Here is a 72,089-nt window from a genome sequence, read left to right on the forward strand (position 1 = left end):
TTGCGTATGGTAACCTTTGAGAGCTGATGACTCTTCAGCTGCACATGGCACTGGAATGTGTCGGAGCCAGTGTGCCATAATATCCCTAACGTTTTTATGGCTTGTTCGCCAGTAAGATGATAAGGCAAAGGCGTCCTGCACAGGAATTTTTTCCATGACCTTGTGTCTACTGGAACACCATTTCCTCAGTGGAAACCCCCCAGATGCCAGTAGTCGAGTCAGCTGGATTTGGAGTTCCTGAGCTTCAGCTTCCATAGCTGAGCCACCTAAGAAGTCGTCCACATAAAAGCTAGACGTCAAGGCTTGCGATGCCATTGGAAACCTTTTTTGATTTTCCAAAGCCAACTGTTGAAGACATCCGGTAGCAAGAAAGGCAGCAGGAGCGGTTCCATAAGTGAGTGTACACAGTCTATATTCTTGTATCAGTTGAGATGGTGATTCTCATCACAGAATTCTCTGGAAGTTCCTATCATCAGGATGGAGAGACACTTGGCGATACATTTTTGCTATGTCAGCTGACAGAGCCACATTAAAGGAGCGAAATTTTATAATAATGGAAAATAAATCTGGCTGGACACTGGGACCAACCATCATGATACATTGAGGGATACTCCATTATAAGTGGCAGCAGAGCCATCAAATACTACCCTCAACTTGGTAGTGGAGCTGCATTCTTTGAAGACGGCATGATGTGGAAGGTAACACCTAGGACCAATAATACCTTGAGAATTAGAGATCTCCATGTGTCCCAGTTCGACATATTCATGCATGAATTAAGCAGATTCCATCTGCAGATTCGGTTGCCTTCTAAATCTCCTCTCAAGATGCGCCAGCCTCCGAGAGGGTTGTTGTCGTGATTCACCTAAGGATTTACAGTCAGGTTTCACTGGTAGTCGAATCACAAATCTCCCTTCTTCATCTCGTGCCATGTGGCACTGAAAGTGAGCCTCACATATTTTATGCTACTTACTCATCATTTTCGTATACAGTTCCTCTAACTCCCAAAACCTTTGCAGTTTGGTATCTAAATTGTCACCTCTAACAAAGCGCGAGGTCACTGCAGGTTTTGGATCCCCAATGGGCATAAGACAGTCAAAGGAGATATTAGGAAATGTTTAAAATGCTTTAGGCTTAAGTCCAAGACAGCAGTTCAACTCATGGGCTAGCTACCTGCAGTTAGAGTAAACCAGTCTCATCCATTCCATCACTGTGGAGTAGATTATGCAGGCCCTATTGCTGTAAAGCATGGTGGAAGACGAAGTAAAGTTACCACCAAGGCTTATATTGCTTTATTCATTTGCATGGCAACCAAGGCCATCCACTTACAATTAGTTAGTGACTTGGTAACAAGTTCATTTTTGGCCACCCTCAGGAGATTCATTGCAAGAAGAGGGAAACCTTCACACATGTACAGTGCCATCGCACCACATTTGTAGGTGCAGACAATGAGCTTAAACGTTTTTTCTCTAATGATGCTACTGTTGAAGGTGTGGTGAATTTTTCGACCTCAGAGGGAAACAAAAGAAAAATTGTTATTCATAATCAGACTCAAAAATGTATCCCTATATGATGACCACTTAAGGTAGTAACCTTCGTAATTTGGCAAGTTAGTAGCGGGTAGTTTCAAAGAACTGACACTGCTTGATGGATTCGAGCCCAAAGGCTGCGAAATCTCGGTGTACCTCTTCATTGAACCCTTGATAGTGGATTCAACGTAGTCCCACGAATCCTCGAATTCTGCCCAGTCCTTACTATGATCTGCTGATTCGTCTTCAGTTTCCAGCCGTCTTTGAGACGACTCAAAATCAGTCTGAATCCGAGTCAATCGACTTAATTTTGATTCCAACATTTCGATGCTGTCACTGTCTGCAGACTGCAAAAAGCTCGCTAAAGGCGAGAGAGCGGCCTTTGCTACACCTCTCTGCTTGACTAATTTTGTTTTCTCTGAGGCCTCCATTTTTGGACCGGTAAGACGATAGCAGGAAGCCAACGGTTGCACTTACCAGGCTGCAGCGGCAATACGAGGCAGTACGGACTGGAACAACAGCGGGGTCACGGACACTGTCAGCTAGCGTGGCAGGCGCTGCAGTCTCCGACGGCGGAAGCAGGAGGTGACGTCATCGATGATGCTGTCACTGACACGTTTCTGTGCTTCTCGCGTTTGAATCAGAGACACATTAAACGTTCATAAATATGTCCCCAATCACCGTTGTTAAGGCTGTTATTGTCGAAGTCCCTAACAGGCCTTGGGACACTCGATAGTGGTCGAAAAGGAAACAGATAACGTGCGCAGCTCACACGTGGTTTTTTAGAAGTTCACAAATACCGGAAAATAAATCCGCGCGAGCGTAAATTCCGCCTGGTCACGATATCCGGCCCGGAGGACCAAAAAATGCACGCGCGGGCTCTTCCTCCCGTGGTGGCACAAAAATGGTTCAAATGGCTCTGAGCACTATGGGACTCAACTGCTGAGGTCATAAGTCCCCTAGAACTTAGAACTAGTTAAACCTAACTAACCTAAGGACATCACAAACATCCATGCCCGAGGCAGGATTCGAACCTGCGACCGTAGCGGTCTCGCGGTTCCAGACTGCAGCGGCTTTAACCGCACGGCCACTTCGGCCGCCGTGGTGGCACATTGGAGTGTGAATGTATAATGCGAGAGGACTTACTGTCCTCCCCTTGGTTCCACTCACAATAACTAGACGGAACAAGTTGTCTGGTACAAGTGTTTATTACATTAAACTTTAAAACTGGCACAGGCAGTTTGCCAACTGCGGCTCCTGGCTTAGCTAGAAGACATACACGCCCGTCCGCTACGGGGTCTCGAAGCAACCTACTCGGCCGTTACAATTGTTAACCTTACCTGCGCGCACGAAGGACCTGGGAGATCCACTTCTGCACGTAGGTTGCAAAGTCTCCCGACAGTGAGCAGACTATACTGGACAGTCTGAACTGCCCAGTTTGAAGCTGCTACTAGATGGCAGTTGGAGTGAGTAGCAGAGTCCTAACACCATGCGTATGCATAAATAACAGTGAATCTTCAAAACTGGGATCACTGCAGGCCTCTGACTCGTGTTCTTTGTGTGGGACAACATTCTGAAGATAGTAGCTGTGCACTTTACTAAAGAGAAACTTTCAGCCTTTCTCTAGAAATGGTGATCTAACCTCTGCATTATTTTAAGTATTTGCAGGTTGATCTTTCCGAACATTTCTCCATACTAAGGTATCGGAGATTTCATGCACGTGTGTCAATTGTGCACATGATATATAAACAACTGTTACGTGACACTTCGGGCATATCCAAGGCATAAGACTGCAAGTTAGGATTTGCTTACTGAACAGCACATAAAACTGGATATTTCTGCCATCAAGTGCAAGTACTGTGTAGAATATTTTGGAAACTAGGTGGAAAAATACCGGGTGATCAAAAAGCCAGTATAAATTTGAAAACTGAATAAATCACAAAATAATGTAGATAGAGAGGTACAAATTGACACACATGCTTGGAATGACATGGGGTTTTATTAGAACCAAAAAAAAAAAAAAAAAATACAAAAGTTCACAAAATGTCCGAGGAGATGGCGCTTCATCTGATGAGAATAGCAATAATTAGCATAACAAGCTGCATTTGTCAGCGGACCCTTACCCGTTCGAATCCCCTTCCTATGGCGATAGGATCGTAACGCTGAACCAGCACATTCCCCATTCTGATAATACAGTTTCACTAAAAACGCCTTTTCAGGTAACGTCAACATGCTGCGACTGCTGGCGCATCTGATTCTCTCTCTCATTACAGCTTCTTTTATACACGATTGTCATGTGCAGTCACTGACATTTTGCTGTCCAGCACCATCTGTCGGGCATTTTGTGAACTTTTTTTTTATTCTAATAAAATCCCATGTCATTCGAAGCATGTGTGTCAATTTTTACCTCTCTATCTACATTATTCCGTGGTTTATTAAGTTTTCAAATTTATACTGACTTTTTGATCTTCCGGTATTTCTGCAAAGAACTGAAAGAGTAGCTGAAAGCCGGCCGTAGTGGTCGTGCGGTTCTAGGCGCTGCAGTCTGGAACCGCGTGACGGTCGCAGGTTCGGATCCTGCCTTGGGCATGGATGTATGTGACGTCCTTAGGTTAGTTAGGTTTAAGTAGTTCTAAGTTCTAGGGGACTGATGACCACAGCAGTTAAGTCCCATAGTGCTCAGAGCCATTTGAACCATTTTAGTAGCTGAAAGGCTCGAAAAGCGAAAACGAATTCTACGATATAAACAGAATTGCATACCGAAGTGACTCAGACATCATGGTAAAAGAACTTGAAAGTAGAATTACTGTATATTAGAAAAAAAATCAATTAAAAGATAAACACCTCGAGATCCATGCATCACAGTAATAAAGCTGTTTACGCTTTATTAACATCCTGAGATATTATTGACAAGCCACACAATGAAGAGGTGACAGTTACGTGCGAGACACTTATCTGAAGAGCTTCACAAACAAACAAGCGTCCGGTGCGCCGTCGCATATCACCGCATCCTCAGAAGGTATCGTCGCAATGGCACTTGAGAGTGACCCATCAGCACTGCCCTTTGTGCACGCATATGAAGCCTCAACATCTTTTGTGTGTCCATCAGCCGTGCCCTGATTGTTACGGACTCACAGCATATCGGTAGTTCCATTTCGCTCCTCGGCGTACGGGTGTTGTATAAAGTTGGGCGCACAGCATAAGAATATCAAGGTAGGTACAGAAATCAGCTTGAATATTAGCACCAAACATGAGTGGACAAAAACTGTCTGAATAAAACATACTATTTATGCTTTGGTTAGATTTCTAGTGTTCTCATACCGCTTCCTATTGGAGCTAAATGGACTAATTTCGAACCTGATATAGCCGCAAGCGCTAACTTCACAAACTTTGGACCCGTCCACTATCTCAATTAAACCTCATATTAGTATCGTTATTAACATTGTAAGAGGTATGCGCTGCCTGCGATATGTAAGCTATAAGAGAATCTGAGACCAAAGAGCAGTGTTGACTGCAGTACGAACTGTGTAGCAGTAGTAGTACGTCGTTGCTAGCGAGCAGTCGCCTGTCTGCATTTGTCAGTCCTGTCTGGTGTATCATGTTGGCTGGGTGCAGCGATGCCCGAGCCTGAGTATTATTGTATAAGGTAAAAAAGCAGCCTCGCGCATATCTAGTAATATTATGTAAACTCACATGTAAATCCTTTAAAAAATGTCCTAATAATAATCTTTGTCTAATTTCTAACAAGCATTCATTTCAATTTAAAGAATTTAATATTTTTTTTAATGCATGATCATTCCGATTGTTGCAAAAGAAAAATCATTTGCTTCCTTTCATAAATAACAAATGTATAGGCCAGCATTGCACAGAGCTGTGCCGGAAAAGAGCTATTGTAAGAGCAATAGTTGCCGACTTTATCGAGGTGACAATTTTTGCCTTTTATTCAGAATGATCTTACAGGGCCATGACGCAGCACTGCTGTCGTCCAAATTTTACCAGGTTACTGAATTTATTTTTTATTACGAGGTTTAGGAATTTTTCTGTTTCGAGTTTATACTAAATGAGAAAAGAATTTTGTGGGTACATTAAATGGGAACCAATTTTGTTCAGAGGTTACACAAAAAATAGAATCATTAACCAAATAATATTCAATTATTTCGTGTGGGGAGGTTACGACATGACGACACCAGTCAAGACCAAATTCTCAATAAAAGTGAAACACACTTCAAGGGAATTAACTCTGTGGCGTGGGCAAAACCGACATAATAATGGGAGCTCAAACGCATCGACTACTATACATTATATGAGGCGTAAATTTGATTAGAAATATTTTATAACCCAAAGTAATGTTGTAGTAGAGCGATTAGTTCGATCATTCTACACATCAGTGACAAAGATCACAAAGAACCGTAATAATTAATAAAATTTTCTCGGGCTTCCAGCCGCGTCATGTGGATAAAGACCCACGAGCTTTCGACCGAGCTCTCCCCGGTCATCGTCAAGTGGTAAGACTGACTGCTGTGTCGCCGTGGCCACAGTCGTTATATAGCCGCACTGCTGGCTGTGACGTCACTAGTGCTCTCTTCGTCGCCATGTATGGTAATGTTTTCATTCCGCGTCCGTCGCGCCCGTTTTAACCTTGCGATGGCCGGGTTCCAAGCTGGTGTTTTCAGAGGTTCTTGTTTCAATGGCTTCTTTTATGACGCAATCACAAAATTCCTTCGCCCTCATAACGACAGATGTTTTGTCGAAAAGAATTCGGTATCCCTTTTCTACGGCGGGTTCTGCCATGGCTGATTTTTCTGGGTAGCGTAGACGTAAGCTTCTCTCGTGTTCCGTCCGGCGTTGCTCCACAGTGCGTACTGTTTGGCCGACGTAGTAACAGCCACACTGACATGGTATCTCGTACACTCCAGGCGTTCTAAGCCCTAGATCGTCCTCCACAGTGCGTACTGTTTGGCCGACGTAGTAACAGCCACACTGACATGGTATCTCGTACACTCCAGGCGTTCTAAGCCCTAGATCGTCCTCCACAGTGCGTACTGTTTGGCCGACGTAGTAACAGCCACACTGACATGGTATCTCGTACACTCCAGGCGTTCTAAGCCCTAGATCGTCCTCCACAGTGCGTACTGTTTGGCCGACGTAGTAACAGCCACACTGACATGGTGTCTCGTACACTCCAGGCGTTCTAAGCCCTAGATCGTCCTTCACGGGCATCATGAGCTGTCGAATTTTTGTTGGGGCGTGAACAGCGATGAAATGTTATATCTCTTCAGGAGCCGGTTGATCTTTCCCGACACTGTACCACAGAAAGGCAAAAATACAAGTTTCTTGCTTTCTTCTTCGGTGGTGTTCTCTTCTCTGTTGGTGTGTTTCATGCATCTCACACCAGATGTGACACCTGTCCGTGGCTCTACCCGTTTTCCCAGAAGACTTCTCGGAGGTGGCTCAGTTCTAGTGGCAGACTTACAGCGTCTGAGAGGACTTTAGCACGATGGACGAGGGTATTCAGAATGCCACGTTTTTGTGCCGGATGGTGGTGGCTGAGAGCGTGCAGATAACGATCTGTGTGCGTCGGTTTCCTGTAGACACTGTGTCTTAGGTTCCCGTTGGTTTTCCGTCGAACGAGGAGTCAAAGGAGTGTAATGCACCATCTGTCTCGACTTCCATCGTAAACGTGATGTGGCCGTGAATGCTGTTCAGGTGTTCTAATAATTCTCCCAGTTTTTCGCTACCATTGGGCTAGATGATAAAAGTGTCATTGACGTAACGATAAAAGCAACTTGGCTTAGCTGGAGCCGAGTCCAAGGCGATGTCATCAAATTTTTCCATAAAAAGGTTGGCTATGGATGGAGCTAATAGGCTTCCATAACCACGCCGTCCAACTGGTCGGAATACTGGCCGCCAAGTAGGAAATACGACGGTGTCAACGTGTGCTTAAACAGTCCCACAATTGTGCTATCAAAAAACTGGGAGAGGAGATCTATACAGTCTTTGATCGGAACACGTATAAACAGGGAGACCACATCAAAACTAACCATTATATCTCCTTGACTAAGACGCAGTTGTTTAATTCTGTTGATAAAGTCGTCGGTGTTCTTGATGTGATGCACACAACGGCCCACATGCGGTGCAAGGAGGCTGGCCAGGTGTTTTGCCAATCTGTAAGTGGGTGACCCAATGGTGTTCACAATGGGACAATGTGCTGAGAGCTGACACTGAGTTTGTTTTGTCGGAAAGCCAGAGCACTACGGATATTCACAGACGCCAGCAGAACGTCTGCGGAGACTTGGCAGTGAACGACAGTGAGTTGAACAATTGGCCGAGGCGTCTGTCGCGCAAGCCTATCCTATCTCCCGCGTGTCTGCCGGTCGCACACACCTATGACGCCTGCAGTGTTGAAGAAACGACGTCAGCATGTTCGTCGCCATAAAAATGCAAACGAACTTCTCCATGACAACGCAAGACCTCACACAAGACTGCACATCCTAGAGAAGCTCACAAAACTTCACTGGATTGTTCTCCCTCATCCACCCTTCACCCCTGATCTCGCACCTTCCGACTTCCATCGGTTTGACCTAATGAAGGATGCAATCCGCAGGAAGCAGTACGTGGATGATGCAGAAGCTACTGTCACATCAAGACGTTGGTTCCGACGTCGACCAGTAATGTGGTACCATGGGAGTACAAAGGCCTTGGGAAGGTGGCGTAAGGTGGCGGAAAGCCGTCGCACTGAATAGATGTTACGTTGAAAATTAGGGTTTTGTGGCCGAAAGAGTGAGAAATAATATGGGGGGTATTTGAATCCTGAATAAAACCAACCTGCTTTCAGGAAAAAAATGTGTTGCATTACTTATTGGACGTATCTCGTATTTATAGGATATACCAGTGTGTATATTGTAGACCGATGAGAATTGCACTTTTCAGATGAATATAATCACTGGAAAAACGTTGGAAAAATTCCATTGGCCTACAAAAAGACCACATCGGAAAATAAGTGCAAGTTTGCTCAAATGGTTCAAATGGCTCTGAGCACTATGGGACTTAATATCTGAGGTCATCAGTCCCCTAGACTTAGAACTACTTAAACCTGACTAACCTAAGGACATCACACACATCCATGCCCGAGGCAGGATTCGTACCTGCGACCGTAGCAGCAGCGCGGTTCCGGACAGAAGCGCCTAGAACCGCTCGGCCACAAAGACATTTTATGCCTTAAAATTGTCTTTTACTACCAGGTCCAGAACATAACTTTCCGTTGCATGACCTGATGTCAGAGAATATTGTTTAGCTACGATAGTTGTACGACGCTTGTCAACTGCTTTGTTATGGACGGATGCATGTTTGTAGACAGTTCAACAGTATCTACCTCAGAAAAATAGAATCAAATGAATGGGTGTACTGGAAGCTAAAGAACTAACACTTATTGCACCTTATAACTTCCTTTAACACCGTGGACGATGGCGGTAAACGTCTATTTGTGGGATCCCTGATTCGAACGTAGTGTGGTGTCAATACGAAGGCAGGAATTAAAAATAAATTCGCAGATGTGTGTAGCTGATGTGTTGGACTATCGATAACGCATTATCTCGAACGGTCGTCGTAAACAGACGAAACTAAGATCAACAATTTTGAGAGTATTAAAAATACTCTCAGATCTTTCGAAAGTCCAAATACGAATTTAACACAGAGAATAAATACAGCAACCAACCACATTTTCTTAATTTTGTCTTGTTATGAAACATTGGAGCTTCCGTTTATCAGCGATTAGCTTAGTGCGGTTACATAGCCTACAACGCACCACGATGAAGATACTGTCAGGCTCTCTAGAGAATTCGCGAAAGTGTAGAGCTCTTCCTAGAGATTAGGAAAGAGAACACTTCACAACCGTTTCCAAAAACAGAAGCAGGACTAATACCCGAATTTATCTTCCTAAACCAATCACCTGTAATGGCACTAAACACTGAAATCTTGCATCTGTCAAAATTTTATATGAGACACACCACACATTCTTAAATTTTCAGTAGCAACGACAAGACCCAAATAGTAGACTCAAAAATCGTATGTCTAATAAATTTTATATTAACGAATAATTCTGAATGCGTTTCTTTGCAGTTAATTTTAATTTCTATAGAAGTTGAGTTGTTGAAGTGCATGTCATCCTTCTAATTCTTCGTAAGTGAGATATCGTACTTTTAAACAAGCCCGTATCTATAAATTATGCAATGAAATAAATCATGCATTTACCTTATTACTGTCCTGCATTCCAGTGTTCCATTCAGTTTAGAGAAGAGTTTCGCCGTTTCTTTCACCTTCAAATGCTTCATCTAGTTCTCAGCTTTTTAGATATATTGTGTTTTATCGCTATTAGCCTCTGACTTCTCACTATGGTAGTTATCCTTAGCTTCAGTTCAATCCGCAGAAGAACAACCCATCAACTACTTTCCGTACTATTCATAACAATACCAATACACCTTTTACTGTGGTATAACGACTTTATAATTTCACGTTTATATATCAGGCCTCTCTTTTCATTTCGCTTCACTAATCCCTATTAATTCGAATCCAGGTCATCTAATATCTCACGTCCATAACTTTCAACTTTTAATATACGATACCTCATTTCACAGAACGACAGGTTTACTCGACATCCTCCTGATGACCAGTCCCCACTCCGAGATCAGAAGATGGACCTATTCTTTTATATTCTAGCTGGGAAAGGATATAAATATGGAAATAGTACTGGAGCTGGCTAATTTCAACAACGAGGCTACTGTTGAAGCTATGCATAGCATAGTCGTAGCAGCCATTTCGTGTGACTTGTGCAGAACCAATCATGCTGTCCTGGATACAATGCGGCGTTTAACTGCTCTTTATCACATACGTCTTGATATATTTTGCGTATTCATCATTCACTGATTATGAAACAATAATTTCAGTATTTATTAAGGGGTAACGAAAATGAGTTCACTGCCCAATGAGACTATTGTTGCATTAGATGTGGCAGATCATGGGCTGGTAGAATCTGTGACGTAATTTCCGGTTGTGATGCACTACTCTTTCAGAACACGACTTCCACATCTACATTTAGATATCTATACGTTGTAGACAACAGCAGCACATTAATACGTGTTGTGTCATTTGTTTAACATTTATAGCAATGAAGGGTTAATCATACAAATTCTTGCATTAGGCGTTAGGCATATTATGATAGGTATTTATGTCTGCAAGGAGTACGAAATCGAATTATCATAGCAGTTTAGCTTATATTACAATAAACAAGTATTTTAATGAGTTAAGCAGACAATTTAGACGCAGTAATACTTAATTTGTGCTGGAAAAATGTGAGACATCTCACAATATATGATAAACAGTTTCTTGCAAGATATCGTCTCTGAAATTCTCCTTGGAAATGTCACATCTTTCACTGTTATCGTCTTTGGTTGTTTGTTTACAAGCTGTATATGTTCTCGTCGTCTAAGTAAATTTTTGGCAATAAAGATGCTTCATGTAAAATTTCCGTCCCATTCGCGTAATTCCTTCGTCGTGCGTCGTTATTCTGTGTTAAAGCGTATTTTTTAAAGTACAATATTTTGTGAATCAGAGTAAGTAGTGTCTCTGGTCTTGTAGTGTACGTTGACGACGCCAGAGGTGCTATGCGGTTAATTTGAATCTCTTACAAGTTTACTCGCGAACTGCGTAAAAAATTAACGTCACTTATCATTCAGCTACTAGCACAGAAAAGTAAGCTGTTCTTATAAGCGTATCAGACACAATTGTTCTGCACAGAGTGCTTAATACTAATAAAATATGCGATGTCAAATTGAGCATTGCTCAAACTATTGATTTCATATTCAATATTCTTACTGTTAATAAAATTACATTTTACAGATGAACGAAAAAGGCTCACATTCTAATTTGCTTTTCTTTTTTAAACTGTTGTAACTGTTGCTATTAGAAGTTTTGTAACCCTTCCCTCAGTGAATGTAGCGATTTATTTCATTGAGTCTCGTTTTCTTGTACTCTTGTCTCGCACGGTTATTAACAATTTGGCATGGGTTAAGGGGTAGCAGGAAGCCCTTCCTGTCGCGACCCTGTTACACCCTGAGACAAAATACGTGTATCACAACTGACTGCGTGTAGTATTGTTCATGTGAAAGGGAGCAGAAGTTTTCTAAATTTTTGTAAATGGCTTTACTGAGGTGAGACTTGGGCACCAGCACGGTATTCACCTAGCTGGATGTGGGAAACCGTCTAAAAGGCACACCCAGGCTGGCCGGCGCGGTAACCCACGTCGTTAATCCACTGGCCGGATTCGAAATGGGGCCAGTGTACCTCCCATTCCCAGACACGGTGGTTCACTTGCACGGCTATCTAAGCGTGTTTTTCATTCACGCTTCCCAGAGATAGAATTTCATGTTTGAGTTGACTACGTATGTGGGCAATGGAAACTGGGGGAAAAGATTAGCAACATTAGGTCTGGCCATAAAAGTCAAATCAATAGGTGTCTCCGCCATAACTGTGTGGCGCTCCGTCACCACTGCATCATGGAGGTACACTGCTGAGCCACACACTACAACAGCAACGTTATGGGCTCAGGCAATGTGCAAGGGCTGTGAACTAGTACCGCAGGTGCAACCGTGGCCTGAAGTGTCTCTGACCACACATGTCTGTGTCATACTTGCCTCACTGTTGACTGCAGGTGGTGCGACGCCCACACCACTAACTCACTCGCTTACCCACATAATAATTATCATTAGCTGATGGCTTCACTGGGCGATGACGGCCTTTGCACTCCATACCCATTGAGAAAACCACAGACTGCATGGTTATCATGACATAAAAATATCTTACACATAGATGCCTACAAAATATCTCGAGCCTTACGGAGATCATGTAATGACTAACTTGAAATACCCCAGGTGGTTCTGCACACCTGTTAGTGACATCGTGTGCCTTGCCTCTCTGCCAGCTTTACGCCTATGTTGTCGCACCGATGGTTATAACATGTTGTATCAACATGCCAGGTGCTGCCTTACTATCTACTATTACAGAACATAGATTCGAAAGGTGTACTGGTTGCCTGACGCCTGACAGGTGAAACGTGACACGTAACTTCCGATGCACGACACATTACTCCAGTCGCCTGATGCATGACACTCAACGCCGAACGCGTGACAGCCCTGCGAGAAACTGACACACGACAGCGTAACTGAGCTACAATTTTACAGTTAGACTGTAAGTACAAGCAAATTTAGAAGGAATGAGTGGAAGATCACTTGATCAAAAATATCGCCATCTTCGTTCTATAGAGTGTAAAAGAAGGCTTCTATGGTTATGGAAAGTATTAACAGGTCTTCCTCCAATCTGCTAAACATCCTACAGTTATTAGGGAGGAAGAAGAGGTCAACCGACGAACGTCTTGATTTGTGGTTATTACTGGAGAACATGGACTGTCTTCTTACTGATACTGGTAATATAAAGCATATGCTACTTAGGAGGAAGAATTTAAGTGAGCCTACACAGCCTTACAGAACTGTTCTACAATAATATTACGATTGGCAAAATTTGTAATCAAGCCGACTGTAAGGAGTAATTAGATAAGGTGCGATCTGTAATGTTAAAGAAGTGGATGTGTGGATGAGTTAAGCAGTATCTGAGTAGTAATTTCTCCAAGTTCGATACTCTAAGAAGTGATGTCAAGGCGAAGCTACCTTTTCAAGTACAAGGGGACAACAGTGTGCCAGCAAGAGGAATACTGGAAAAAATCAGCAAGGATCACTGGAAACCATTCTGAGAAATCTAACATCCTAGGGCTGTACCATATAAACTGGAATTAGCCGACGTTAAAATAGATTGTCTAATGGAAGAGATGTCTGGAATATAGCAGCAGTTGAAAGTAGACAGTTATTGCCTTTTGGATTTGAGTACACAGCAAGACTTTTCCGCGATTTTTAATAAAGTGGTTATATGCGACTACCTAAAATCAAACTACAACTTCTGCATGGAATGTGACTGACAGGGAAACAGTATTGTGATTGTGGACAACGTTAAGACAGTTGATATTGACTGCTTAACGTGGATGACCTTCAATTGTAGAGCAAATATATACAATAAATTTATATGTCAAATCAAAAGTCTGGTAGTAAACAAAGTTATTGGTAACCACCTTATAGATTTTATAATGTGCCCAGACACGCTACCCTGAAAAACTTTTAGGTCTTTCTTCGCTGGCCTGCTACTCATTGATTACAATTTCAGACAAACTGGATAATTTGTTCAAGAAAACAGCTCCACAATTTGAGCAAATCAATAACAAGTTGGTCCACTTCTTACCCTTATACAAAGAGTTATTCGGCTTGGCAGCGATTGATACAGTTTTTGGATGTCCTCCTGACGGATAGGGATTCGTAGTCATACCAACATCTGACAAAAAGAAGAAGTTATTAATCTGTGGTGATTTCAATGTAAACTTTCTAAGTAATTCTGATAGGAAAAGTGAACTAGAAGTGTTGTTAACAACATATAACTTAGAATCAATGATCAATTTCCCTACACGTATAGCTCAAGACAGTAGCACGCTAATAGATAACGTATTAGTACAGAAAGAGGATGTAAAACAAACACATGCTTTCCCTGTGGTAAATGGATTGTCAGACCATACTGTAAAACTGGTTAACTTACAAAACCTAGCAGGGTGTAAAGTTTGGAAACCATTAAGTAAAAGTGTGAGGTCGCCCAATCCAGTATCTATAGAGCTCTTCAGAGAAAGCTTAAGAAATATTAATTGGGGAGATGTATGTAATGAGCCAAATGCTAATGATAAATGCAACATATTTCTTGATAAACTTATATCCATTTTCTGAACATTGTTTCCCAAAGAAAATTGTTAAATGTAACATCACACACTTTTCAATAAAACCTTGGATTACTACAGGTATTAAAGTGTATTCAAAAGAAAAAGAAAACTGTATGAGACAGCAATAACTAGTAAAGATACAGAAACAGTTTTACACTATAAAAATTATTGTAACATAGTGAGAAAAGTTGTAAGGAAATCAAGAAATATGTATTTTCGAGAAGAAATTAACAACTCTGGCAATAAAATAAAATCAATATGGAATGTTGTTAGATGGGAGACAGGAAAAGTAACCACTGGGGTAGGTAGTATTACTATTACAGAGTATGAGACCATCCTAACCAACAGTACACAAGTACCTAATGTATTTAACAACCATTTCTTAAGTGTAGGAGAAAAAATTGGTGAGAACAGTTCAAAAGAAAAAGCCAGGCAGTACATGGAAGAGTCTGTTTTGAAAAAGTTTAGTCAGATTACGTTTCACCTAACAACCTGTTGTGAAATAAGTAAAATTATTAAATCTTTGAAAAATAAATGTTCTGTTAGAGTAGATGACATTTCTAATAAGATATTAAACAATGTGGAGCAATTACAGCTGATGTTCTGAATCACATATGTAATGCATCACTAACTCAAGGTATTTTCCAAGACAGGTTAAAATATGCCATTGTCAGGCCTCTCTACAAAAAGGGGAACACCACAGATGTCAATAATTATCTGCCAGTATCCTTGCTTACAGCATTTTAAAAATCTTCGAGAAAGTGATGTACTCAAGAGTGGTTAGCCGTTGCAACAGTAATGGGATACTTAATATATCACAATTCGGATTTCAAAAATGCTGTTCCATGGAGACAGCAATATACAATTTCACTGTCCACATAATTGAGTCTTTAAATAGTAAAATTTCACCAATAGGAATTTTCTGTGACTTGTCCAAAGCATTTGACTGTGTCAACCATGACCTTATGTTACAGAAATTACAATTCTATGGTATAAATGGAATAGCATATGAGTGGCTTAGGTCAGACCTACGGAACAGGAAGCAAAAAGTTTCCTTATATGGGTCAAGTGATTTAAATAAGTTTGCTACTTCATCTAACTGGGGTGAAATTACAGTAGGTGTTCCACAGGGTTCAATCATAGGTCCCCTTCTGTTCTTGATATATGTGAACGACCTCCCTTCCTATCTGAAACAGGAAACTGAACTCACACTGTTTGCTGATGATACAAAGATATTAATCCAGTAAAAGAGACTCCAGTTGAAAATGATACAAATAACGTCTTTGGAAAAGTCATTAATTGGTTTTCCACGAATGGGCTTTTCTAAACTTTGAAAAAACGCAGTACATCCGGTTTTCTGCTGCAGAAAGTACAGTTTCTTTAATAAAATAACACATCAATAGAAGTCAGTAGACAGGGTACAGCATACTAAATTTTTGGGTGTGCATATAGGTGAGAATCTTAATTGGAAAATTCATATTTTGGATCTTCTAAGCGACTAGGTTCAGCAACTTTTGCAATCAGAGTAATTACCAATTTTGAGGATATAGAAATTAGTAAGCTAACCCTACTTTGCATACTTTCACTCTCTGATGTCATACGGAACAATATTTTGGGGTAACTCAACATTTAGACAAAGAGTATTCGCTGCTCAAAAGAAAGTGGTTAGAATAATGTGTGGTATTCATAGTTGCACATCTTTGAGGCATCTTTTTAAAAGATTGAGGATGCTTACAACAGCCTCACAATACATTTACTCACTAATGAAATTTGTTCTCAATAACATGGACCAGTTTAAAAACAATAGTGACATTCATGATTATAATACCAGAAAAAAGAAAGACTTACACTATCCTTTACTCAACTCAAAAGGGGTAAAAAATGCTGCTATAAAAATTTTTGGCAAATTACCAGATGAAACAAAATGTCTGACAGAAAGCAGTAACAGCCTCAAAAATAAATTGATATCATATCTCCTTGACAACTCCTTCTTACCATAGATGAATTCTTGAATAGGAATAAATAAATCTATAAATACAGTATATGCAATTTGTGCTATTTATGGGAATGGGGTAATTAATAAAAATATTAATCTTTAACTCTGTATATATATATATATATATATATATATATATATATATATATATATATATATATATATTAAAAAATCTTGTATCATATGTGCATTTCTTGTGCACTTGACACGTTCCACATCATAGCGGTTACCGTACTGTGCGATTGAACAATGGAACTCGCAACCAACTAACTAACGTAGTACATGAGCAGGAGTCAGTAAATTGAGTGCAATGCTCCAAATTTCTGGGTGTACAAACTGATGAAAACTCGAACTGGAAGAAGTATATTACTGAGAGTACTGAGCTTCTCAAACGATTAAGGTCAGCTCTTCATATAAATATTAACCTTGGGAACGAAGTATGAACCTCCTGACATATTTTGAATATTTCCACTCAATAATGTCCTATGGAAAATTTTTATGAGGTAATTCATCACTCTGAAAGACATTACTGATTGGACAAAAGCGAGCAGTGAGAATAACATACGGTGTTCGCCCACAGATGTCACGTATGTACCTCTTCGAGGAGCTAGGCATTTAACTGTTCCGTCACAATACAAATATTCCCTATTCCAGTGACGAATTTATGCATAAAAACTGGTAGCCAGTAAACAAAAATCTGACTCGTTCCACATAATTTCGATAAAAGAATCGTTCAAATGATCTATGAAGCATGTAACTAATCAATTATCGTGCCAAATTCTGTCCATTTGGTACGTTATATCATCAAAATCGCGATAGTTTTTCGCAAACATAAAAACAAGCAGTAGAAACTCTCGCCATGTGCAGGTGGACATTTTCTTGCTGAAATGTAAGTCCAGGATGGCTTGACATGAAGGACAATGAAAAGGGGCTGTAAGGCTGCCGTGAATGGCAGCCAAAGGGATTTTGCTATGATAAAGAACTGCACCCCAGATAGTCACTCCTGTTGGTCTGGAGACGCCTCGAACAGCGGTGGTGTATCAGTTTCACTGTCGCGTGCCATGGCCCGACAACCAGAGTGATGGTCTATGGTGCCATTTATTTTCATATCAGGATCTTTTTGTTTGTCATCGACGGAACCCTTGCAGCACAGTGGTACGTCAACGATATTCTGCGCCCGTTTCGTTTCCCTTCGTGGGAAGAAATCCTTGGCTTACATTTCAGCAAGATAGTGCCCGCCCGCACACGGTGTGAGTTTCTGTTGTTAACCAAACCCTCTCTTGCCCAGCAGGGTCGTCGCATCTCTCTCCAACTGAGAACGTTTGGAGCATTGTGGGTAGGGCCCTCCAACGAGCTCGGGATTTTGACGATCTAAAGGCGCCAATTGCAGAGAATTTGGCACGATATTCCTCAGGAGGACATCTAACAAATCTATCAACCATTTCCAAGCCAAATACCTGCTTGCATAAGGGCAAGAGGTGGACTAATACGTTATTGAATTTCTCAATTGGTGAAGCTCTTTTTCTTGAAGAAATTCTCCACTTTTTTTCTGAAATTGCAATTATTTGTTTGTACATGTAGATCTCATCTACCGTTTGAAGTCCCATTCGGATAATTCCTTCGTGCGTCATTTTTTTGTGTCTTATAGAGTGTTACTGGTAATGCAAGCTAACAAGGAACCCCTTGAGTGGAACGTCGCACATTCAGTCTTTAGTATGGGGCATTTGAAAGTTCTGTGTTAACAGTTACAGGAAAAATATTAGCTGCCAATGACTCACCATACGCATCAGGAGGGTGAGGGAAAATATCCAGAGGTGCAGAAATTAATGTCCTTTGGGATATATGTACTCCCCTTTACAAAATGGAGTTCATCGACTTTCAAGAAATGTTCTAAACAAACCTTTAACTTGCACCATGAACACCGAATAAAAATGGTGAACAATAGTGATCACAAAGGTTCGCACCATCGAGATCAAAGGTGAAATCTTTGGGAATTACAAACCGCGTAGTGCGTCGAGCCAGGTATCCACTCTTAAAGGATGCATATAGACAATCATATAGGCGGGACGGTTTGATGAAAATTAATGAAATATGATGGCATCCACCCGAAAGCGAAACGGAGTGTCATGGAGATTTTCGTATAACTGGCAATCCTGTAATGCGTAGCTGCAGATAGTGCAGTAATAGGTTTCCTAGGCACGAAAAAACAAACATCTAGAGGCTGAATTTTTCAAGTGGTTCCAGGTGGTATGAATTCATTGTCACACACTTTTCAGGAGCGATAGTTTGCTCTAAAGTATGATTTTTATATGCAGACCAGGAATCAAGCAACCAAGTTATTTCGACTAGAGACTGACCAAAACCAGTGCTCATACCATAGTTGCAGTTTTCTTACGTTCATTTTCCCACTCTTGCTTGCTGTGACGTAATTATTCTTTACTGCCGTTGCAAGACCACGCACACGCGAAAGAATCGTGGGGGCGGAGCACCTACAACTTCTTGCAGCACAATAAATAAATTTCTAGCCAATTTACTATCCTGATTAACAGTCAGCGTAATTGTATATCAGTGCGTTAAATCATTGATGTTAATTGATGTTGATACAACTCTCTTATTACTTCTCATTTCCAGGGTACCTTTCATATGCATTTCCTCTCCAAATTCCGATGGGCCGAAGTTGAAAACAAATTCGTTACTGAACGATGGGATAAGTTTGTTTATTTTATTTACAAATTTACGGGCCGATTCCGCAGTTTTCTATGCATCGTCAAGCTGATGCATTGTTTCTTATGAGACGGGAAAAATATTAGCTGCTAATGACTCACCGTGTGCATCAGGAGGGCGAGAAAAATGTGTTATCTTACACGTCTTCCAGTTCTGTAACGCAGTTTGGAGTTATGCAACCATCTACTGCATCCCTCGAGATCACTGAAACCTACGTCACGCGCAGTTTGATGTGCATAACGTAGTAGGTCGCTATTATGCACACCCTGTAAATTGTATCGAGCATCCGTGAAATGCGCAAACACCTGTTTTCAACAAGTGCGCCTTGTCCTCCCTTGAATATGCGTAGTTTTTCTGAGGCACTACACGGTCATATTGCTGTGGGCTTACTCGAAATCTGTTCGTAATTGTTTTTTTTACTACCCGCGGATGGTCTTTCATGTACATAATTATATTTAGTACCAGCTCCTTGGACAACGATTGTCCTTTACTACGTTCACTGGAGATGTGACTCGTTGTTCTACAAGGATGATGAACTACGGTACATGGCCCGACACGTGTTTCAGTATTACTTTTACTTGTTAAGCACGCATCGCCATCACCGTACTCCTCATGTACATTCTCCGCACAATCGAGAGAATAGGAGTGTTATTCCCAACATTCGCTGAGGTAGCGGGTAAACCATATGAGAATACCCATAGGTTGAAAGTTGACACTAACCAAATCGAGTGCTACACGAGAAGTCTCTGCCATTCTGTTGCAGATGAATACACAGCAAGCATTGGATTCTGAGCTCGCTATTGGCTTTCTCCGCCTTTTTCACTATCACATAGACGATGTAGGGATAGAATGGGGAGAGAGTTAGCCCTAGGTAGATTACCATTCTTCCTCTGCTCTAAGTGGGCATGTACTGTGTATCTGACCCGATGTGAACAAGTGTGCGTCATGGCAGTGAAAAAAAAAAATGGTTCAAATGGCTCTGAGCACTATGGGACTTAACATCTGTGGTCATCAGTCCCCTAGAACTTAGAACTACTTAAACCTAACTAACCTAAGGACATCACACACATCCATGCCCGAGGCAGGATTCGAACCTGCGACCGTAGCAGTCGCGCGGTTCCGGACTGAGCGCCTAGAACCGCTAGACCACCGCGGCCGGCATGGCAGTGAATTTGGAGGAGTTATTAGTGAACAGGACATGAGAGCCATGTCAGTACAAGACAACGTTACAGCATATAACACAATCGAGGCAATAGGTGAGAGGAAGATATTTATTTCAGGTACTGCACTGCTGTTGTTTCAATCTTAAAATGTAAATACTTACAAGATTTACCAGTAATACACACATACACATCCACACACGCAATCAAGTTAGTGGTTTTAATATATATTTAGTTTACACAACAAAAACATTTACGTGGCAAGATTTCAAGTTTAATTATTGTCCAAGACTTGGTTCAAAGCAATGTATGTTTATAACGACTCGATTCATTTATGTAAACTAGTTAATAATTTATCCCCTTGGAAGTGGCCGAGTGGTTCTAGGCGCTTCAGTATGGAACCGCGCGACCGCTACGGTCGCAGGTTCGAATCCTGCCTCGGGCATGGATGTGTGTGATGTCCTTAGGTTAGTTAGGTTTAAGTAGTTCTAATTTCTAGGGGACTGATGGCCTCAGATGTTAAGTCCCATAGTGCTCAGAGCCATTTTTCCCCTTGTAGCAGGAAGGGTAAAATGCTTGTTGTGGTGACAAGGAGAGCACAGGTTCCTTGGGCTTAGGCTTGCTGGGACTAACCTTAGTATGCTGATGGAAACAAAATACAAAACTAAATTTAGAACTAACGCTAATTCGCCTCCGCCCCCGGTAGGTGAGTGGTGTCAACACTAAGGGCCCGGGTTCGATTCCCGGTTGGTCGGAGATTTTTCTCCGCTCAGGGACTGGCTATTGTGTTGTCCTAATCATTATCATTTCATCCCCATCGACGCGCAAGTCGCCAAAGTGGCGACAAATCGAAAGACTTGCACCCGGCAAACGGTCTGCCCCACGGGAGGCCCTAGTCACACGACATTCACATTTTGCCAGTGAAGCACAGCTTTTGTCTGTGGTTCATGAGCGACAAGCGGTTAGTGGTCGTGACCAACAGAGAACAACATACCGTTCTCAAGCGTTTGGTTGACAGCTAAAATGTCCACTTCAAGATGATTGTTAGGCTCTGAAGGCACTTTTTAAACTTCCGTGGGAAAAATTCATCTGCTTTGTAAGGAGATCTGCTTTACCATATGTTTAGTGAACTGACAGTTTCATTTTTGCGAAGAAAGGTTCGAAATATTGGGTGTAAGTTTTATGTTACAAAAAAAAAAAAAATCTGTGTGTGTGTGTGTGTGTGTGTGTGTGTGTGTGTGTGTGTATTTGAGACAGGCTGAGGGAGAGAGACAGATAGAAATGAACGAGCAGTCGAGAGCATCTAAGCATTACATTTGATTGAATTTCACTGATAAGTTGTTAATCTCTGTCATTAATAAGTTGTCAGCTGCGACAATCCTTGTCACTTCAAATGAAGGCTATAAGCTATCAGAACAACTGATCTTGAGCCAATAAGACTGACTCACCGAAGACTCGCAAAGTTTTCGTTGTAAGATAACTGTCCTTTCACGCCCTAAATGAATTTACTGCGACTGATTAGCAATTTATCTGAAGATCAGTTAAACTCAAAATCACGTTTATATAAGGTGAAGACAGTTGTAAGTCAGTGTAGAGCATCACTTTTTCAACTGTTGTGTAAAATTAACAGACAACATGCCTAAGAGCAGCCGTCTTATGCAGTATGTGGTCGCTGCAACAGGTAAATGAGCACATCAACATTCTGTGTCTGTGTCTGCGCACTTCTTAAATTTTTGATACCGTTAGAATACTTCGGGACAAACAAGGGGTAAATTGTTGTACTGTTGTCGTTCAGCTTTAGGGAACGTAACAAATTGTGTCGCGAAAAGAGCTGTTTAAATTAGTGTGGAATATGAAGGTTCTGTCTAACATCTCGTCCAAATTAGGGGTGATCTGAAGCCGTATACCGGCTCATTAGAATAAGGAATAGAGCGTGGGCTATTTAAGGAGTAGGTACAGTTACAGGGAAACTACCTGCACATCTGCATAGTCAGAGGAGTGTCTCAGTCTCTCTCCTCTAGAACGTGAATTCGGTGTCTTAATCGCCGAACCACCTTGTTCGGTAATTTCAGTTGCAATGGTCGGAATCTGATTCGTCTTGCGTGATAGCAAATTCATATATTATAGGCAGCTAACACAGCGAGTAAACGGAAACCAAACAAGGCACACATTCCGTACGGCACGTACATCTGTACCGAGTACGGGGCAGTCACAAACGTAATTACATGTTAGTTACCTTTGAGATTGAACGTGGTGAGTTGATGTTAAGTCAAGAATGCATTTAAGGCGACAGAGGCGCCGCTATCAACGTCTCACTCGAGAACATGTAATACGGCTACGAGGAGCTGCACGTTCCTTTTGCGGTATTTCAGAAAGACTTGGCAGGAATGTAGCCACTATACATTATTGCTAGTAGCGATGAACAGGGAAATGGGCGGTTACAAGAAGATCGGGCCACATGGCGCTATCGAGAGGGAACACGATCGTGTTCGGCGTGTGGCTCTGGCGCACCGTATTGCATTTGCAGCAACAATTTCAGCAGCAGTTGCCATCACAGTGACACAACGAGTTGTTACAAATCGGTTACTTCAAGGACAGCTCCGGACCATAAGCCCTGTAGTGTGCATCCCACTGATCCCAAACCATCACCATTTGTGACCTCGGTGGGTCAAACGAGAGCTCATTGGAGGGCAACGTTAAGGTCTGATTCTGCCCTAGTATCAGTAATGTTCGTGTTTTGGTTAGAAGAAGTCAGTTAAGGGTCTGCAACCAAACTGTTTGCATGCTAGACAGATAGGCCCTACACCTGGAGTTATGGTCTGGGATGCGATTTCGTGTGACAGCAGAAGCAGTCTCGTGGTTAACTCACGCATGCTTCAAATTTCTACGTCAGTCTGGTGAATCGACTTGCTGTGCTGTCTTTCGTGAACAGCATTCTATGGAGTGTTTTCCAACAGGAAAACGCTTGCCCACTTACCACTGTTATAGCCTAACATACTCTACAGTGTGTCGTCATGATGCCTTGGCCTGTTCGGTCACCAGACCTGTCTTCAGTTGAGCACAAATGGGGAATTATCGGACAACAACTCCAGCGTCATCCACAACCAGTATTAATCGTTCCTGCATTGACCAACCATGTGCAACAGGCATGGAACTGCACCCCACAAACTGACATCCGGCTTCTGTAAAATACAACGCAGGCACGTTTGCATGCTTGCATTCAAAATAGTTGCACTTAATCGGTCATTAATGTACAACCATTTCTCATTTGCAAATGGTTTAAGTCGCGCTTACATTATCCCATGATCTTCCAATATGCATTACTTAAACATGTCACCTAGACGTATTCCCGAAATTTCATCACTCTGCTTTAATTACTTCTGGTGTTGCGATATTTTCCCGCCGGTGTATGTATAGTTTAAAGCATAAGAGGTATAAAAAATGTATTGAAAATATATTTTCTATTATTTGCAATACTTGTTAAAGTACTCGTATAAGAGGTAATTTTTTTTATTGAAAACACATTCTAACTACTTACAGTACCTGTTTGTAACATCATTTATCATTTCGTTATCCGGGATGTATATGTACAAATTTTTCTAATTTCCTACTCCAGAGCAAGCTACGTACAGTTGACCGTGAGATAAGCAGGTATCTGAGGTTGACGGCGCAATATTTTACAGTTTGTTCTTGCACTTTGTTCATTGTAAAACTGTAGGCTAATTTGATAGGAAATTTCAGTCTTTTAAATTGGAATGGCAGGTCAGTAGAGATCAGTGGTATTCTGAGGATAAATAGTGTGTGTCCTTTGTACTTTCCAGTCATAAGTTCAGGTTCGATGATGCTATTCGACAGCTGTTTGACGATCATTCTTGTTACATTACATATTGTTGGTGAATTGAGATTTCTGAGTAGTAAGATCGGAGATCCAGTTTTAAGTGGAAGACAATGCAATGGCATTTCTGGAAATTCTGTAGAAAAACTCATACTTTCTTCAATGTGAACCATCGTGCTGATCGATTTACATATTCTCCCTTCACTGGGTATTTGCTTTGAATATTAAAGTTGATATCGTCGACAGTATTAGTTTTAGTTGCCAAAATTGCCCTTTCCGATTACCTTGCATTTCTGTCTCGAGCATACGGGAAAATAAATAATTCATTAAAGCATCCATATGGGGATGGGGGAGATGATTGAGAAGTATGTCGCCCACTCTTCATTTTCGGTAAAACGGAAGTCTGCATTTCTACCAATAAAACACCGTGATAAGATATACTCCATTGCCATTGACGGTGGTATTGATCTATTAGGCTACAAATATTTAGACAATGTCATGTGCTTGTTTTCCATAATCTTCTTTCAACGAGTGAGTTCAAAGGTTAATCTATGAAGCTGCAACGTATACATGAAATTGTCTAGTTTTCCACGGATTTGTAACACCACACTTTAATTAGACTAAATATCCGTCTTGTATGACTTAACTATTTGCGCAGTATGCTGGTTCCAAGTAGTTTTCAGTGCCTCCTCGTGTACTTCCAATACTTTGTATCATTGCCCTTTGGCTTAACTGCATTGGACGGATAGTCCTTCGCTTCATTGATGCTTTGACGTGTAATTTGTGTGCAAGATGAATGCTTGTCGCAATAACTAATTGCATCGAGAAAGTGATGTACTGGTTCGAGAAGTACGTCGTCGTGGTGCTTTGGTGGTAAATCTCGTGCCTGGAAATCGAGAAGTCACGGCATCGAATCCTGGTCGGACCACGGAAATTTACCGTCTGCCTTTAATCTATCCCTCACTTCTCAGTGATGTCAGGAATCGTCAGAAACGACAAATTAAACTGCAAATCCCCTTTTCCCATCTGGGTAACTGGAGTACATGGAGACACGCAAGACGCCAAAGTTGGGCCCAATTGAAAAACTTGCACCCGGCGTTTGACCCGCACTAAATCATTTAATTAACGTAGCGTATTTACAGTTTCATCTGATATCGATGAAATTTATCCTTTTATATCAAAGATATCACTCTACTAGGGCCTATGTAGAAATATGCCCATGAATGTGTTGACTAAGTTACAGAGATGCTGGGTTAAAATGGTTTTTCTTACCTTCCTGAGTTTAAGAAATATAATGAATTCTACGCTTTCGCTTTTAGCTAAATATATTCAAGTTGCAGATCCAGACAGATATAAGTCAATAGAGTCAGAGATAATGCGATTCACTTATTTCTTTATAATTGTTAGTTTCTAGCAGTAACAATGGCAAAAGTTATTAGGAACTCTCTAGTGCACATCGACGGCATACAGTGTACCAGCACTTCAAAGAAACTTCTTTAATACGTATATTTCAACATTACCTTAGGGTGGAGGAAACAAACATTATTAATTTCCTGGTAATTTCCTGGGAGACTGGAACAGTCGATCTGCAACTGAAATACGCTGTATTTAAAAAATCGGCTTGCCACGTGGTTTTTATATCGAGTAGTAACGCGGTCTTTTATTTCTTTGCACTGTTAGGCACGACGCGTATCATGTTCTTTTCCTTTTACAGAGACTATTGGTCCCAATAGAACAAAGATTTACACGTTAATAGGGTGTTGGACAATGATGTATTCACCGCATTACCACAGTCACATGGATAAGGAAGCTTCAGAGGGTTTTATCGGTCTCAGAAATCCTCAGGTCCATATCGAGGCCTTCATCGATAACTGATGAGAACTGTTTTGAAGTGGTGGAAGATAACATGAATCAGAATATTTATGACCATTAGAACCTCCAGTTCCCATCATTGTCCAACACTCTATTACGGGTAAATCTTTGTTCTACTGGGACCAATAGTCTCCGTAAAAGGAAAAGAACATGACACGAGTCGTGCCTAGCAGTGCAAAGAAATAAAAGACCGCATTACTAATCGATATTAAAACCACGTGGCAAGTCGATTTTTTTAAATACCGCGTATTTCAGTTACAGATCGACTGTTCCAGTCTCCCAGGAAATCAATAATGTTTGTTTCCTCCACCCTAAGGTAATGTTGAAATATACGTATCGTCTGGCACTGACAAGTGATTTGGAACACATTTGTTTCAAAAGCTTATGATGAAGAAATAGCAATAATATATGCCAAAATAGAGGAATTGATAAAATAAGTGCAGAGGGATGACAATGTCTCGTCGCAAACGGTTGGAATACTATTGTAGTGAAGAAACAGAACGTAAAGTTGTCAGGGAATATGAACTGGGAAAAAGGAATGGTGGGAGACTGCTAGAGTTTTGTCGTAGGTTTCAACTGGACGTAGCGAATGCCCTTTTCTAAAATCACAAGAGAAGAAGGTATACTTGCTTAAGGCTACGATACACTGGGACGAATCAACTAGACTAAATTATCGTTCGAAGATTATCGTTCGACAAAGGTTTAAATATCAAATCATGTACTGCTTAGCATATTAGATATCGGTAAGACTCACAACATAGGATAGTACCAACTTGCAGCACGCTGACATTCAAAATTAAAAAGAGAAAGGAGTATACGATGAAACAGAATACTGGAAACTGATGACGAAGTGAGACCATATAGAAATTCTCTAGGTCTATGACCAATGAGCTAAGCAACAGCCCCAATAATAGTTCAGTAGTAGAGAAGTGAAACAAAATAAAGGGGAAAATGATAAAAGCAGGAAAAGATCCTTAAGTGAAGGCGGAGGGACGAAAGCCATGGAAAACCCAGGAAATACAAGAGCTTACAGGTAGAAGAAGAACAGATAACAATCTTAACAATGATTCTGGGTGGAAGCTGTATGGATTGTTTAAGGATGAATTTAATATGAAAGATAACTAGGCAATATAGGAATGGATGGTTGAACCCGTAAAGATATTTAAAGAGATTCGATTGTATGAAAAGTCGATGAGGTGAACAGAAAGATTAAATGTAGCTTCGGGGCAGTTAAACGCAGGATGTCAGCCTAGAGGTGGAGATGGAGAGCCATTGTTAGAAGTGACAGTCAGATTAAAATAAGACAGACGGAAAAAAGTAAGTAAGCTGTTCATTATTTAACAAGTGATGTCCATAACTGTCAACACATTTATTCCACTGTGACACAAGACGGTCAAGCCTCCATACAATTCCTGTCTCTCCCCATGCGATTTCCATATTTTGGGACCCCTAAAGATAGACATTCGCGGTCATCAATTAGCTTCGGAAGAAGAGATGCGTCTGAATACGATCATGGTTCCTCGGACAACGGCAAGCATTTTGCCATCAAAGCATTTACCACCTTGTCCCACAGTGAGATAATTGTATTAACTGTTACGGCGATTATTTTTCAAGTAATGAGCTACTTAATTTTTTTTCATTTATCTCGTTATCATTTGTCTGCCCCTTATAAGTTGGTAAGAAGGGCAGACAGACAGAAGAGTACATTGAAAGCCTATACGATGGAGAATAACTGTCTCAAAGTGTAGCAGAAGAGGAGGAGGAATTTGACGAGAAAGAAATATCTGATACAGTACCACTGTCAGAATTTCATAGAGCAGTCTTTCATATGTGGTGTATAAGGAGGAGGCTAATTTTTAGCATTGTTTTTAAAAACGTTGAGTTATAAGCCGTTGCAGTTCTAATTTTTTTTTCTGAAATGATGATACTCACTTTGTACTGCACAGAAACATATCACCAGTGTAAGATGTATGGAACATAGCTGCCTTTCCTTACTTCCTAGTACAATTTTTAATCGCCTGTTACCATACATTTTTATAACTCGAGACCAACAATATCTCTACCACGTCCCTCAGGAACCTAAAATAAATCTGAATTCTCAATGTAACAATTAATCTACAGGCACACTCTGTTATCAGGCACGAAAACTGTTACATCTGGGAAAAGATAACATGCGGAAAAAGTAGTCTAATAATAGTGTTTCTCATTAAAGTGATTCTCCTGTTTCTACACAGTTTCTCTTCAGACACAGACCAAACAAGAGAAGAGATATAACTTCAGATATTGTAAACAATGGTACCTTAATATGTCCCCATCTCAGTGTGTTACTCAGTTTTTCCTCTGCGTCTAACAGTCTCCCCCAAAACACGTCACATAATTTACTACCTAAAGTTTTCTGCATGGTCGTAATTCCACAGCCGAATGGACCATACCTGTCAGTATCGACTTGCCGTTTTGTTTCCACGTGTCCACACTTCAACACCCGATCTTTTGCCCAGGAGAAAATAATGATTAACGGCTTGCTCTTGCCACAAATACTTGGAGATACTAACCAACCTAAAAACATGTTGTTGTTGTGGTCTTCAGTCCTGAGATTGGTTTGATGCAGCTCCCCATGCTACTCTATCCTGTGCAAGGTTCTTCATCTCCCAGTATCTACTGCAGCCTACATCCTTCTGAATCTGCTTAGTGTATTCATCTCTTGGTCTCCCTCTACGATTTTTACCCTCCACGCTGCCCTCCACTACTAAATTGGTGATCCCTCGATGTCTCAGAACATGTCCTACCAACCGATCCCTTCTTCTAGTCAAGTTGTGCCACAAGCTCCTCTTCTCCCCAATTCTAGTCAATACCTCCTCATTAGTTATGTGATCTACCCATCTAATCTTCAGCATTCTTCTGCAGCACCACATTTCGAAAGCTTCTATTCTCTTCTTGTCTAAACTATTTATCGTTCACGTTTCACTTCCATACATGGCTACACTCCATACAAATACTTTCAGAAACGACTTCCTGACATTTAAATCTATACTCGATGTTAGCAAATTTCTCTTCTTCAGAAACGCTTTCCTTGCCATTGCCTGTCTACATTTTATATCCTCTCTAATTCGACCATCATCAGTTATTATGCTCCCCGAATAGCAAAACTCCTTTACTACTTTAAGTGTCTCATTTCCTAATCTAATTCCCTCAGCATCATCCGATTTAATTCGACTACATTCCATTATCCTCGTTTTGCTTTTGTTGATGTTCATCTTATAGCCTCCTTTCAGGACACTGTCCATTCCGTTCAACTGCTCTTCCAAGTACTTTGCTGTCTCTGACAGAATTACAATGTCATCGGCGAACCTCAAAGTTTTTATTTCTTCTCCAAGGATTTTAATACCTACTCCGAACTTTTCTTTTGCTTCCTTTATTGCTTGCTCAATATACAGATTGAATAACATCGTGGATAGGCTACAACCCTGTGTCACTCCCTTCCCAACCACTGCTTCCCTTTCATACCCCTCGACTCTTATAACTGCCATCTGCTTTCTGTGCAAATTATAAATAGCCTTTCGTTCCCTGTATTTTACCCCTGCCACCTTCAGAATTTGAAAGAGGCTATTCCAATCAACATTGTCAAAAGCTTTCTCTAAGTCTATAAATGCTAGAAACGTAGGTTTGCCTTTCCTTAATCTTTCTTCTAAGATAAGTCGTAGGGCCAGTATTGCCCTAAAAACATACAACTCCTAATAGCTATAATTATAAATCTGTAATTGAAGTAAATACTGACATAATCTTGTTCAGTACACATTCCTCATTCACCAACAAAAATATCTGCACTAACACCCTGTGTAATTACTCTTTCTACCTTTCTTCTGTCATAAGCTCACCAGACAAAATATTAGTCGCTTTCTTAAAAGAGAAGATTGGTCGCATTTGGAGCCCTGTAGATTCTGTAGAACTGGGACGGGCGACTACATGACTCTTCACCGCGACTCATTCGTAGCAGTGAAGTGGTTGGTACGTGCCGGTCGATTTTACGGAATCAGCGCAGTAAGATGGGTTGAAGAGAGATGTGACAGAATCCTAGAAGGAAGCTATTATGTTTGGAAGTGCACATGACCAGATCATGAAGTTGCCCACATTTGTGTGAACAAACGTGGCACATTCAACTTATTTCAAGTAAACATTGTGCCACTCGCAGTCATATTATACGATCTAAGAACGGTGATTATAAAGAGATCCTGAGAGGGCCTGGAGACGAGTGCCCCCCTCGTCAATGACAATCAGTTTCACACCCGACAGTGTGGCTGAGCGGTTCTAGGCGCTTCAGTCTGGCACCGCGCGACCGCTACGATCGCAAGTTCGAATCCTGCCTGGGGCATGGATGTGTTTGATGCCCTTAGGTTAGTTAGGTTTAAGTAGTTCTAAGTTCTATGGGACTGATGACCTCAGATGTTAAGTCCCATAGTGCTCAGAGTCATTTGAACCATTGTTTTGAACACCCGATAGTAACTGATGCTGTCAGTCAATGCAGGATCATCTCAACCAGTTTATGCGCGAACATTGCCAAGGGAACTTCGTGCTCTGGACATTTGGAGTCAGGTACTTCCTAAAAGTCTTTTGATCACAGCGACCCATAAAACAACAGGTGAACAAACAACACAGAAAGTGCATTTACTATGTGACTGGAGATGTGTAGTGTAGTTCGAGGAGTTACAGTGTTGCTCTTTTCAAATGATGCAGTGTGTCAAGTGCACCAAGTCTCCAATGAGCCGTTTAAACTGCATGGTGTGAAGGAAGTGGTTCAGACCGAGGATTATTTTTTACAGCAGAGGTGGAGCCCTTCCACGCCCACACAGGCATGATGGCCAACTCGAAAGGTCTACTGTCATCTCTGCATAAGGCTTAGTTTTCACTAGAGTGAGGTGTCGCAGGATGTGGGTACTGCGATGTTTGCGTACGTCTGGTTAAGGTTAACTATTAATACGCGCTCATCTGGAGATGGATTGGGTCGAAGTTGAACGAAGGGTAGCGGTTTGAAGGGCAGAGAAAAAAAGTGCCAAGGTAAAAGTCAAGGGAAAAACATCTCTGTGATAGTTAGGTCGGGTGGTAAGAGCAGTAGCAGATGTCTTGCTGCCTGCGAAAGGTCATGCAAGGGTAGGCTTTGTTAGTAGAGGGGATCATGCATGTCGACACCTTTGACGTTGTGTGGTGGTGTTGCTCGGCGGCTGCCGCTGGCTGCCGGTATTAAACTCTCGATCAGCGCCAGCAACCTGCAATAGTTAGGTTTATCATCGTTTTTGTGTCCGACAGGTCATATATCGGATCCACAGTGTAGGGTGACGATTTGTTTGTGCGACTGTGGGCGAGCTCGTCGGTTTCCCTGCTGTGGCCTGTTGGTCGGCTCTAATGGCAGTTGGTAACTTCCAGTCAACGTTGCTGATGTGCAGGGGCTTGCCGACGTTTGTCGCTTGTTGGTGTATGTTAGCTTGCCATAGGCGGTTATGCCCTAGCTAGTAGTGTCTTTGGCCGTTTATGCTTCCACCTATGTATAAGCGGCCAAAGACACTACTAGCTAGGGCATAACCACCTATGACAAGCTAACATACATCAACAAGCGACAAAACGTCAGCTAGCCCCTGCATATCAGCAACGTTGACTGGAAATTACCAACTGCCATTAGAGGATGGTTCTGTGACGTTTCACGTATTGTGGCTTGGACGCACTCTTTCAGGTTAACGAGCACATTAAGCGGAAAGTTTATTTCAACATTCTCGCTGTATATGTGTTCAACATTTTGTAGACGAATATGCTGCGTACACACACCCAAATCCTAAGGTGACAACAGCCGTGTTGTCAGAGATGCACGCATACGTGTTTAGTTTAACAAACACTCATTCACTCTCTCGCACCTTGACACGGCCGCTAAATGGCTCTTAGTCCCATAGAAAAGGTTACGGGCCATTTAAATAATAACGGGCGAAACTCAGCAACCAATATCGCCGCAGTTTCATAGTTCTATGAGAACTTATGATCAACGAGTGGCTTCAGCTTGAAACGGTATAGCACAAGAAACTTGCGGACTCTTGTTTCTCGCTGAATTAAGGACATTACCTAAGTCTAGAAGGGGTGTTGCGCCCTATTAACGTTATATCTTCTTCGGTGCGGGTGACTACTTTTTGTCGGTATGCTTGTTATGGTAACGTTTCTCCAAGAAATAGTTACTGATCTTCCCAAGCGCCCGCGCGAATGGAATAGGGAAAGGGGGGAGAGGAGCAGTTAGTCATAGCAGAAGTACCCTCTACCACACACCCTCCGGTAGATCGCGGAGTATTGGTCTACATGTAGAGCAGAGGGTGTTCGGAAATTGTCGTTAATAGCTTCCAGGGCTTGTAAAAGGAGAGCCGCGTGTGGTTAGCCGAGCGGTCTTAGGCGCTGCAGTCATGGACCGTGCGGCTGGTCCCGGCGGAGGTTCGAGTCCTCCCTCGGGCATGGGTGTGTGTGTTTGTCCTTAGGATAATTTAGGTTAAGTAGTGTGTAAGCTTAGGGACTGATGACCTTAGCAGTTAAGTCCCATAAGATTTCACACACATTTGAACTTTTTGTTTGTAAAAGCAGGGTGAGTGGATAATATTTTGAATAGGAATCCATGATCGGAAACATACCGTTTCCGAGCTACTTGCGTTTGAAAACATCTTTCAAGGTAGGTATGCAATAGGATGGTCATGGGGGTGGGTGCTGACGTCGGATCGGCTGATGTCATTTGATTTCTGTCCTACCCCTCTGACCTGGATCGAGGCTCATTCACGTCTCTGTCAGTGATAGACCAATATGGTTGAGTGCACGTTTGCTTAAGACGTCGATATGATCCTTCTGTCTGCCAAAGCTCACGGTACTGGAAGCGCGGTTCTTCACCTTTATCAAGGTCGTTATCCACGATGTCTGACTCCATTGCATACCCTTATCGCCACAAATACGCAATGGCTTCGAGAGTGGGATACCTTCACCGTCAACAGGCGTGACTGTGCTCCTCCAAGGAGACGCTGCACACCCGAATTGGAAGAGGACGAACTGCATCACGTATCCTTTCTGTTTATTTGATTATTAATATACGAAATTGTAAAACAAGTGATGTACTGGGTCACGCCAAATAAATTAGTTGTAAAAGTGGTCGCGTTACCAATATGATCTCAAATGGCTGTAACATGGGAACGGTACGTTTTCGAACATGGGTTCCAATTGAAAATGTTATCTACTCAGCCTCCTATAGAAGTCCTAGAAGTCTGTAACGGGAATTTCCAAGCACACTGTATATAGTCCCATGTGGAGCTGATATCGTATTTTTACGTCTTCCTTGCAGCGTCGCTGAGTTACGCGGCCTACGGCACGTTCATGACCTGGCCCTCAACAACGCTCCCTATTCTGCAAGGCGAAGGCTCACCGATTCCACTCACGGCTGACGAGGGCTCTTGGCTCGCATCCATCAACTCGCTGACGATGCTGGTTGGAGTTTTCGGCGCCGGATACTCGGTTGACATCATTGGACGGAAGAAGTTGGTGCTAGCCAGCGCAGTGCCGTTGTTGGCCTGGTGGCTGATGGTCGCCTTCTCCGATTCCTACGGCATGTTGCTAGCAGCTCGGGCCATCGGGAGCATCGGTGGTGGCCTTATTAGCACAGTGATGCCCATGTACTTGTGCGAGGTAGCCGACCCCGATATACGAGGGGTGCTTGTGGCCATCCACCTAGTACTGATGCAAATGGGAACGTTGTTCATTTACTGCATAGGGCCCTACTTGCCCATTCCGGTCGTCGCTGGTATCTGCGCTTCTGTCCCTGTCATATTCTTCATAGCCTTTATATGGATGCCGGAGTCACCATACTTCCTCCTCAGCCAGCACAGAGAAAAAGACGCGAAGCGGATCCTTCTTCGGCTGAAGGGAAAACTGAGTCCTGAGGACCTCGACTCGGAACTTACTGTGATGCACGAAACTATACGCCAGAAGAATGAGAGCAAAGGAAAACTAAAAGACTTGTTCACGGTGCCAGTGCATCGTAGAACACTGTTCATAATGACCGGCTTCATCCTGCTTCAGGCGTCCAGCGGAGCAATAGCAATATTGACTTACACGACGTCTATATTCGAGGCAAGTGGGAGCAACCTTGATCCAAACTTATCTTCCATCGTCTTGGCATCAGTTCTGCTCGTCACTAGCGTTGGCGCGTCGTTTATCATTGACCGCTTCGGCCGGCGAACACTCGCTATGGCGTCTCTCATGATATGCAGCGCCTGCCTAACAGCCGAGGGGGCCTACTTCTACGTCAACGAGGTCTATGGTGATGTTAACTCAGCATTCGATTGGCTGCCGCTCGCCGCGTTGATGGGTTTTCAGGTACCGTAATTAAAATTTTCACCGTATTTCCATTATCTTTCTTTTTAGTGCTTCAATGCCCCTCCCTCCTCCCCCAACTAATCTCTTCCTACCTCCTGTTTATTATTTAACACGTGCATAAAACACAAAGGAACATGAATTTATTACTATTCGACGGATTCTGGGTTTTAGACATCCGTCAACGTTTTCATAGTTTCTGACGCTCTGCTCTTAAGTATGGAGAACATCACCAGATGTTCCACAGTTTTTTTTTAGAGTCGTCGCCAAGGCAGACTGCTGCTTATGCCTTGAGTATAACATGCCACTACAAAGAGGAAGATTTTTGGACACGTTCTCACATGTTCAAGAAATATTCTTCATTATAGGTCGATCACACAGTTATTGTTCCTTAATATAGTTAAAAATCATTCTGCTCCTAGTCCTGCTGCTCATTAATATCTGCGCGATATCCCAACAGGCTTACAGCAACCGGTGAAGATCCCTGTCCTTTCATATTCACTGCAGATACATAGACTACACATGTACAATCTGTCAAAATTTCATAAGTTTCAGGACTGATAATAATTAAAGTAATGAAACTTTTATGTGGCAATATCCATCAGATGTACCACTTCGTCTTCATTAGTCGTTAAAATATGTTTGGCGAGACACTCTACACACAATGTCGCATAACATTTTTATATACTGCGTTGTACACTTCCTTGAAAGATGTGTCACAGGCTGTTAACTAGCCGCTTAATCAGATGCTGAGTTCCTCTCTACCCACAAACATACTTCGTAAGCCATCGTACGGTGCGTGGTGGACGACTTGGTGCGGATCCCAAACATTCGAGCAGTACTCAAGAACGGATGGCGCTTGAGCTCTAAGGCGGTCTCCTTTACAAATGAACCACATTTCCCTAAAATTCTCCCAATAAACGAAACCGACAATTCCCTATTACAATCCTAACATGCCCGCTCCATTCATATCACTTTGAAATCTTACGCCGAGATATTTAATCGCCGTGACTGTGTCGAACAGCACACAACTAATGCTGTACTCGATCATTACGGCTTTGTCTTTCCTACCCATCCGCATTATCTTAGATGTTTCTACATTCAGAGATAGCTGTCATTCATCGCACCAACTATAAATTTTGTTTAAGTCATCTTGTATCCTCCTATAGTAATTCCACGACGGCACGTTCCCGTACACGACAGTGTCATAAGAAAACAGGCATATATTGAAGTTCACCCTGTCCGCCAGACAATTTATGTATATAGAAAATAACAGCGAAACTATCACACTTTTCTAGATCTGATGAACACTCATCTTCAACGGGTTCTGTTACTTGAGGATCTTCAAGCCACTCAGATACACTACGCGATCAAAAGTACCCGGACACCCCCCAAAACATAAGTTTTTCATATTAGGTGCATTGTGCTACCAGCTACTGCCAGGTACTCCATATCAGCGACCTAAGTAGTCATTAGACACGTGAGAGTGCAAAATTGGGCGCTTCGCGGGCCTCACGGACTTTGAACGTGCTCAAGTGCTTGGGTGTCACTTGTGTCATACGTCTGTACGCAATATTTCTACACTCCGAAACATCCCTAAGTCCACTTTTTGTGAAGTTGAAAAGTGAAGGGACACACGCAGCACAAAAGCATACAGGCCGACCTCGTCTGTTGACTGTCAGAGACAGCTGACAATTGAAGAGGGACGTAACGTGTAACAGGTAGACATCTATCGAGATCATCACACAGGAATTCCAAACTGCATCAGGATCCACTGCAAGTACTATGACAGTTAGGCGGGAGGTGAGAAAACTTGGATTTCACAGTCGAGCGGCTGCTCATAAGCCACACATCACGCCGGTAAATGCCAAACGACGCCTCACTTGGAGTAAGGAGCGTAAATATTGGACGACTGAACAGTGGAAAAACGTCGTGCGGAGTGACGAATCACGGTACACAATGTGGTGATCCAGTGGCAGGGTGTGGGTATGGCGAATGCCCGGTGAACGTAAACTGCCAGGCCTACATTGATGTTTTAAGCACCTTCTTGCTTCCCACTGTTGAAGAGCAATTCGGGGATGGCGATTGAATCTTTTAACACTATCGAACACTTGTTCATAATGCATGGTCTGTGGCGGAGTGGTTACACGACAATAACATCCCTGTAATGGACTCACCTGTACAGAGTCCTGACCTGAATCCTATAGAACACCTTTGGGATATTTTGGAACGCGACTTCGTGCCAGGCCTCACCGACCGACCTCGACACCTCACCTCAGTGCAGCACTCCGTGATGAACAGGTTGCCATTCCCCAAGAAACCTCCCAGCACCTGATTGTACGTATGCCTGCGAGAGTGGGAGCTGTCATCAAGGTCAAGGGTGGGCCTACACTTGGTTCAAGAATCATGAAAGAAGGTTGTATACATGGAAGAACCCTGGAGATACTAAAAGGTTTCAGATAGATTATATAATGGTAAGACAGAGATTTAGGAACCATATTTTAAATTGTAAGACATTTCCATTGGCAGATGTGGACTCTGACCACAATCTATAGTTTATGAACTGTAGATTAAAACTGAAGAAACTGCAAAAAGGTGGGAATTTAAGGAGATGGGGCCTGGATAAACTGAAAGAACCAGAGGTTGTACAGAATTTCAGGGAGAGCGTAAGGAAACAATTGACAAGAATGGGTGAAAGAAATACAGTAGAAGAAGAATGGGTAGCTTTGAGGAATGAAATAGTGAAGGCAGCAGAGGATCAAATAGGTAAAAAGACGAGGGCTAGTAGAAATCCTTGGGTAACAGAAGAGACACTGAATTTAATTGATGAAAGGAGGAAATACAAAAATGCAGTAAGTGAAGCAGGCAAAAAGGAATACAAACGTCTCAAAAATGAGATCGACAGCAAGTGCAAAATGGCTAAGCAGGGATAGCTAGAGGACAAATGTAAGGATGTAGAGGCTTATCTCACGAGGGGTAAGATAGATACTGCCTACAGGAAAAAAAAGCGACCCTTGGAGAAAAGAGAACCACTTGCATGAATATCAAGAGCTCAGATGGAAACCCAGTTCTAAGCCAAGAAGGGAAAGCAGAGAGGTGGAAGGAGTATATAGAGGGTCTATACAGGGGCGATGTACTTGAGGACAATGTTATGGAAATAGAAGAGGAGGTAGATGAAGATGAAATGGGAGATGTGATACTGCGTGAAGAGTTTGACACAGCACTAAAAGACCTAAGTCGAAACTAGGCCCCGGGAGTACCAACATTCCATTAGAACTACTGACAGCCTTGGGAGCGCCAGGCCTCACAACACTCTACCATCTGGTGAGACAGGCGAAATTCCCTCAGACTTCAAGAAGAATATAATAATTCCAATTCCAAAGAAAGCAAGTGTTGACTGATGTGAAAATTACCGAACTATCAGTTTAATATGTCACAGCTGCAAAATACTAACGCGAATTCTTTACAGACGAATGGAAAAACTGGTAGAAGCTGACCTCGGGGAAGATCAGTTTTGATTCCGTAGAAATGTTGGAACACGTGAGGCAATACTGACCCTAAGACTTATCTTAGAAGAAAGATTAAAGAAAGGCAAACCTACAGTTCTAGCATTTGTAGACTTAGAGAAAGCTTTTGACAATGTTGACTGGAATACTGGCATTCAAATCCTGAAGGTATCAGGGGTAAAATACAGGGAGCGAAAGGTTATTTACAATTTGTACAGAAACCAGATGGCCGTTATAAGAGTCGAGGCACATGAAAGGGAAGCAGTGGTTGAGAAGGGAGTGAGACAGGGTTGTAGCCTCTCCCCGATGCTATTCAACCTGTGTATTGAGCAAGCCCTAAAGGAAACAAAAGAAAAGTTCGGAGTAGGTATTAAAATCCATGGAGAAGAAATAAAAACTTTGAGGTTTGCCGATGACGTTGTAATTGTGTCAGAGACAGCAAAGGACTTGGAAGAGCAGTTGAACGGAATGGACAGTGTCTTGAAAGGAGGCTATAAGATGAACATCAACAAAAGCAAAACGTGGATAATGGAATGTAGTCGAATTAAATCTGGTGATGCTGAGGGAATTAGATTAGGAAATGTGGCACTTACAGTAGTAGATGAGTTTTGCTATTTGGGGAGCAAACTAACTGATGATGGTCGAATTAGAGAGGATATAAAATGTAGACTGGCAATGGCAAGGAAAGCTTTTCTAAAGAAGAAAAATTTGTTAACATCGAGTATATACTTAGGTGTCAGGAAGTCTTTTCTGAAAGTATTTGTATGGAGTGTTGCCATGTATGGGAGTGGAACATGGACGATAATTAGTTCAGACAAGAAGAGAATAGAAGCTTTTGAAATGTGGTGCTACAGGATAATGCTGAAGATTGTATGGATAAATCATATAACTACGGAGGCGGTATTAAACAGAATTGGGGAGATGAGAAATTTGTGGCACAACTTGACTAGAAGAAGGGTTCAGTTGGTAGCACATGTTCTGAGGCATCAAGGGATCACCAATTTAGTATTGGAGGGCAGGGTGGAGGGTAAAAATCGTAGAGGGAGACCAAGAGATGAATACACTAAGCAGATTCAGAAGGATGTAGGTTGCAGTAGATACTGGGAGATGAAGAAGCTTCCACAGGATAGAGTAGCATGGGGAGCTGCATCAAACCAATCTCAGGACTGAAGACCACAACAACAACAACACCATATTGAATTCCAGCATTACCGATGGAGGGCGCCACGAACTTGTAAGTCATTTTTAGCCAAGTGCCCGGATAATTTTGATCACAGAGTGTATCTGTGAGCCTAAACCACATGCTCGCACCTTTGTTAAAAGTGTGCAGTCGAACACCGTGCCAAATTATTTTCGGAAATCTAAGAATATAGAATCCTCCTGTTCCCTTCATGCACAGTTCACAGGATATCATGTGAGAAAGGGACAAATAAGTTCGCACGATGCGATGCTTTCTAAAACCGTCTTGATTCGTAGACAAAGGATTTTCTGTCTCAAGGAAATTTGGTATATTAAGTTCTGTCAGACTCTCTGAGAAATAATGTTTACCCGTGCTAATATGACAGTAACGTTTATCCCCTAAATAACAGCCCATTTATAACGTGTTACACAGTCATTAACAGACAAGTGTTGCTTGCATATTCGTGTGTAAGTAGGGAAGTCCAGTGACATGTCTTTAACCTCCTACGGTACATCACAATGCCTTCTGAGTTGCATTTCACAATAATAATCATCACTATAATAGGTCTCTATAAATATCCCTCCTTGACTCTTGTCACACAAATAAAATCGTTTTATCTCTTCCATTAACGCTTAAATATTGTGTACGAAAGATTCGAACATTGTGTACGTACGATTTAGCTAACACATACTCTCCATTTCTTATCCTCACTCCTTATCTTCCGTCACAGAATGCCCTGTGCCAGTCTCTAACTTCCAGCGCTAATCTACTCTGTTATGCCCAAGCGCTAATCTACTCTTTCGAATAGTTCTAAACTTTTCTTTCACTACCCCGAATACAAATGAAGACTTGTGAATCCCAGACTCTCGTTCTAATTTGTATATCTCCCGCTTATATATCACTCGATACATAGCCCAGTAATAAGCTGGTTCCTTATTTCTGGCTCGTTGTCTATTTCTGCTTTCAGTGTAAGGTGTCAGCTAATATTAGTTGCCACTGTGTGTGTGTGTGTGTGTGTGTGTGTGTGTGTGTGTGTGTGTAAACTGAAGGTGAATGGGGAAAAAGGAAAGGGAAAGGAAAGGATTACTGATAGGTCCATCGGGACTTTATGTGGTATCAGCGGCGACGAGTGAAAATGTGTACCGGACCGGAAATCGAACCCAGAATCTCCTGCTTACCAAGCAGTAGCGTTTAGCACTGCTCCACCAGTACATAGTGTTTATCGTACTTGCGCGGACTATCTTGGCACGCCTGTCGGCCAGCCCACATTCCGCCCTAGCGAAACTTACCTGCAGTCCCCATCCATGTCCCCCACGCTCGCTACTTTGAGATTCCCGCAGGAAGTCGGACATAATTGCGTATCCGCAATGAAGGTGATAGATTCATTGCCCATCGTGCAGTATATGTAGAGTAGAGATTTGCAATATGGAAACGGGATGGGCAACAAACAGTGGAAAATGGGCAGCTAAAATGGGAATCCGTACTCGCGCACACACACACACACACACACACACACACACACACACACACACAAACACACACGTGTGTGTGTTAGTGTGTGTGTGTGTGTGAGTGTGAGTACAGATTCTCATTTCTACACGTGTGTGTGTGTGTGTGTGTGTGTGTGTGTGTGTGTGTGTGTGCGAGTACAGATTCTCATTTCTAGCTGCCCATTTGCCACTGTTTGTTGCCCATCCTGTCTCCATATTGCAAATCTCTATTCTACATTATCTCCTCAACAACCCTTTTTTATATACTTGTTGGTCTGCATCTTCTTCTAAGGTGCCCGTCTCAAAGTAGCCTTTTGCGTCAATTGTGTCTATTGTAGTCTTTTACATTACCTTTTCCTCCATATTTCCTCATTTCTTATGTGATTCAATCTTGATATTCCACCACTCTCCCCTTTTGCGCCTATAAAACACTACATTTGGGCTACTTTTACACAGAGCTGTCTGGCAGTTTAGAACACTGTGTCTTCCCGGTTTACCAGGCCGTAATTCTGTTGCAGGTATCCTTTGGCCTTGGTGCAGGACCGGTGATGTCTCCGATGATTGGGGAAATATACCACGTATCTGTCAAAGGTGCCGCTGCGTCCATCAACACGACAGTGATAGCGCTGTACGGCTTCTTCCTGAAGAAGATGTTCCAGGTGGTGTCGGACAACGTGGGCGCCTACTGGTCGTTCTGGGGCTTCGCCGTGCTGTGTGTATGCGCCACCGCCTACGTCTACTTCCTCCTGCCCGAAACCAAGGGCAAGACATTTGCGCAGATCAATGAGGAACTGGACGCCCGCTTCGGGAAACACCATCCAAAATCCGTCAGTGACACGAAATACGCGGATCCAAAGTGAGGAGATAAGAAAGACAAATTGTATGAATTGTTTGCACGCCGCCCAATATTCGTGATGTTTTCTTGACATCGAGTGATGCTTTCCATTCTGTGAATGGACTTGCATATGTAACTGTCGTACATTGCATGTTACTTAGATCTGAAAGAAATAAAGCTTATTTCACATAGCCAAATGTTTTAAAGTGATCGGTGTGTCAAAATATTAATTTATACCAATACCTCGAAGACTTTGTTATTGGCTTTTCAAAAACTGTAGGGCTGTTTTTCCAAGCAAGGCAAAGATGAAAATATATTTGTGGAACGATCTTGACGCAATTAATACAGATGTATAAATGTCTTTTCATTTACGTTTGCATGGCTATGCTTGAAGACGATTACATCTTACAAGTAGGCATTTTCTCTTGACGTCATCGCTTTCTGTCAGAAAAATAGAGAATAATGTCGGGAGTAAGACAGTCTTCGCCATGTTATTTACACTAAGGTGACAAAGGGTCATGCGATAGCGATAAGCGCATATACTGATGGCGGTAGTAGGAAGGAAAGAAGATTGAGTTAAACGTCCCGTCGACATCGAGGTCATTACAGACGAAGCACAACTTCCGACTGTGTCAAGGATGGGGAAGGAAATCAGCCGTGCCACTGCAAGGGAACCATCCCAGCATTTGCCTGGAGTGATTTGGGGAATTCACGGAAAGTCTAAATCTGGATGGGCCGATTGCGAGTCCAGTGTGCTAACCACTGCGCCACATCGTTCGGTGATGGCAGTAATATCGTGCACAAAAACTATAAAAGGACAGTGCGCTGGAAGCGCCGTCATTTGCACTCAGGAGATTAGTGTGAAAGGACTTGTAACGTCCCCCTTCCCTTCTATCGACAATATTAGAAATATGTGACCGTGTAAGCATGTGCCTAAACAATTGGAATAAAATTTTGAAAAGGCTATCGTTCCGAAGATTCAACATAAAGTCGATAAATGAGGGAGAGGATAACAACAAGATACCTTCTAGGACAACTTATTCCACCTACTTAATTACTGTAAAATTTAGTATGGTTGTTCGAAAGATTTGTGCTACCATTGGAAAAAAATGGAAATGTCGTGTGGCTAGGGCCTCCCGTCGGGTAGACCGTTCGCCTGGTGCAGGTCTTTCGATTTGACGCCACTTCGGCGACCTGCGTGTCGATGGGGGTGAAATGATGATGATCAGGACAACACAACACCCAGTCCCTGAGCGGAGAAAATTTCCGACCCAGCCGGGAATCGAACCCGGGCCCTTAGGATTGACAGTCTGTCACGCTGACCACTCAGCTACCGGGGCGGACTGTGCTACCATTCATGTACTGTGCCAACGAAAAGGGGTACCACGTGGATCGGAACAGAATAATAGGACTTGCTGAAATAATTATAGCTAAAAGAAATACGGTCGCCAGCCCAATTGGGCAATATTTCTGTTCGGTAGGTGAATTAATGAGCCGAACAGTCAATGTCAAGAATTACTCAAACACGTGCGGCAACAGAGGGCTGCACGCACGTTAGCAAAAACAATTGAAACATTTACGTAATAAAGCGAGAAAGAAAATAGTTTACACTCGAAATATCATTAATAATAGAGCTGAAATTTTGAAAACATACAAGATAACACTTAGATTAATGGTTACTTACTGTTGTAAGTGACAATGGCGCTACCTCACAATAACGTCTACTATTTTCATATGAATTCTGAAAATGGCAAAAAAATAATTAAAAGAAACTCTATTGACCTCTGAACAGGGAAGTAGAAATTGATAATTACTGTATCAAAAGGTAATTATTATTCTTTAGCACGACTGCAAGTCAAAATGTGAACCACAACTTTACAAACAACAAATTACAATAATCACTGATATTAGCACTCACTCATTAATTCTATTTAGTGCTTTTGTTCATAGTGCCAGGAATCATTTTAATTTGATTAGTTGATTTACAATTTGCGACAATTAGATCGCCTCACATTAAATTTAAAATTTAAAGTTAGTGAGACTGAAATTACTGAATGCTTTAAGTTCAAATCTTTAATCTAACTGGATCATTTAGTTCATAAGCAAAATTAACTGGCACTGCAATTTTCATTTTTCAGAAAAGGTACTCGGATTATTGTAACAATAGGACAGGACAGGAACCTACTTGGTGAATGATTTTAGTAGAATCACGGTTAAACAGTTTTCATTAAACTATGGTAATTATTCACTCGCAAAACACCACAAAGCTGAGTAACGCCGTTACAAAACTAGTTGACAATAAGCTGTGATGCAGCAATCTTACTTCAGTCCATTCTCGCCGTGACGGAGCTGCTGACGACGATACTCCTGCTGGCTCCTTTCCATGATAATTAGTGAGCACGGGAGTTATTGGCAATGATATTGGCGTGGCGGGCTCTTGATGTTGCTGCAGCCAATATTTTCACCGGCCACGCTCATCAGTTGCCACGTGCCCCTAAACAATCACTCCTCCAGTACAGGGCACGCCATACATGCGTCCGAACTTCACCAAGTCTCACATCAGAGTTCTCTCTCTGTGTAGCGCGCGCTCTGACGTAACATCCTCCCACGTCCAGAGACGCCGCTACTCCAACGATATTTATTCGTTGACAAAAACCTAACGTTTCCCTAACATACTCTCAGCGATTACTCAGCGATATTTACATAATATACATAATTGATTATACAGCAAAATATACAAATTAATTCACACATCGTGTACATATAAATTTACATAAATATAAAAGCAAGTATATATACAATAATAAATGGTCAAAGAGCACATCGGCATGAAAGTGCTACAGACTATGGCCGCACGATGAGAATTAACAGATTCTGAACATGGAATGATGATGGCAGCTGGACGCATGGGACATTCCATTTCGGAAACCGTTAAGGAATTCGGTACTCCGCGATCCACAGTAGCAAGAATGTGCCAAGAATACCTCAGACAACACAGTGGTCAAGGTCCTTCACTTAACGACCGAGAGCAGCGGTGTTTGTGTAGGGGCCGGCCGGTGTGGCCGTGCGGTTCTAAGCGCGTCAGTTTGGAACCGCGTGACCGCTACGGTCGCAGGTTCGAATCCTGCCTCGGGCATGGATGTGTGTGATGTCCTTAGGTTAGTTAGGTTTAAGTAGTTCTAAGTTCTAGGGGACTTATGACCTCAGTAGTTGAGTCCCATAGTGCTCAGAGCCATTTTTTTGTTTGTGTAGGGTTGTCAGTGCTAGCGGACAAGCAACACTGCGTGACATAACCGCAGAAACCAGTGTGGGACGTACGACGAACGTGTCTTATAGGACAGTGTGGCAGAATTTGTCGTTACTGGGCTATGACAGCAGATGACAGACGCGAGTTCCTTTGTTAACAGTATGACATCATCTGCAGCGCCTCTCCTGGGCTCGGGACGATATAGGTTGGACCCTAGACGACTGGAAAACCATTGCCTGATCAGATAAGTTACGATTCCCGTTGGTTAGAGCTACTGTGGCACAGGCCCCACGAAGCTGTGGACCCAGGTTGTCGACGAGGCACTGCGCAAGCTGGTGGTGGCTCCATAGTGGTGTGGGCTGTGTTTATATGGAATGGACTGAGTCCTCTGGTCCAACCGAACCGATCATTGACTCAAAAAGATCATGTGCTGCTACTGGGAGACAATTTGCACTAATGAACTTCATGTTCTGAAATAGCGATATCACCGGACCACAGTCGTAGGTGCTTGGTTTCCAAAACAGTCCGAGTGATTGATATGGCCACCCATTTCGCCCGACATGAATTTCATGGGACAATTACGTGCAATAATGTGGAGGTCAGTTCGTGTACAAAATCCTGCACTAGCTACACTTCCGCAATTGTGGACCGCTGTAAAAACGTATTGATTCAATATTTCTGCAGGGTGCTTCCAACGACTTGTTCATGCCCCGTCGAGTTGCTGCACTGCGCCAAGAAAAAGGAAGTTCGACAGGATTTTAGTGGGTATCTCATGACTTTTGTCACCTCAGTGTGACACCAACGTAATCTGGATGCGTAGCACACATAAAGAGACGCCTGAATAGTGGGATCTGTCAGGCTAATCCAAAACTTGTAATGTGACTGATTTGGTACACCGCTGAAGACGGAACAAGAGTAGTTTCAGTTTGTTACTTACCAACAAATTTTATTCGAGTTATTGAAGATCGTTATAATCAGTATGAATAATAAGAGGAGAGAAGTAAGTGTCACTCGAACATACTTTACTGAATAGACACAATGTGTTTGCTTAAATGTACTCTCTTATCTGTGACACTGCTATACGTCGTGTGACTGTAAGTGGCAGCACCATCTCCAAATCGACCAGGTGACTCTAGCTGACTGCTTTTTGACCATTCCGCAACATTCACCCTCCTCTTATCTGGCCGCAAAGAGATGATCAGCTGTTGCGGTTCTTATCCCAGTGCACTACCACACCTACACTGACTGCCACAGTTTTCGTAACTCAGGCTGCCTGAATAAATGGAGCTTGCCCCAGCTAGTGGGCCAGATAAATACTGATAGTCTATCGGAATTTCATTGGTTATTCTACCCAGTACTAGACCGTGGGAAGGCATGGACTGCGATCCCACTTTCAGGGAGCCACTGATTTTAATGGATACTGGGGAAAATTGGTAGAAATCGTATCACATATAAAAGATTTAGGAACTAGCACAGAACAACGAGTCGGCCGCGGTGGCGATCGGCTCTAGGCGCTTCAGTCCGGAACCGCGCGACTGCAACGGTCGCAGGTTCGAACCCTGCCTTGGGCATGGATATGTGTGATGTCCTTAGGTTAGTTAGGTTTAAGTAGTTCTAAGTTCTAGGGGACTGATGACCTCAGGTGTTGTCCTATAGTACTCAGAGCCATTTGAACCATTTTTGAACAGAGCAACGTACCCTTAGCCGAGGGCAGACTCCACTGACAGATATAGATTCACAGAATGACATATAGAGACAGCATTCACCTGTAGCTACGTAAGTTGAACTGAGAACACCTTGGAGCGAGAATCGTGAACGACGGGAACTAGGTTTTGGTAACAACAGTGACGGGTGGCACAATTCGGTGAACATTATCGCGTGGCTGGAGCTGCTGCTGTCCAGTAGCATCGCGAAATTCACGATCGCTAAACGACCGAAACAGCGATCCAATCCGAGCACACCATCACTAGACTGTGCCCGAAGTCACGAACCGTTAAGCTTTACCGTCTCATGGCAGAGCGTACTTCTATACAGTAGGTGGTCGCGGGCGAGACGGCAGCTAGTGGACCTTCCAAGAAGAGGTTCCAAAATGGAGGTGGAGCGGTTATGCTCAGGGCTGGTCGCTACGTCATACTATAGTCCGTTCAGCATAAGAATAAACCTGATGTAAACATTGCACTATGTATTCTTCTGCGTTTGCTGGAACCTCATTGGATTTCCGTTTCACATCGGTCTGCAGCCAAGTTGTCTCGCGTACTGTCAAGTACAATAACAGGAGTACGTTTCGGGCTGTGCGTTACGCGCACATGGCCTTAGCGATAATACGGTACAACAGCTTTACCGGCGCTTTTAATTTGGACAGCACTGGCCGGTCAGCTGGTGCAACTAGCCTGCAGTGGCGTGGCCAATAGCAGTTCACATGTAAAAAACAGACGAGCAGAGGAGCAATACAGCTTCGAATGTCATTTAATTTTTAAGCTGAATGAAATAATACACTGAAAATCTCCCACAATACTCTCCTTAGACGATTAGACGAAAACCGCAACATGTTATCGCTCATCGCTAATATACTATTGTATTTTAAAACAAGAATGGTGAAAATTCCTGACTTAACCACAGGGTAATTTTTCTGCGTAAAGCTGTGTGTAACATAAGGGAGTATTGAAAGATTTCACCATATAGTTAAATATTGAAGCCACTGAAGGTATTTCTTACAGTCAGGTAATCTCTTAGCTCCTTCCTTATCCGAATCCGAGAAATACATTTCAGTTCTGGAAGTGTCACCTGCTACGGTGTTAACGAGCCTGTCAACAACAGAATATACGAAGCCAACCAGTATTTTCTCTTCTGTTTTTATATCGAGCCGTTCTGTATCCCGCCGTCCGCCCACGGTAGCAGATTTGTCAGTGCGACAGAATGTCAATCCTAAGGGCTCGCGTTCGATTCCCGCCTGGGTCGGAGATTTTTCTCTACTCAGGAATTGGGTGTTGTGTTATCCTAATCAACATTATCTCATCCCCGTCGACGTGCAAGTTGCTGAAATGGCGTCAAATAGATAGACTTGCATCCGGCGAACGGTCTACTCTACGGGAGGCCCTAGTCACACGACATTTACATTTATATCCCGCCAGCGTTCGACAGTGACGTGTGGAAAAGCTGCGTGCGTTAGTTCCAGTACGTCTGGCAGCTTACTTCTAGGGCCAAATCCCGCAGCTTGGCTCCAAGTCAGTTCTGCTGTGTTCATATTGTAATGGTAGATCAGAAAATGTAAAACTGCAGCATTTGTATGATGTGTCCGATGCTGTGAAAATGATTGTTTTTCATGTTTCTAAGATACTCATCTACCTCTGTGGTATAAAACGATGGCCACAGTCCAAATAAAGCGGATTTGGTTTTTCATTTTTCCCTCTAAAATTAAATTGTTATTTTTTCTTATTTTAAACAACTTTTATGAACAGTCTTTCGTAAAAGATAGATAATTAAGAATTTTTATTTGAATTAGAAACGGGAATTTCGCTTCCAATTGTAATTAGAAACAAGAAGACGTGCATTAGTCATAAAAAATGTTGATGAGTTTTATAACCACGAGATGTAGGTATTTGAGACTGAACGATAAAAAAAGCGAAGTTCGGGAGATTTGAACCTACGCACGAATATAATTACGCTAACGACTGCGCCACACGTTGACTGTTGATTACATTTCCAACTACAGTGTATACAACACTGGGAATACAACGGTGGGAAAACTTCAAAGCCTCCTAACTTCATGAAAAACATTAAGAACAGCCTTTTCTCGGCACTTTTAACCGTGTTCCACGCGCGTCTTTCACTACGGAACAGAAAGCAGCGTCAGCAGTTTTCATACTGCGCATTAACAGCGCGACCATCAGAGCACAACGCTGCAGAGGCTGTGACTGTACACGATTTTTTAAATAAAATCTACGTAGCCAAAGTGTGATTAAGAAAAACGTTGATGGCTTTTAATACATTTGAATATCCTAAAGTTTCATTTAACATAACTTCGTAATAAGATGTCTAATGTATAAGTAGGACCTTCTTCCAAGAGTGTAACAACACTAGTGTACGTGTGCTGCGGCTTCCGTCCAATCAACGTGTTTGTATTTGCTTACATCAGTTTTACTCTTATGATGAACGGGTTATAGTATCTCTACGGCTGAAAAAAGTACAGCAGTGCCGGTGGGGACTTGCCGGTAGTCAAGTGGGCCATACACTTGGCCGCTTCCTTTTAATCTCAGAAGTTTCCCTACCTGGTGCAGCCTCGGCCGTTGGGAGAGCGGGATGTTGTGTGTTCGTGCGTTCCTCAAGACGAAGATTACACTCTGTTTAAACTAGAATCTTTTTAACGTCCGCCGCCATTTTGAACAATTTATTAATTCCTCTCAAAATGACGGCAGCCGAGATCTGTTTACCGATCTCGGTTTCTCTGTGTGCAGGGAATTATTATTATAAAGTTTCTTCGTTTCTGTAATTGTTAGATGTTTTAATTCGCGGTTGAATCTTTAGATACTTCGAAATAAAACTGATATGCAGGTTAGGGTTAGAGCAGGAGGGTGCCGAATCTGCCACCTGATTTCATATTCATTAATTACTCTCGACTCATCCTTTGTTTCCGACCTTGCGCGGCGCCCACGCGCTCGGCACTGCACGTGCGTTCTTGGGAGGGCTCGTAACACGTTGTGTTACATTGAACCAGATTACAAGAGCACAGCACACCTGACCATGTCATCTCTGCCGTGCGTAAATTTTCCCCTACAGTTCTTTGCCACCAGTGCCCAGGTATGCTGTGCTCTTGTAATGTGACCACTTCTGTAACTTGGGCTTTGCTCGTGATGAGTAGCTCGGTGTTTCCTAGTGATCCCTCTGTAGTATGAGACAATCAATCTTCCATCGACGCCAGAGATTCTCCTTTACACGAGTTTGAATGTCTTTACGAGATCCGTCTTGTAGGTTCTGGACCAGTGAGAATGGTTGCCTGTTTATGGTCGTTTAGGAAATGAACTGGTGCCAATACTATAGGTCTCGATTTTATAGCGATATCTCTTCCTATTTACATTGCATTCAGTAACTCTATGACTACTTTCCCCCCCCCCTCCTCCTCCCCCCCCCCCCCCCCACCACCACCCCCAGTGAACCGTGGACCTTGCTGTTGGTGGGGACGCTTGCTTGCCTCAGCAATATACACTCCTGGAAATGGAAAAAAGAACACATTGACACCGGTGTGTCAGACCCACCATACTTGCTCCGGACACTGCGAGAGGGCTGTACAAGCAATGATCACACGCACGGCACAGCGGACACACCAGGAACCGCGGTGTTGGCCGTCGAATGGCGCTGGCTGCGCAGCATTTGTGCACCGCCGCCGTCAGTGTCAGCCAGTTTGCCGTGGCATACGGAGCTCCATCGCAGTCTTTAACACTGGTAGCATGCCGCGACAGCGTGGACGTGATCCGTATGTGCAGTTGACGGACTTTGAGCGAGGGCGTATAGTGGGCATGCGGGAGGCCGGGTGGACGTACCGCCGAATTGCTCAACACGTGGGGCGTGAGGTCTCCACAGTACATCGATGTTGTCGCCAGTGGTCGGGGGAAGGTGCACGTGCCCGTCGACCTGGGACCGGACCGCAGCGACGCACGGATGCACGCCAAGACCGTAGGATCCTACGCAGTGCCGTAGGGGACCGCACCGCCATTTCCCAGCAAATTAGGGACACTGTTGCTCCTGGGGTATCGGCGAGGACCATTCGCAACCGTCTCCATGAAGCTGGGCTACGGTCCCGCACACCGTTAGGCCGTCTTCCGCTCACGCCCCAACATCGTGCAGCCCGCCTCCAGTGGTGTCGCCACAGGCGTGAATGGAGGGACGAATGGAGACGTGTCGTCTTCAGCGATGATAGTCGCTTCTGCCTTGGTGCCAATGATGGTCGTATGCGTGTTTGGCGCCGTGCAGGTGAGCGCCACAATCAGGACTGCATACGACCGAGGCACACAGGGCCAACACCCGGCATCATGGTGTGGGGAGCGATCTCCTACACTGGCCGTACACCACTGGTGATCGTCGAGGGGACACTGAATAGTGCACGGTACATCCAAACCGTCATCGAACCCATCGTTCTACCATTCCTAGACCGGCAAGGGAACTTGCTGTTCCAACAGGACAATGCACGTCCGCATGTATCCCGTGCCACCCAACGTGCTCTAGAAGGTGTAAGTCAGCTACCCTGGCCAGCAAGATCTCCGTATCTGTCCCCCATTTAGCATGTTTGGGACTGGATGAAGCGTCGTCTCACGCGGTCTGCACGTCCAGCACGAACGCTGGTCCAACTGAGGCGCCAGGTGGAAATGGCATGGCAAGCCGTTCCACAGGACTACATCCAGCATCTCTACGATCGTCTCCATGGGAGAATAGCAGCCTGCATTGCTGCGAAAGGTGGATATGCACTGTGCTAGTGCCGACATTGTGCATGCTCTGTTGCCTGTGTCTATGTGCCTGTGGTTCTGTCAGTAAGATCATGTGATGTATCTGACCTCAGGAATGTGTCAATAAAGTTTACCCTTCCTGGGACAATGAATTCACGGTGTTCTTATTTCAATTTCCAGGAGTGTAGATAGCCGTACCGCAGGTGCAACCACAACGGAGAGGTATCTGTTGAGAGGCCAGGCAAACGTACTAACGTGTGGTTCCTGAAGAGGAGCAGCAGCCATTTCAGTAGTTGCAGGGGCAACAGTCTGGATGATTGACTGATCTGGCCTTGTAACACTAACCAAAACGGCCTTACTGTGACGGTACTGCGAACGGCTGAAAGCAAGGGGAAACTACAGCCGTAATTTTTCCCGAGGGCATGCAGCTTTACTGTATGGTTAAATGATGGTGGCGTCCTCTTGGGTAAAATATTCCAGAGGTAAAATAGTCCCACATTCGGATCTCCGGGCGCGGACTACTCAGAAGGGCGTTGTTATCAGGAGAAAGAAAACTGGCGTTCTACGGATCGGGGCGTGGAATGTCAGATCCCTTAATCGGGCAGGTAGGTTAGAAAATTTAAAAAGGGAAATGGATAGCTTAAAGTTAGATATAGTGGCAATTAGTGTAGTTCGATGGCAGGAGGAACAAGACTTCTGGTCAGATGGAAACAGAGTTATAAATACAAAATCAAGTGGGGGTAATGCTGGAGTGGGTTTAATAATGAATAATAAAAATAGGAATGCTACTACAAACAGCATAGTGAACGCGTTATTGTGGCTAAGATAGACACGAATCCCACGCCTACCACAGTAGAACAAGTTTATATGCCAACTAACTCTGCAGATGACGAAGAGATTGATGAACTGTATGATGAGACAAAAGAAATTATTCAGATAGTGAAGGGAGATGAAGATTTAATAGTCATGGATGACGGGAATTCGATTGTAGGAAAAGGAAGAGAAGGAAACGTAGAAGGCGAATATGGGATGGGGTAAGAAATGAAATTGGAAACCGCCTGGTAGAATTTTGCACAGAGCGTAACTTAATCACAGCTAACACTTGGTTCAAGATTCATGAAAGAAGACTGTATACATGGAAGAGGCCTGGAGATACTGGAAGGTGTCAGATAGATTATATAATGGTAAGACAGAGATTTAGGAACCAGGTTTAAAATTGTAAGACATTTCCAGGGGCAGATGTGGACTCTGACCACAATCTATTGGTTATGAACTGTAGACTAAAATTAAAGAAACTGCAAAAAGGTGAGAATTTAAGGAGATGGGACCTGGATAAACTAACAGAACCAAAGGTTGTAGAGAGTTTCAGGGAGAACATAAGGGAACGATTGACAGTAATGGGGGAAAGAAATACAGTAGAAGAAGAATGGGTAGCTTTGAGGAATGAAATAGTGATGGCACCAGAGGATCAAGTAGGTAAAAAGACGAGGGCTAGTAGAAATCCTTCGGTAACAGAAGAAATATTGAATTTAATTGATGAAAGGAGAAAATATAAAAATGCAGTAAATGAAGCAGGCAAAAAGGAATACGAACGTCTCAAAAATGAGATCGACAGCAAGTGCAAAATGGCTAAGCAGGGATAGCTAGAGGACAAATGTAAGGATGTAGAGGCTTATCTCACTAGGAGTAAGATAGATACTGCCTACAGGAAAATTAAAGAGACCTTTGGAGATAAGAGAACCACTTATATGAATATCAAGAGCTCAGATGGAAACTGAGTTCCAAGCAAAGAAGGGAAAGCAGAAAGGTGGAAGGAGTACATAGAGGGTCTATACAAGGGCAAGGTACTTGTGGACCATATTATGGAAATGGAAAGGGATGTAGATTAAGATGAAATGGGAGATACAATACTGCGTGAAGCGTTTGACAGAGCACTGAAAGACCTGAGTCGAAACAAGGCCCCGGGAGTAGACTACATTCCATTAGAACTACTGATAGCCTTCGAAGAGCCAGCCCTGACAAAAATGTACCATGTGGTGAGCAAGATGTATGCGACAGGCGAAATACCCTCAGACTTCAAGAAGAATATAATAATTCCAATCCCAAAGAAAGCAGGTGTTGACAGATGTGAAAATTACCGAACTACAAGTTTAATAAGTCACGGTTGCCAAATACTAACGCGAATTCTTTACAGACGAATGGAAAAACTGGTAGAAGCCGACCTCGGGGAAGATCAGTTTGGATTCCGTAGAAATATTGGAACACGTGAAACAATACTGACCCTACGACTTACCTCAGATGACAGATTAAGGAAAGGTAAACCTACGTTTCTAGCATTTGTAGACTTAGAGAAAGCTTTTGACAGTGTTGACTGGAATACTGGCATTCAAATTCTAAGGGTGGCAGGGGTAAAATACAGGGAGCAAATTACAATTTGTACAGAAACCAGATGGCAGTTATAAGAGTCGAGGGGCATGAAAGGGAAGCAGTGGTTGGGAAGGGAGTGAGACAGTGTTGTAGCTTCTCCCCGATGTTATTCAATCTGTATATTGAGCAAGCAGTAAAGGAAACAAAAGAAAATTTGGAGTAGGTATTAAAATCCATGGAAAAGAAATAAAAACTTCGAGGTTCGCCGATGACATTGTAATTCTGTCGGAGACACCAAAGGACTTGGAAGAGCAGCTGAACGTAATGGACAGTGTCTTGAGAGCAGGATATAGATGACCATCAACAAAACCAAAACGAGGATAATGGAATGTAGTCGAATTAAGTCGGGTGATGCTGAGGGAATTAGATTATGAAATGTGACACTTACAGTAGTAGATGAGTTTTGCTATTTGGGGAGCAAAATAACTGATGATGGTCGAATTAGAGAGGATATAAAATGTAGACTGGCAATGGCAAGGAAATCGTTCCTAAAGAAGAAAAATTTGTTAACATCGAGTATATACTTAAGTGTCAGGAAGTCTTTTCTGAAAGTATTTGTATGGAGTGTAGCGATGTATGGGAGTGGAACATCGACGATAATTAGTTCAGACAAGAAGAGAATAGAAGCTTTTGAAATGTGGTGCTACAGGATAATGCTGAAGATTGTATGGATAGATCATATAACTATGGAGGCGGTATTAAATAGAATTGGAGAGATGAGAAATTTGTGGCACAATTTGACTATAAGAGGGGTTCAGTTGGTAGCACATGTTCTGAGGCATCAAGGGATCACCAATTTAGTATTGGAGGGCAGGGTGGAGGGTAAAAATCGTAGAGGGAGACCAAGAGATGAATACACTAAGCAGATTCAGAAGGATGTAGGTTGCGGTAGGTACTGGGAGATGAAGAAGCTTGCACAGGATAGAGTAGCATGGAGACCTGCATCAAACCAGCCTCTGGACTGAAGACCACAACAACAACAACAAAAAGACTACTTGACAGCGTACAAACACCTTTCTCAAGCGTTTGTGGAACTTATCATCTACTTTCACTATTCTATCCACCAAGTATCCTATGTGGGTATAAACTTGCACTTGGTTCGCTAAAGTACAGACTAGTTAAGTAGCTGAATGCGTTGAATCGTCTGGAATAGGCCTGATAATTGCTTGTTTCCTGGTTGAAACGTGGCTGCGTTATCGGAATAAATGGTGAAAAGAAAGCTCCTCACCATGGCCGTCAAAATCTCTGCCGGTGGTGAATCCATAACGCTACTTCGAAGCCAGTGCCTATAATTGCGAACGGTCATATGGGATGAACTTCGCCGAATGATACTGGAACTTAAATCTCTTCGTGGTCAAGGTTATGAAATACCTTATATGGGAAAAATATGGAGACTTTTGCTAGGTTGTCCTTCTCGTAAAATCTAATGTCCTTCTCACAATTCCTCAAGCGTAATGCTTAAGTTTTATATGTGATTACATAATTAAGAGAAGTGATGGTGCCCGTTTAGGATAACTAGATGTTCTTTTGTGGGGAAAAACGCGGCTCGTGCAGTCGGTCACAAGACTGAATCTCGTCGTTAGAAAGGGAAGGGTTACATCGTGCGATTCTAGATAATTTAGTGACACTGATGATTCAGAAGCAAATTATTTCTCTTGAACTCACTTAATCCAGTAAGTCAGACTATTTCGCATCTCCAAAGCTGTCAAACTACTTGTTCATCTAACCTTGTCGTTTGTACCCTTAGTGAACGAAAGGTATATGTCTTTAAATGACGTGCTCACCATTGTGACCCATATTTTGTGGCCGTAAGGGCCCAGTGGAGTTTATCAGTTTTACGCATATTCTTGTTCCAGCATCTGGCATTGATGTATGTGTCATATAGACATTCAGTAGTCAAGGTGAACAATATCACCAAGTTTTCAACGCTGTTCGCGTGAACGAATCTACAGGATTTTGATCCCCAAATACATTTTACAGTGACTACGTGTAGGATACTGAAATATTTCAGTCACTCCGTTACAAATGAAACTTTTCCATTTGTTTGTGTTCTTTTTATCTATTCAGCTATGATGGTTAAGCTGTTCCACAAAAACATGATGTTGATAACAAAATTCGTGTCGTGACATAACTTATGAATTCGTCAAGGCTGCCAGTAATTCTTATTTATTTACGTTCATGAAATTCACGGATAAAGTAAAATTTGAGTTAATTTTTTATTTGGTAGTATAACTCTTGGACAATCAATTCCCAAAGTTTCAGTGATGAAATCGCATCCAAAATGCCTGGAAAATAATTAAATGTGGGACGCGGCCTTCCTGCCACCCCCACTTTTTGAAGAAACACTTCATACTAGGTAGGTGAACAAAGATTCCATGGATTACTTTCAAGCAAATTTGCACCGGTTGCATCTAGAAGGGTGTGATATGTACTCTCTTCTTTTATAGATTATCTGTGTCTGTTCCGCAACTTAATTCACTCATATGGAAACGATACCCTAAACCACATTTTCGTCTATAGTTGTCAGAATTGCAACTTATGGTGCAGTTCTTGTATTTAATTATGGGAGCGTAGGGAGGACGGAGGTATTAGAGAATGAGCTTTAGGACAGGAAATTTGGGTCAACTGAAGAATGGATACAACCAGTCGGCTTTGACCAGTATCTTTATTTGCGAGCCATAGGCGATAAGTCGGTTATCTCCTGTGGCGAGAAGTCATCATAGTAAATTCAAAGAAGTTAATGTGTTTTTGAAAGACACAGCTAGACATTGTGTACGGTTTTTGTCGCTTGTATTAATTTAAATCATTTGTTCGTTCCAGTTTATTCGGTACTTATATTCATTCTTAGAGTGAGTGTGAGATATTTTGGAAAAATTGTTTTTCATTCTGGACAATTTTTACTTTCTGATTTTCGTTTGTAGATATCGATTTATCTACTCCTATGAGTATAGAAGACTTGAAGCAGGGTTCGTCAACTGCAGTATGGAACACAAATTTTATAGTTGTCGCTTTTTGTCGTCTTCGCTAGAACTAGTATTACTATGCTATTTTTAAGTTGATACTGATAATGTTGAAGGCGAAAAGACCGACATACGAAAAATTTGTATCCCGTACTTCAGTCGACCTATATTTGAAAACTGAAGAAAAGGATACTAGTGGTAGCAAAAACGAAAAAAGCGACATACGTAACATTGGCATCCTGTATATCAGTTGAACTACGAAGATAGTATCCTATTCTCCAGTTGACCTATGTAGATCAACTCAAGTACGGGGTACAAATGTGAAGTATGTCGCTATTTTTCGCCTTCACTGGCACTAGTATCCTATTCTTCAGTCGACGACCTACTACTTCAACTGAAGTATGGGATGCAAATTTTACGTACGTCGAGTTTTTCGCCTTTGCAAACTCTTGTATCCCATTCTTCAGCTAAACTACATAGTTCATCTGAAGTACGGGATGCAAATTTTACTGTTGCACCTTTTGTCGTCGTCGCTAGTACTTCTATGACAAATTTCAGTCGATGCTATTAGCATCTAAGGCGGAAAAAGAAGATTCTATCCCATACCTCAGTCACCTTTATAGATTAACTAAAGTATGGGATACAAATTTTATGTATGTCGCCTTTTTTCGCCTTCGCGTAGTTCAGTTGAGGTACAGGATACCACTGTTTAAATACTTCGATTTTTTCGTCTTCGCTAGCATTAGCATTGTAAGTAGCCTGTTTGTATGTTGGCAGCGCTACAGACTGTCAGACTGTGTTAATATCGCTGACAGCTCTTTGCGCCCCCGGCAGAGATTCTGTGGTTGGACGGACTAGCAGTTAGCGAGTGGATAGAGAAGTGTGCGGACCTGTTTTTCTCTGTGTTGGTAGGACATGCATTGTAAAGTGAGACGTAAGGAAATGTAGGAGGATGGATGTTGTTGATAGTATTTGGGTAGTGAAATTATTGACAACTATATAATTTTTGGAACTGGATGTCACACGAATAAGGTAAAATTTTCTAAATACATTGTTTGCTCTTCAACAAAATCTTTCTTTTGCTAACCATATGCCTCCTAGTAGTCAGAGTCTATAGTAGTTGCAATCTTGTTATTTAGCTGGCTGTAGTTGCTGCTTGCTGTAACTGCTGTAGTTCGTGGTATGAAGATTTGCTGTGAAGTAAGTGACTTATAAAAAAAATTGGGTTCGTGATTGAAATGAGTTTAGGCAATTAACAGATTTGAGGGTAGTTTCATACTTCTTTAATTTCATATTTTTATGACTTTTATCATTGTTAGGATTTCTTACAATTCAGGGCCATTCTTTTGTGTTAATTATTGGAAGTCATGTTGTCACTGTATAGCGGTCAGATTGCATTGCCCTTGTATAGTGTGGGTAATAAATGAATAGGTTAAGTTTAAGTTGTCTTTATCAGGGAAAATTCTGTAGGTCAGTGTTTAAATGATAAAAATAAGTAAAGGCTTAATTCAGAATCCTGTTGTTCAGTTGACATACATTGGTCAACTGAAATATGGGATACAAATTTTACGTATGTCGACTTTTCGCCTTCGCTAATACTAGTATCAACTGAAGAATAGGAAGCTAGTAGTATCTTAGGCGATAAAAAGCAACACCTGTGAAATTTGTACCCCGCATTTTTGAAAGGAGCGCATCGCCATTTGTCTATTTTATTCTTTATTTAAGTAAAAAACAGGTTTCGGCCTTTTATGCCATTTTCAAGTATTTGATTTTATGTCTTTAACATACAGTATATTGCAGGACACTTAACATGTTGTTCTCCAGTTCATGTTAAAGACATAAAATAAAATACTTGAAAATGGCATAAAAGGCAGCAACCTGGGTTCTGTTTAATCAAACAATAAAACAGGCAAATGGCAGTGTGTTCCTTTAAAAGTACTGTATGATTGTTCCTCAGCAAAATCAAAAAAATTGTACCCCTTACTTCGGTTGACCTACATAGGCCAACTGAAGAATAGGATACTAGTGCTAGCAAAGGCGTAAAAGTCGACATATGTTAAATTTGTATCCTGTACTGCAGTTAACCTCTACAGATCAGCTGAAGTTCGGGATATAACTCATATATGTCAACTGAGGTATTCGATGCTAACGTTACTTTAGTCCCTTTTTACTTTCGTTTTTTCACTAATATCCCATTCTTCAGTTGAGCTATATATGTCAACTGAAGAATAGGCTACTAGGACTGAAAGAAGCGATATACTTAATGTTATGTTCGAAATATAAATGCACGTGATATGTGTCTACCTCTGTTTTCTCTGTCCTGCATTCCTCTGTTTCTCAACATTAATCTTTGCTGTTAAATCTCTGCAATACATCGTCCGTTGTAACTTCTGACATCATTGGCCAAAGCCGACGGGTTGTATCCCATTCTTCAGTAAACCTGGAAATTTCACTCAAGACACTTTGAGAAAAATGTATTTACAGCACTGAAAACTCAGTTGAAGACCTGCTAAAGTAAATAAGGCAGCAAACAAGAAGCCAGAAGAGAAGCCTTGAAGGCAAAGAGAATCCTAAGTACAAATGTTGGACGTTCCAAAGAGGTAACATAATAAAAGCTCTAGGTTGATTTTTAGACTGGATTTCCTGAATTTTTTTATATTTTATGTACGTTTTTCTCAGAATGTGTGAAGGCTAAAATTATGAAGTTTTGTATAGTTATTCCTGTAAACCCAATAAATGTTGTCTCAAAAGCTCAAAAGCAAATTTTGAAATTCTAAGTGTAAGCTGAGATACCGGGAAAATATTACACAGAATTGAAATTAATAATTATTTAAATTCTCCTATTCGCTGTATTAAAAAGGATAGTCGATTAACCTCTGTATGATCTTTTAATTTCTCTGATTTCTCGTAGTCGAGTTTTCGCGAGACATATGAGGGAGGAAGTAACATGTTGGTTCAAATGGCTCTGAGCACTATGGGACATAACATCTGAGGTCATCAGTCCCTAGAACTTAGAACTATTTAAACCTAACTAACCTAAGGACAACACACACATCCATGCCCGAGGCAGGATTCGAACCTGCGACCGAAGCGATCGCGCGGTTCCAGAATGACGTGCCTAGAACCGCTCGTTCACTGCGGCCGGCAGTAACATGTTGTCCAGCTCTTCTTCGATTTCACGGTCTCGGAAATTCAGCAGTAAACCTCTCCCTGGCAAGCAGCGCCTCTCTTGTAGCGCCTGCCACTCTAGTTGGTTGAGCGTGTCCATAAAGCTCCCGCACTTACTAAACTATGTCCTGACGAAACCTACTGCCCTTTGTTGGATCCCATTTCCTCTATTAGTTCAACCCAGGAAAGATCCGAGACTGATAATCGATATTCAAGCCTGGGCCTCCAGTTTCTTTGTAAGACACTTATTTCATGCATGAGTAACATCTCCTTAAGTTTCTTCAGTGAATCTCAGCCTGGCATCTGTTTCCCTACAGTTAGATTTTTTTATAATGATTCCATTTTAGGTCGCCCCGGACAGTTACTGTCAGCGGTCTAACTGTTGTTATTGTTCTCAGTGGTTGGTCGCTAGTAGTTTAACTGAACACTAGTGGGTCTCTTTCCTGTTTATATACAGTGCATACATTTATTTACGGTCAGTGCCAACTGCAGGTCCCAAGATTAATCATGATCCGTAGACCTTCCAGTATTCCGCTATGTCTTTTGGCATTGCTTACTTTCTATAGACGACAGTGTTGCCTGGAAATAGTCACATGGAGCTTACGACATTTCAGTATCTTCTGCATTCCAAAATGTGTTCTCAATGGTCAAATTTCACTTGCTGACCTATGACGTATTCATAAAGAGCGACGTTCGTTGGAACTTGTCATTTAGTCATCCTTTTTCATGCTACGAAGTGGTCTATGAATGTTGACGCTTTTATCAGAGGTAAAACTTGTAGATATTCATGCCTTTTGAAGTTGACAAATCCTTTATGACCGCTGATAAGATAATCGTAGTAGCACCGATAGTGCAGATGTCCTTATCTGTTTGACTTACCAGATACAATAACAAGACCTCGGCTTTCTTCAGCCAGTGTTCGTTGCGGAGACATTTGGTTCACATCGCGAAGCTATTGGTCTTGGAAGGTGTCGGAGCATCAGCGTTACGGAATCACTGGTTAACAGATAAGATCCCTTTTCCATACAATGCTGTGATCAAAACGTATATCTTCAAAAATTCCTTCCTCAAATTGAGGTATATATTTCATAGTAGCAGACTTCTCATGACAAGGAATGACCTTTTTGTCAGAGCAAGTCTGCGTTTCATATCCGCCTTCCTCCGTCCGTCATGATTTTGCTGCCTAGGTAGCAGAATTCCTTAACTTCATGTACTTTACGATCACCAATTCTGATGTTAAGGTTCTAGATGTTCTCATTTCTGCTACTCATTATTTTCGTCTTTCTTCGATTTACTCTCAACCCACATTCTGTACTCATTAGACTGTTCATTCCATTCAGCATATCATGTAATACTTCTTCACTTTCACTCAGGATAGCAATATCATCAGCAAATCTTATCATTTATATCGTTTACCTTTGAATTTTACTTCCATTCTTGAACATTTCTTTTATTTCCGTCTTTGCTTCTTCGATGTATGGATTGAACACTAGGGGCGAAAGACTACATCCCTGTTTCACACTCTTTTTAATCCGAGTACTTCGTACCTTGTCTTTCACTCTTATTGGTTCCTCTAGGGACTTGTACATACTGTATATTAGCCGTCTTTCCCTGTAGCTTATCCACATTTTTCTCAGAATTTCAAACATCTTGCACCATTTGACATTGTCGAACTGTTTTTCCAGATCGCAAATCCTATGAACGTGTGTTTTCTATAACCTTGTTTCCATTTCAAACCGCAACGTCAGACTTGCTTCTCTGGTGCCTTTACCATTCCTAAAACCAACCTGATCGTCATCCAACACATCCTCAGTTCTTCTGTACACTATTCTTGTCAGAAGCTTGGATGCAAGAGCTGTTAAACTGATTGTGCGATAATTATCACACATGTCGGCTCTTACAGTCTTCGGAATTGTGTGAATGATTTTTTTTTTATCTTGTATCGCCGACTCATACATTCTACATACCAATGTGAATACTAGTTTTGTCGCCATCTCCCACAATGATTTTGGAAATTCTGACGGAATGTTATCCATCCTTCTGCCATATTCGATCTAAGTCTCCCAATGTTCTTTCAAATTCTGATTCTAATACTGGATCCGTTATCTCTTCTATATCAAGTCTTGTTTTTTCTTCTATGACGTCATCAGGCAAGTCTTCCTCCTCGTGGAGATGTTCTATGTATTCTCACCATCTATCCGCTCTCTCCTCTGAATTTACCGCTGGAATTCTCATTTTTATATTTCCATCCCTGCTTTTAGTTTCACCGAACGTTGTTTTGACTTTTCTACATGCTTAGTTCTTCCGACTATAATCGCTTTTCCGATTTCTTCACATTTTTCATGCAGTCATTGCGCCACAGATTCCTTGAAATTCCTGTTTATTTTGTTCCTAAATGACTTGTGTTTTTGTATTCTTTAATTTCCCTGAACACTTTTGTACTTCCCTCTCTCATTGATTAACTGAAGTAATTCCTGTGTTAGCCATGGTTTTTACGCGGTTACCTTCTTTGTACCTGTGTTTTTCTTTTCAACTTCCGTGACTACCCTTTTCAGAAACGTCTATTCCCCTTCAACTCAACTGCCTGTTGAGCTATTTCCTATGACAGTATCTATAGCCTCACAGAACTTCAAGCTTATCTTGTCAATCCTTAGTAATTCTGTATCCCCTTTCTTTACGCAATAATTCTTTAAACAAGTCTCTTAAATTTCAGCCTACTCTCCATCATTACTAAATTGTGATCTGAGTGTATATGTGCTCCTGGGTACGCCATACAATCAGTATCTGATTTCGGAATCTCTTCCTGACTTTAATGTAACCTAATTGAAACCTTCTTGTATCTCCCGGCCTTTTCCAAGAACACTGCCTCCTTTTGTGATTCTTGAACAGAGTATTCTCTGGGTCTAGCTGGAATTTATTGTAGAACATTGATGTCGCTTGTTATGCCGGGAAGCAACGGAAGGGAACCTTGCTGTTATAGGCAGAGAGCCGCTAGCGTGCAAAGTCGCATTCCTAGCACTTATATTCTCCAGCAACGCTTTCTTCTACTCCTGCCCCTACAACCACATTCCAGTCCACTGTGTCTGTTAGTTTCACACCCCCTTACGTACCGAATTACCCGTACAGTATTCTCCCATTGGTCCACATCCTGTGGCTGTTAATCTTCTGCTTGCGGCATCGGCATGTATACCTGAGCTGTCGTTGTTGGTGTTCGTCTGCTGTCGATTCTGATGAGAGAAACCCTGTCACTGAACTGTTCACAATAGCTCACCATCTGCCATGCCTTCCTATTCATAACGAATCTTACTCATTCGTAATGACCGAATAGATTTTGATGTTCCCGAGTCGTGAGCTGTCATTAGTTCCGCTACAATGCTTAATCAATCTGTCATTACAAGGTCTTTACTGCTCAGCCAAACGCCCGCTAGACACTGTTGCGTCTTATGTAATGTTACGGGAGTAACGATGACAGTTCAGTCCACAATGTTCTAACAGTTATCTGCTGAGTCGCTGGCAGTTTGTCTTAAGAGTGGTGGTGTGGCTGTCTTCCTGACCCAGTAATGGTGTTGAATGTTTACGCTTCCCAACTAGCGGCTGGCGACAGTTTCGCTTGGTTGAGTAATGCGTGCTGTTCGAACTTAAAACATTTTACTTTCACGTTTCCTTACTAATTTTGTCGCATGTCAGTAAACTAATGAGGTTGAAATGGATATCGGTTGCAGCAGTTCCTTGGAGATGAAGCTTGTACGGGATGGGGTACTATGGAGAGCTGCATCAAACCAGTCTTGGGACTGAAGACCACAACAAAACCAGAAGCTCTCTGTGTCGAAAATACTACTGTTATGCGGAGAAGGGTCTTAGATTTGTAAAAGATAGAAAGAAGAATCCTAAGGAAAATACTAGACCCAATCAAGAACATAGATGGCACTGCCACAAAATAACAGATGACATCAGGAAAGACGTGTTTCACTATGTGGACATCTAGAGACAGTGAAATAAGGTTTATTAACAGCTAAGATCCATAATATCCATACGTTCTCCCAAACAGGAAGACAAACAAAGGGAATGGGGGGGGGGGGGGGGGGTTGGCAAGACAGAAAAGGACTTGAAGGAATGCAGATTGAACAGGAGACCTTAGTCAACAGAGGCAAATTCATATTTGAAGTCAAAAAATTCGGAGGTTTTTTGGAAGTAAAAACAAACAGACACACAATCTGGTATCCTGTGGTCGGAGGAGAGGAAAAGAGATCATTCTGAGAAAATGAAATAGTTTTGGAGGAAGACGAAGGAAACGAGAAATAAATAATTACCTTCAATAGAACGAAACACCAGTCCAAGTTCTAAATATTTTACTTTTTTTCCATTCGATGATTAGTTTCGGGTCGAGAACCATTTTCAAATCAAAATAACGTAGTTGTTTGTATGCTCTGTAAATGTACATTTCAGATTTTTTGACATCTTCGGAAATGCTATTTTCGACTTTGTTATGTTGATTTGAAAATGGATCTCGGCCCGAAACTAGTCATCGAATGAATAAAAAGTAAAACATTTGCAACTTTGCCTGGTTTTACGTTCTATTGATTAACAGGAGAGCTACTCCAGCATGCTTGATATTCATAAATACTTACGTTGACGTGGTCCTTAGCTGGTCTGTAACGATGTAAAAAGTACAGTGTAGGCCCTAGGGCAGTGTAGCAACCATTGCATATTTACTGTTGATTTGTGCGGTTAATTCTTTTATTGATGCGAAGTGAATAATAAACCAATTTCTAGTCTATTGCGGGAAGTACACATAACTTGTAGAAGTCATTTTCATGAGATATTAAAAAATATGTTACGTATATGTCTCAATTTTACTCTCATAGATGCTTTTAGTTTCACCGAACTTTGTTTTGTCTTTTCTATACGCTGAGTCAGTCCGTCCGCCATCCACAGATTCTTCTTCTACTTCAAAGGACTTCTGGAGAAATACGTGATAGTTAATAACTGAAATTGTAGGATTTCCTTTAACAGAAGCTGCAAATTGCTCCTACAACCTAAGCTTGATTTGTACATCTGCCGTAAAAGTATGACACCTGTACAAATATGGAACAAGGGGAAAGTGTACATATTGTTGCATATGAGCGTTATTCCCATCCCGCAAACACATTCCATCCCAAATCCTCAAAAATCACACAGCATAAGACGCTTGCATTACTCAATATGATTTTCAGATGTAGCTGAATCGGCCCTGTATTCAGCATCTTCGGGTAAGTCCCAGCAAACTGTACACCTTGTAAGGATTTCGTGCGGGCCGCAGAGCGATCACTGTTAACAACATAATATGCAGAAGAAAACTACCACAGATTTCATGCATTCATCGTATAAGAAAATAACTTCGAAACAACGAGTTGAAAGTGTTCGCTAGAGGTTGTGCAAAACAGCAGCCTAATTTGTGTTCCTGTACAGCTGTGTAAAGCACTTCAAATACATCTTTTCAACTGCTGAAATGCGCGTATCTAATTCTTCACACTCATTTAAAAATTGTCAGTATTCTGGAATGAAACATATTTGTGACTTTCGACATCTAGCACATCATCAACTTTCGTTTCCATTCTTCTGTACATTATTCTTGTCACCAACTAGGATTCATGAGATGATAAGCTGATTGTGCGATAATTCTCGCCCTTGTCAGTTCCTGCAATCTACGGAATTCTGTGAACGATATTCTTCCGAAAGTCAGATGTTATATCAGAAGATTCCTACATTCTACACACTAGCGAAAATATTCGTTTTGTTACCATTTCGCCAAATGATTTTAGAAATTCTGATGAAATATTATCTATCACTTCTGCCTTGTTCCATCTTATGCTCTTTTGAATTCTGATTTTAATACTGGATCCCTTCTCTCTTCTACAGGGTGTTTCTGTAAGAGCGTGCAAAAATTAACAGGACATAGAGGATGCCCCACTGAACAGTTTGAAGTAGTGAACTTTGGGACGGAGATGCCGGCTTAAGAACATAATAGGAATGAAATCACATTAATGAGTACTTTTTATCTACATTAGTTACAGTTAAAAATGGCGAATACCATCACTGACAAAATGAACGTACCATTTGTACTGTATCATACAAAATGTGCTGAAACTAACAGCCATCAACTTCAATGCAACCATGACGTCGGCGAACAAGATTCCGAATCACATCACGGGCAACTAATTCCATATCCGTATTCATTGTGGTCTCAGACACAAGTGACTTTAGATATCCCAATAGGCCATAATCAAGGGGATTCAGGTCAAGTGATCTCGCAGGCCCGGGAATAGGACCTCCTCTACCAATCCAGCCACGAGGAGATACTGTACCGGTGCTGCTCCATCGTATTGGACTGTGCGTCCCTGAAAAGCACTGAGTAATTCATAGCGCACGTTCTGTCATGGGGCAATGTAAATACGATACAACAGAGTTACTTTAAGGACAGGTAAATTAAACAAAACCTGCATCATGACTTCCTGGTAATTAGGCTCGTCCTCCTTGTTTCCGTGTACGAAATAAGCAATGTACATGTAAATAAACGGAACAGTATGTGTAAACTTGTACGCATGTTAGTTGTAAATAAACTAGAAAACAAAAATGCTAGGCGAAGCGGTTCAGAAGTTTACTTCCATATCTTCCTAAGCGGGCTTCTCCGACCCCAGGTTCCCTATCTCAAATTGTTCAGTAAAGCATTCTCTTAGTCCTGTTACATTTTTGCACGCTCTTACGGAAACACCTGTATACCGACTCCTGTTTCTTTTTCTGTCACGTCGCCAGACAAGTCTTCCCCGTCGTATGTATTCTCTCCACTTATTTGCTCTCTACTCTGCATTTAACGGTGGAATTCCCATGTTGATGTTAACATCCTTGCTTTTAGTTTCCCCGAACGTTGTTTTGACTTTTCTATACCCTGAGTCAGTCCTTCTGATAATAATTTCTTTTTCCATTTCTTCAAATTTTTCATGCAGCCATTTCGCCTTAGAGTCCTTGCACTTACTGTTAATTTCGTTCCTAAGTGACTTGTATTTCTATATTCCTATATTTCCCCGAACATTTTTGTACATCCTTCTTTCATCGATTAACTGAAGTATTTCCTCTGTTAGCCTTGCTTCTTTCGCAGTTACCTTCCTTGTACCTATGTTTTTCTTTCCACCTTGCATGACTACCCTTCTTAGAGACGTCCATTCCTCTTCAACTGAACTGCACGCTGAGCTATTCCCTATCGCAGTATCTATAGCCTCAGAGAACTTCAAGCGTATCTCTTCGTCCCTTAGTACATCCGTATCCCACGTCTTTGCACGTTGATTCTTCCTGACTAGTCCGTTAAATTCATCATACTCTTCATCACTCCTAAATTGTGATCTAATCCTATATCTGCTCCTGGATATTCCTTGCAATCCAGTATCTTGATTTCAGAATCTCTGCCTGACCGTGATGTAATCTAACTGAAGTCTTCCCGCACCTCCCAGCCTTTTCCAGGTATAACTCCTCCTCTTGTTATTCTCGAACAGAGTATTCGTTATTACTTGCTGAAATTTATTGCCGAACTCAGTTAGCCTTTCCCCTCTCTCATTCTTATTACCAAGCTCAAATTCTCCAGTGACCATTTCTTCTTCTCCTTACTCTGTTACCGTATTTCAGTCCACCATGAGTATTACATTATTACTCCCTTTAGGTACTGAATTAACCGTTCAATATCCTCATATACTCTCTCCATCTCTTCATCTTCGCCTTGCGACGTCAGCTTTTATGCCTGAAATATCGTCGTCGCTGTTGGCTCGCTGTCGATTCTTGTAAGAACAATCCAACCACTGAACTGTTCGCAGTAACTCACACTCTGCTGTACCTTCCTTTTCATAACGAATCCTACTCCGCTGTACCATTTTCTGCTCTTGTTGACGCTACCCTATACTCCTCTGATCAGAAACCCTTGTCTTCTGGACTTTACTGACCTCACTACATCTAGCTTGAGTCTTAGCATTTCCCTTTTCAAATTTACTAGCTTCCCTACAACTTCGGACTTCTGACATTCCACGCCACGACTCGTAGAGCGTTATCCTTTCGTCAGTTTTTCAATTTTTTTCTGATGGTCACCTCTCCCCTTAGGCAGTTTTCTCTCGGAGATCCGTATGGGGGACTCGTCCAAAAATAGATAAATCTTATGATTACAGCTTATAATTCATTCCATTAGGAGGAACATAACACAGAAATGCTAAAGCACCTAAACAAATCTTTATCTGCTATACTGGACTTGTCAGACATAGGTCATATCAAGATAAAGAAGCTAACACACGTCACTTGTATTTATTCTACAACGTCATAAGAGACCAGTTTTTTGGGGTAACTCATCTACCATCTACCCAAACCAAAGATTTTCCGAGTCCAAAAGCGTGTAATACCTATTGTTTCTGCTGCGATCCGAACGTCGTATGGAGCATGTTCCAGGAGGTCAGGTACCACACGTAACGACACTTGCGACCTTCGAGAAATTTGTCATATCTACATATTTCTTTGCAAACTAACAGCTTGTAACATTCATCCGTCAATTAATTTTGTACATCGATTTCTACAAATTACGTGAAAATCATAACAGTCACTCTGTATCTACGAAGAACTCCCAGCAATGTTGGCTGTCTGAGTTACAGGCCCATGCAACCTTGTACTAGAAAGAAGTGATCTGTTGGTTCCTGCCAGCCGGTCCACGTCAGCAACACAGAGCCTCCCTTACCTGCCTTACCCGCCCTCCGCTCCTGCTGGTGGCGCAAGTACAAACCTTATTAAATGCTAGGTCTGGGAATACACCTAACGTGTCAGGTAAAATAAGCAGCGCGTCTGTTGAAAACAGGCTGTGATGTTGAGGCTGTGTACCCTCCAATTCATTTGGTATTCATAAGTATCATATTAAGATCAGAGATAGAATGTGCATTACAGCAGGATTGCAGAAGCCTTTACGGAAGTCACTAAATTGACTCCTCACCGTAGTCTTTATAAACCAGCAATCCGATTGGAAAATCACTCAACAGGCGAGCATTACCACACATATTTCAGGGTACCTGTATAAAATATGCTGCCACACGAGACTTTATACCCAAAACGCCAGTATATTTTAGGTACAGCTTGGCACTGTTCCTAGCAAAATTTTCCACTACTAGTAAAATAAATGGCTCTAAGCACTATGAGACTTAACATCTGAGGTCATCAGTAATCTAGAACTTAGAACTACTTAAACCTAACTAACCTAATGACTTCACACACATCCATGCCCGAGGCAGGATTCGAACTTGCGGCCGTAGCAAAAATTATACCGACGAATGGAGTTCTCCAAGGAGACCCTATGAGTCCAACGTTGTTCAGCTTCTGTGTTGTAGAAAATATGACAAACATAATAGAAGACACAATAGCAAAACTCTTTCTCTACGCAGACGACATGGTGACAACGTCAGCAGTAAGAGAGGACGTTCAAAAGACACTAAAAATACTAGATACTTGGGTAAAAGAAAATTACCTAAAGGTACGCCATGAAAAGACAGTTCAAATAACGTTCAGGAAGATACGAAAAATATCACCAAAAGACACTATAATTCTATGTGCTGAACGACTATAAATATTATGGGAATGTAAATAACTGGAAATTCATTACAGGTAACAGCAATATCTTTCAATGAGGATATTCAGGAAAGAGTAGCAGCAGCCATCAAACCCTCACATAATACTCTGTACATAACCAGTCTATCAATATGCACAGCGATGACACATAATCAGATCGGCAGTGGTGCCACTCGTAACATACAGAGTAAAGTCATATGGGAAAAACTTTCGGTCGGCTTTACAGTATGAAAAGAACAGAAACGGGCACTAGGACTGCGACAAACAGCGGCATCCCGACTTACGTATGAAAGCCTGAAAGAGACTTGTTTCATAAGGACATCAGATTACAACACTTGCTACCTCCTATAGCACGAAATCAGACATCGTAGATTTGAAGAAGAGGAGACAGACCTAGAGTTCTACAACACAAGAGCCATTCTGGATGGCAGCTGAACCAGAGAATATACACTCCTGGAAATTGAAATAAGAACACCGTGAATTCATTGTCCCAGGAAGGGGAAACTTTATTGACACATTCCTGGGGTCAGATACATCACATGATCACACTGACAGAACCACAGGCACATAGACACAGGCAACAGAGCATGCACAATGTCGGCACTAGTACAGTGTATATCCACCTTTCGCAGCAATGCAGGCTGCTATTCTCCCATGGAGACGATCGTAGAGATGCTGGATGTAGTCCTGTGGAACGGCTTGCCATGCCATTTCCACCTGGCGCCTCAGTTGGACCAGCGTTCGTGCTGGACGTGCAGACCGCGTGAGACGACGCTTCATCCAGTCCCAAACATGCTCAATGGGGGACAGATCCGGAGATCTTGCTGGCCAGGGTAGTTGACTTACACCTTCTAGAGCACGTTGGGTGGCACGGGATACATGCGGACGTGCATTGTCCTGTTGGAACAGCAAGTTCCCTTGCCGGTCTAGGAATGGTAGAACGATGGGTTCGATGACGGTTTGGATGTACCGTGCACTATTCAGTGTCCCCTCGACGATCACCAGTGGTGTACGGCCAGTGTAGGAGATCGCTCCCCACACCATGATGCCGGGTGTTGGCCCTGTGTGCCTCGGTCGTATGCAGTCCTGATTGTGGCGCTCACCTGCACGGCGCCAAACACGCATACGACCATCATTGGCACCAAGGCAGAAGCGACTCTCATAGCTGAAGACGACACGTCTCCATTCGTCCCTCCATTCACGCCTGTCGCGACACCACTGGAGGCGGGCTGCACGATGTTGGGGCATGAGCGGAAGACGGCCTAACGGTGTGCGGGACCGTAGCCCAGCTTCATGGAGACGGTTGCAAATGGTCCTCGCCGATACCCCTGGAGCAACAGTGTCCCTAATTTGCTGGGAAGTGGCGGTGCGCTCCCCTACGGCACTGCGTAGGATCCTACGGTCTTGGCGTGCATCCGTGCGTCGCTGCGGTCCGGTCCCAGGTCGACGGGCACGTGCACCTTCCGCCGACCACTGGCGACAACATCGATGTACTGTGGAGACCTCACGCCCCACGTGTTGAGCAATTCGGTGGTACGTCCACCCGGCCTCCCGCATGCCCACTATACGCCCTCGCTCAAAGGCCGTCAACTGCACATACGGTTCACGACCACGCTGTCGCGGCATGCTACCAGTGTTAAAGACTGCGATGGAGCTCCGTATGCCACGGCAAACTGGCTGACACTGACGGCGGCGGTGCACAAATGCTGCGCAGCTAGCGCCATTCGACGGCCAACACCGCGGTTCCTGGTGTGTCCGCTGTGCCGTGCGTGTGATCATTGCTTGTACAGCCCTCTCGCAGTGTCCGGAGCAAGTATGGTGGGTCTGACACACCGGTGTCAATGTGTTCTTTTTTCCATTTCCAGGAGTGTAGAACTACACACATGTAACAAAAAGACACGAAATAAACGGGATTCATTATAAAATGTGTAAGAAAAACAAATTCCACGAACCGTTTGAAAACTAAATGTGTGTGACGCGGATAAAAATGTGAAAAGTACCGCATTATAACGGGTGCGTAAATAATGATAACAGACTACAGCAAACATTGAAATTTGTAAAACTTGTTTGAAGTTGTTCGTTAATGCTCAGTCACTGCGTACGTTCCTTAGTAATAAAAAATAATCATAAGCATTTAACACTGTTCAGTTCTTCTATCTGCTTGTCGTCATATTTTAGATGAATGGTGGGGTGTAGGTGGGGTGGGAAGAATTCTGAACTGCGTACACTGTGTCTTTTCGAAGTTTAGTGACCAATAATTGCCAAGGAATTATTTATTAATGTTCATGAACTTGGCAACTGGTAATGCTACTGGTGAAGGATGGTTAACACACACAAGCGAAGGTAATAGCCCTAAGATACAACATTGTGGGTAGCCACATTTAATTATTTCCCAATTGGAAAATTACTGAGAGGCTAATACGGGACTCTTTCCTATTGGCACCCTTTATTTCCTGTGAGAGGGATTCAATTTGAACCATTTTGCGGTATTCTCTGTTTCACCGTAGTATTCTAATTTACTTGACATTTTATTGTGTTTTTCATAGTCAAATACCTTTGAGAGATTATAGAATGTTTATTGTAATTTAGTGTCAAACGAAATTAAGTACATTTTTGCAGCATATGTAAACAACCTCCTCGACATCGGAACCCACTGGAAATCCAACCTGTGAATGAAAATATATCATCTGTAGACAGATGCTGAGGAAGCCGGATATTTTTGCCTACTACCTTTTATAAAATTAGCAAGAAGCTGAAAAAAGAAAATTGGATGGAAGTTTGAGGGTATTTATTTATCTCCTTTTCTATATAGAGTCTTAATATCAGCATGTTTCAGCCAATCAGGAAACGTTCCAGTGATAACTTGT

The 72,089-nt window shown here is 42.3% G+C and overlaps 1 protein-coding gene across 1 annotated transcript; it reads left to right on the forward strand.

Annotated features, from left to right (window-relative positions):
- The first annotated feature begins 21,903 nt into the window (after nucleotides 1-21,903).
- LOC126424871 (facilitated trehalose transporter Tret1-like) lies at nucleotides 21,904-41,387 on the forward strand. The gene is made up of 3 exons (XM_050087735.1): nucleotides 21,904-21,949; nucleotides 33,324-34,354; nucleotides 41,046-41,387. Exons 1-3 carry the CDS (start codon nucleotides 21,904-21,906, stop codon nucleotides 41,385-41,387), a joined length of 1,419 nt encoding a protein of 472 aa, XP_049943692.1.
- The last annotated feature ends 30,702 nt before the right edge of the window (nucleotides 41,388-72,089 follow it).

This window comes from Schistocerca serialis, chromosome 1 (assembly GCF_023864345.2).
Source record: "Schistocerca serialis cubense isolate TAMUIC-IGC-003099 chromosome 1, iqSchSeri2.2, whole genome shotgun sequence".
Taxonomy (NCBI): Eukaryota; Metazoa; Arthropoda; class Insecta; order Orthoptera; family Acrididae; genus Schistocerca; species Schistocerca serialis.

Bases quoted from the DNA above. Each gene is read 5' to 3' on its own strand.
- LOC126424871 (XM_050087735.1), top strand. From the start codon at position 21,904: ATGCCTAAGAGCAGCCGTCTTATGCAGTATGTGGTCGCTGCAACAG. The intron at 21,950-33,323 runs GTAAATGAGCAC...TCTTCCTTGCAG, and splicing joins GTATGTGGTCGCTGCAACAG to CGTCGCTGAGTTACGCGGCC. The intron at 34,355-41,045 runs GTACCGTAATTA...ATTCTGTTGCAG, and splicing joins CCGCGTTGATGGGTTTTCAG to GTATCCTTTGGCCTTGGTGC.